Raw genomic sequence first — 72,089 nt, 5'->3', positions numbered from 1 at the left:
CCTGGCCAGAGAGAAAAGAGTATAGTGGCAGTTACTGAAGACCTTAAACGATGTTGGGCGAAGCAAAATCATTCAAGAAAGATGAACAGCATTTCACTTTTCTAACTTAAAGCTGCGTACACACTGCCACTAGGAACATGTGTCTGTTGGAAACATAGTTTCCTGCAGAGTTTCGCAGTTACTTCCGACTTTGTTTTTTGTCTCTGTTACAGTATTATCCACACTGGCAGCAAACATTTCTTCTAGTGTACTCACATTGTCTGCAACGCTATTTGTCATTTTTCGTACTGTCTGCTGCGTTTTTTTTAATTTATTGGCCTTTGGCATTAAACTTTTAGCCAGAGAAGTGAGTATCTACAGATTTAGTATACAATATGATATACACAGCATAGGCATTAGAAATTATATTAACTTCAGGGTACACTTTGTACATTCACACACAGAATACAGTAAATATATCACAACTTCTTACGCTGGAGCCTGTGTGTCTGACTTATAACTGGATTGTATCACTGCTGCCCTCACCGGTCAAAAAATTCACTGACAGCTCCAAAGAAAAGAGGGGACCGTCTTTGCTTGCTTCTGCACAGATTCACCACCTTGAGCTACACTGCTGACCATTAAAGTTGCTACACCAAACCGGGCAATACTGATATAGTCCGTTGCGGTCAGGTGTCGAAGCAGGTAGGCCACAGATATAGGTTGGCGAATTACTGCTCTGGTCAAGGCCTTAAGGAACTTGCAGCTTTGTCTGTCTCAGCATGAACACCCTAGTATCACATTGTTGATGTCTGCAATCTCACATGGGTGGACTTCGCAGTGTGGAGATGGCTGAACTTTCATCCTGTAAAGATGTGAGGGATAACAGCCATGACCTAGTTGGATGAGCGTTATAGCAGTGGTACGATGTCTGGATATGCTGATTTCGGAAAACCAGGTTTTTGCTGGATACTCGGCTGTACAGTGACATAATGTTTTCCTTTGGACTGTTATGAACCCTCCCACGCCTGTGACCATTCTTGATGGACCTTTTTCTTTACGCCAACGACAAAATCTGTATGTGGAAGGCAAGTGTAATAAGGCTGGCTATCAATCACTTTGTTCGGTCAGGTGCTCTGCCATCTCGTTACATGAGATTAGAGTGTCCCTTGATCCATAATAACCGGACAAGTTTATGTTGACTTTCACACAGATAAATTAACTTAATTATATCTAGTACATGACAGTTACTGTTGGAACCCCACTCCTGATTTTTCCAGGTTTTCCAGTGTACTCCTCGAAGTCGAGACAATAAGGATGTCATTGAACTGATTTGATGCATATTATAGGCCTTTCTTGATTGCACGAACTTTGGTAGTGAAGATGCTGGCTTCTGTCGGTAGCTTGAACATACGCTACTGGCCATTAAAATTGCTACACCACGAAGATGACGTGCTACAGATGCGAAATTTAACCGACAGGAAGAAGGTGCTGTGATATGCAAAACATTAGCTTTTCAGAGCATTCACACAAGGTTGGCGCCAGTGGCGACACCCACAACGTGCTGACATGAGGAAAGTTTCCAACCGATTTCTCATACACAAACAGCTGTTGACCGGCGTTGCCTGGTGAAACGTTGTTGTGATGCCTCGTGTAAGGAGGAGAAATACTTACCATCACGTTTCCGACTTTGCTAAAGGTCGCATTGTAGCCCATCGTGATTGCGGCTTATCGTATCGCGACATTACTACTCGCGTTGGTCGAGATGCAATGACTCTTAGCAGAATATGGAATCGGTGAGTTCAGGAGGGTAATACGGAACGCCGTGCTGGATCCCAACGGCCTCGTATCACTAGCAGTCGAGATGACAGGCATCTTATCCGCATGGCTGTAACGGATCGTGCAGCCACCTCTCGATCCCAGAGTCAACAGATGGGGACGTTTGCAAGACCACAACCATCTGCACGAACAGTTCGACGACGTTTGCAGCAGCATGGACTATCAGCTCGGAGACCATGGCTACGGTTACCCTTGATGCTGCATCACAGACAGGAGCGCCTGCGTATGGTGTATCACCCGGCGTGATGGTATGGGGTGCCATTGGTTACACGTCTCGGTCACCTCTTGTTCGCATTGGCGGCACTTTGGCACTTTGAACAGTGGACGTTACATTTCAGATGTGTTACGACCCGTGGCTCTACCCTTCATTCGATCCCTGCGAAAACCTACGTTTCAGCAGGATAATGCACGACCGCATGTTGCAGGTCCTGTATGGGTCTTTCTGGATACAGAAAATGTTCGACTGCTGCCCTGGCCAGCACATTCTCCAGATCTCTCACCAATTGAAAACGTCTGGTCAATGGTGGCCGAGCAACTGGCTCGTCACAATACGCCAGTCACTACTCTTGATGAGCTGTGGTATCGTGTTGAAGCTGCATGGGCAGCTGTACCTGTACACGCCATCCAAGCTCTGTTTGACTCAATGCCCAAGCGTATCAAGGCCGTTATTACGGCCAGATGTGGTTGTTCTGGGTACTGATTTCTCAGGATCTATGCACCCAAATTGCGTGAATATGTAATAACATGTCAGTTCTAATATAATATATTTGCCTAATGAATACCCGTTTATCATCTGCATTTCTTCTTGGTGTAGCAATTTTAATGGTCAGTAGTGTAGCTCAAGGCGGTGAATTTCTGCAGAAGCAAGCAAAGACGGTTCCCTCTTTTCTTTGGAGCTGTCAGTGAATATTTCGACTGGTGAGGGCAGCGGTGATGCAGTCAGGTGCGAAACGTCAGTAGAAATAGTGAAAGTTCGATCCAACCCTGTATCTTTACTGCCTGGACTAGGAGAGTCCTATCGATATACCCATTGTCCTGAAGGGAGCAGTTACCATTTTGGAGAAGTGGATTAACTATTTGGGCTGCTCTACTAAGAACGAAATTCTGAGTCAAGTATAATCCAGTATAGATCGGATCATGCTAGATTTAAGATTGAGTAGGACTGTAACATCAGCTCCCCACTATTCATGAGACACTGACTGTAGGATATTGAGTGATCGATCTGTCGTGGAAATCAAATATACTACATCGTTTTCCCACATCAAACAACTGTCGACAAAAAGTTTAAGCTATTTGACTGAGCTCCTTACTGGAATGGTAAAAGAACCTAATCGTTTCTCAGGCTCTTTATTATCATCCATCTCTGTCATGTGAAGACAAGCCCTGAAGATTTGGTATCTGCCAGATTCAGTCTAGTTCTGCGCATCTAAGAGTACAGCATGTACGCTGCTCAATCCAACGACCTTAGCGTCATCCTCAAACTGAGAGGAAACATGTATATGCAGATGTCATTGGCGTAACTCATTATTTTTACTGAAGGACCAAAGATTGTGCCAAGGTCTGACGAGTACAGCACGTAAAGAATAGGAGTTTAGATGGAGCCTTGCAGCAGTCCTCTGTAGACCAGACGCTGTCCATGCGATGAATTGTGCTGTTGTGTGACATAGATAATTTTTAGCTATAGGAGAGAGGACTGGTTGTGGGTAATGAGGTCTGGTACACCCATTGACTGGAGCTTCTTTATCAGGATGTTCACATCCACACTGTCATACAAGCCGGAAACACTGAAAAACAGTACTGTCAATTAGCCAGTAGTAGTAAAGAGATTTAGGCTGTCTATGGTGCCTCTTCCTTTTCAAAACCTGTATGGAGAGCGGGCAGAATGGAGTTCTTTCCAAACCATTATTCCAAACAGCATTTTATGATCCTTTCTAAAGTTTTAAACACACAAGAAGAACGAGCGATGGGACGGTATGAACTGCCCAAATCTAGGTCTTTGCCAGGCTTGATATGTGCACTAGTCGTCTGGGAAGTTGCTAGTTCCCATAAATGGATGCATATGTCGAGTAATATATAAAAGGCTTCGACCGACAAATTGGCCAGTATTTTGCAGTGGATGTCATCACATCCTGGAGCAGTATCGGTATCTTTTAAGATGTTCCTCAGTTCTGACAATTGAAGCAGAGTCAGTAAGGATTGTGTCGATCTCAGGGGTGAAGAACAAGCAGTACCTGAGGTTTGCAGTGATTCAGGGATGACTGACGGGGGAGCGACGATTTGTGCGAAGTCTTCCAACCAGCCTTGTAAACCTTTACTCAGTGGGGACTTGTCTCTGAATCTGTGTATCGTGGTCCCAACATATGACAACGGAGTTTCTCTGGTAAGCATCTCACGAAACTGTTTCCAAGACTGTTTCTTCTGGAGCCTCAAAAAAAGTTTGATGGCGTCGGCCACTTTTTTGTATTTGAGAAAATTCGCCCAAGTGCGTTCTCTTTTATAGATACTGTCTGTTAGCTTTCGTTTAGCAACTTGTCTTCACCACTCTTCATTCGACCATGAAACTGAAAGACCTTTCGGCCTCTGGATCGGTTTGACTTGGCATTTGGAAAATATGGCCACCTCATTCATTACGGAAATGAACAGATTATAACGTTTGTCTGTGAGCCCTTGCAATAAACCTGCATAACGGTGTTCCTTGATAAATATTTTTTAGGCCTACCATTCTGCTTTTGGCATGTTCCATTTCGCATGTGTGGACCTAGATCACTCTCATTTATCGTAGTTATTCGAATTGCAAAACGATCAGACTCCAGCTGGTAGCGCCAGACCTCTCACTTAAATTCTTGGGAGCTAATTGAAGATCAAAAAGTGATGTAGGTTGCAAACGAGCGTCTTCCATGCACTGGGATAGGAGTTAGGCAACCATTGTTCAGAATAAATAAAATGAATTCATCTGTGGTGTCCAAAACAGCTGCTGCATATCTGCCATCCATCTCACATCCCCAGGTCATATGGTTTTCGTTGAAGCGTCCAAAAGACAGGAAAGAGGGGAGGGTTCGAGCTGTTTAACCAATGTATACCATTCATCAATTTCGATTTTGATTCTTGAAGGGCACTATAACGCCGAGATCTAAAGCCCGAAGCCCCTTATGTGTGTGTGTGGTCGATGTATCTAGTAGGTGCAGGAACTGAGGATCTAACGAATAGTGCAACTCCATATTTCCCATCGTGTCAGTCTTTCTGAAAAATCTGGAAGCCTGGGAGCAAGAATAAAGAATGTGATTTAAACTAAGTTTCTGAGATAGCAGCATGACCGACCTGGCGCTCCATTGTGGAATTTTAATCGCCATTTTGCTGAATCACAGGTTTTAGTAACATCTGGTATATCACTGTGAAACTGGCTGGTCCCAGTGTCGCCATTTGGATTCTGTAAATGACCTGCATGTCTTGCAGTGTGAGTGACCCCAGAGCAGACGGTCTTCCTGTTTCCATTTCTGGGGTGGAACTTCCATTAAAAGAGTGTTCAATGACAAGGATGTGTGGCGTTGCATTGGGTATGGGTTGTGGCAGATCAGTCCCATTGGTAAGGTGGTAGGGTGCAGAGGTCGAGGTGGCGTTCATTGGAGTGTGGGCGCCAGGCAGGAAGCCTTGCGTCACAGCTTTGTGACTGTATATCTGTGCGCTGAGCTGGGAAGGCTCGTTCATCACGCAGGGGTGGAGGTGACAGCATTGCTTCAGCATATAGCCTATGAGAGATAGCCTTATGGACTTCCACGAAGTGATGCCTTGTCTAAAAGCGATTTCCTTAATGCACATCTGACGTGCTTACTCGGGGCACTACCAGTTTAGTGCCTTGTGCACTTGGTTGTAATGTACACACTGCACCTGAGAGGAGGAACAGTTGGCTCGAACATCATTTTCACCACAACTGGCGCATCTTAGGGCAAAGTGGCACTGGCTCCTTACATAACTGACGCCGAGCCAGTTAAAACTTTGCTGCACAGAAAATATATATATATACACTCCTGGAAATTGAAATAAGAACACCGTGAATTCATTGTCCCAGGAAGGGGAAACTTTATTGACACATTCCTGGGGTCAGATACATCACATGATCACACTGACAGAACCACAGGCACATAGACACAGGCAACAGAGCATGCACAATGTCAGCATTAGTACAGTGTATATCCACCTTTCGCAGCAATGCAGGCTGCTATTCTCCCATGGAGACGATCGTAGAGATGCTGGATGTAGTCCTGTGGAACGGCTTGCCATGCCATTTCCACCTGGCGCCTCAGTTGGACCAGCGTTCGTGCTGGACGTGCAGACCGCGTGAGACGACGCTTCATCCAGTCCCAAACATGCTCAATGGGGGACAGATCCGGAGATCTTGCTGGCCAGGGTAGTTGACTTACACCTTCTAGAGCACGTTGGGTGGCACGGGATACATGCGGACGTGCATTGTCCTGTTGGAACAGCAAGTTCCCTTGCTGGTCTAGGAATGGTAGAACGATGGGTTCGATGACGGATGTACCGTGCACTATTCAGTGTCCCCTCGATGATCACCAGTGGTGTACGGCCAGTGTAGGAGATCGCTCCCCACACCATGATGCCGGGTGTTGGCCCTGTGTGCCTCGGTCGTATGCAGTCCTGATTGTGGCGCTCACCTGCACGGCGCCAAACACGCATACGACCATCATTGGCACCAAGGCAGAAGCGACTCTCATCGCTGAAGACGACATGTCTCAATTCGTCCCTCCATTCACGCCTGTCGCGACACCACTGGAGGCGGGCTGCACGATGTTGGGGCGTGAGCGGAAGACGGCCTAACGGTGTGCGGGACCGTAGCCCAGCTTCATGGAGACGGTTGCGAATGGTCCTCGCCGATACCCCAGGAGCAACAGTGTCCCTAATTTGCTGGGAAGTGGCGGTGCGGTCCCCTACGGCGCTGCGTAGGATCCTACGGTCTTGGCGTGCATCCGTGCGTCGCTGCGGTCCGGTCCCAGGTCGACGGGCACGTGCACCTTCCGCCGACCACTGGCGACAACATCGATGTACTGTGGAGACCTCACGTCCCACGTGTTGAGCAATTCGGCGGTACGTCCACCCGGCCTCCCGCATGCCCACTATACGCCCTCGCTCAAAGTCCGTCAACTGCACATACGGTTCACGTCCACGCTGTTGCGGCATGCTACCAGTGTTAAAGACTGCGATGGAGCTCCGTATGCCACGGCAAACTGGCTGACACTGACGGCGGCGGTGCACAAATGCTGCGTAGCTAGCGCCATTCGACGGCCAACACCGCGGTTCCTGGTGTGTCCGCTGTGCCGTGCGTGTGATCATTGCTTGTACAGCCCTCTCGCAGTGTCCAGAGCAAGTATGGTGGGTCTGACACACCGGTGTCAATGTGTTCTTTTTTCCATTTCCAGGAGTGTATATATATATATATATATATATATATATATATGCACTGGGCAATGCATCCCATAAATTGCAACAAAATCTGGTAGTACTTGCAAGGCAAACTGAACCGCACCATGGCAAATGATGTGGTAATGGTAATTGCATTCTTCATCACCATGTTTGACATGAGCCTAACGTGCAAGGTGGTATAGGGTGAAACTATTGCTTGCAGGAGTACTTCCTCATTTAAGCTGCTGTCAGCATTTCTCATTATACCCTGGGACATAATGATGTGACGTGGTATATAGGCGTCCACTAGGTGAGCAGTAAATAATGGGAACTCTACCAGTAAGTTAGCTGTTATGAGAGAGTGAAGTTCACTTTTGATTCTGTTCCGTCCTATTGACAGGATATTTGTAATTTCTTGCCTGTACTGTGAATTCACTGGGTACACAAGCTTTCTAATCGCTGTCAGATGCAGCCTACCAACGTTACCTACATATACTTCCACATACACACATCAAAAAAAGTTTTGCATCACCTCGGTTCCGAGAGTATCAGAAACTGTACAGAAAATTGGAATAGAGATCAACATAAACTTCATTTCCATTCTTTTTATTGCTTATAAAAACCACACATTGAATGTTGTAGCACTATACAGCGACACCTTCAGAGGTGGTGATTCACATCGGTGTACCCACCGGTACCTCTAATATCCAGTAGCACGTCCTGTCGCTTTATTGCATACCTCTATTAGTTGTGGCATACTATGCACAAGGCACTGTTGATCCAGATTGTCCCACTCCTCAATGGCGATTCGGTGTAGATCCCTCAGAGTAGTTGGTGGGTCACGTGGTTCATAAACAGCCCTTTTCAGTCTATCCCAGGCATGTTCGATAGCGTTCATGTCTAGAGAACATGTTGGCCACTCTAGTTGAGCGATGTTGCTATCCTGAAGGAAGTCATTCACAAGATGTACACCATGGGGGCAGCGCGAATTGTTGTCCATGAAGACGAATGCCTCGCCAATATGCTGCCGATATGGTTGCACTATCGGTCGGAAGATGACATTCATGTATCATACGGTCGTTATGGCGCCTTCCATGAACACCAGCGGCGTACGTCGTCCACACTTTATGCCACCCCAAAACAGCAGGGAACCTCAACCTTGCTGCACTCGTTGGACAATGTGTCTAAAGCATTCAGCCTGACCGCATTGCCTCCAAATACATCTCTGACGATTGTCTGGTTGAAGGCATATGTGACACTCATTGGTGAAGGGAACGTGATGCCAATCCTGAGCAGTCCATTCGCCATGTTGTTGGGCCCATCTCTACCGTGCTGCATGGTGTTGTGGTTGCAAAGATGGACCTTGTCATGGACGTCGGGAGTGAAGCTGGGCATCACGCAGCCTATTGCGCACAGTTTGAGTCGTCACACGAAGTCCTGCGGCTGCACGAAAAGCATTATTCAACACGTTGGTGTTGCTGTCAGGGTTCCTCTGAGACATAATGCATAGGTAGCGGTCATCCACTGCAGTAGTACCCTTGGGCGGCCTGAGCGAGGCATGTCATCGACAGTTCCTGCCTCTCTGTGTCTCCTCCATGTCTGAACAACATCGCTTTGGTTCACTCCGAGGTGCCTGGGCACTTCCCTTGTTGAGAACCCTTCCTGGCACAAAGTAACAATGCGGACGCGATCGAACCGCGGTATTGACCGTCTAGGCGTGGTTGAACTACAGATCGCATGAGCTGTGTACCTCCTTCCTGGCGGAATGACTTGAACTGATCAGCTGTCGGACCCCCTCCATCTAATAGGTGCTGCTCATGCATGGTTGTTTACATCTTTGGGCGGGTTTAGTGACATCTCTGAACAGTCAGAGGGACTGTGTCTGTGATACAACACCCACAGTCAATGTCTGTCTTCAGGAGTTCTGGGAGCTGGGGTGATGCAAAACTTTTTTTGATGTGTGTATACACAGAAAGGGCCAATGTCACTGTCTTGATAACAGTTATTTTTATTCACTGCATAAGGTGACCAATTGGAGGAAACATCATTGTTTGTATCACAAGTTGGAGCAAGAATAGAAGAGCTTGGCAAGCGTAAACTCAGGGTTAGCTCTCCAAGTGAAGGGCTCTCTAATGGCAAAGCCTTATGTACACGTTGCTGTGATAAGCTGGCAACTGCCTTTGTTGGGTTGTCTTACTGCTCCAAGGAGAGTGCTGCTAATTTGTCGCTCTTCTGCTCCAAGGTCTGTATGTGCACGGTATTCAAACCAGTGGTGCCAGATGAGGTGATGGTATCATAGCTGGGATGATGACTGAGAACTTCATTGGCCTCTACAACCACTGAGTGTGCTGGTCTGCTGTAGAATGAGTTATGGCTGCCAGCAAAAGGGCTGGGTAGCAGGTTTAGAATAACTTTACATGGTTCTTGTGCTAACTATTGCAACCTATCGGCAAGCTGCAACAAGAAGAATTTAGGTCTTTCTTACACATATAGCAGAAACACAAGTGACATAATGAGACTAAATGCAGAAATCCAAGTGAACAACGGAGGAGGTACACAGCTAGTGTTGTCTGCAGTTCAACCATGCTTAGGTGGTCAATACAGCGGTTCGATCGCGTCCGCATCGTTACTTTGTGCCAGGAAGGGCTCCCAACAAGGGAAGTGCCCAGGCGCCTCGGAGTGAATCAAAGCGATCTTGTTCAGACATGGAGGAGATACAGAGAGACAGGAACAGTCGATGAAATGCCTCGCTCAGGCAGCCCAAGGGTACTACTGCAGTGGATGACTACTATCTATGCATTATGTCTCACAGAAACCTTGATAGCAACACCAGCCTGACGTCCATGACAAGGCTCATCTTTGCAACCACAACACCATGCAGCGCGGTAGAGATGGGCCCAACATCATGGCGAATGGACTGCTCAGGATTGGTATCACGTTCTCTTCACCAATGAGCGTCACATATGCCTTCAACCAGACAATCGTCGAAGACGTGTTTGGAGGCAATGCAGTCAGGCTGAATGCCTTAGACACATTGTCCAACGAGTGCAGCAAGGTGGAGATTCCTTGATGCTTTGGGGTGGCATAATGTTGGGATGACGTACGCCGCTGGTGGTCATGGAAGGCGCCATAACGGCTGTACGATACATGAATGCCAACCTCCGACCGATAGTGCAACCATATCAGCAGCATATTGGCAAGGCATTCGCCTTCGTGGACGACAATTGGTGCAGCCCTCATCGTGCACATCTTGTGAATAACTTCCTTCAGGATAGCGACATCGCTCGACTAGAGTGGCCAACATGTTCTCCAGACATGAACCCTATCGAACATGCCCGGGATAAACTGAAAACGGCTGTTTGTGGACAGTGTGACCCACCAGCCACTCTGAGGGACCTACGCCGAATTGCCATTGAGGAGTGGGACAATCTGGACCAACAGTGCCTTGATGAACTTGTGCATAGTATGCCACAACGAATAGAGGCATGCAATAATGCGACAGGACGTGCTTTTGGATATTAGAGGTACCGGTGGGTACAGCGATGTGAATCACCACCTCTGAAAGTATCACTGTATGGTGCTACAACATTCAACGTGTGGTTTTCATAAGCAATAAAAAGGGCGGAAACGATGTTTATGTTGATCTCTATTTCAATTTTCTGTACAGGTTCTGGAACTCTCGGAACCGAGGTGATGTAAAACTTTTATTGATGTGTGTGCAAGGAAAATAATGCCTCGCAATCTCGGCACAGAAATGTCTTCTGCATTATGTTGGTCATTGAGAAAATTATACTAATATGTGGTGCTATTCTATTAATGCAGTAATGTTCGCATAAACAGTATAAAAGGATGTTGTCGTCCTTGGTGGGCGAAAACATGATAGAAAAGAACTGGTGGCAGTAACTTGCTACAGAATCTGAATATGGAAAACGACTGTGGTTTCCATTATTTTACTCAGCTATCATCTGCTGATTTGGAATTTCTGGCAAATATGATAGCACCATTTATTTCAAACAGAGGCAAAAGTTTCAGGAAAGCAGTTGTTACAATGAATCAAAGACTTGCTGTTACTCTTCGTTTGTTTGGCAACAGGAGATTCACTACAGAACAATGTGTACTTATTTGATGTTTTAAAGCAAGTTATATCCCAAATAGCGCCTGAAGTTTGTGGAGCAGTGTTAGAAGTACTGTAGGATTACCTAAAGCTAAGTAAATGAATATCATTGTTAAATATGCATAATAACAAACTTTTATTTGTTTTGTGTGATATGACTGAAATCATCAAAAAACACTTCTTCTACAGTGTCATCACTGTCACTGATGAATGTGACACAGGAACAACACTACTTGTTGATGCCCCCGAAACATCCACACCCACTGACAACTCCAAACTCTCAAAATAGTCTATTGTCCTTTTTAGCACAATATCTCTGGGCTTTGTCATAGCTTTTGTTCTACATGTCTATGGCGGGTTTTGGCGTATATGCAACATATTGACCATAGGTGTTGCTTTCATCATTAAAATCTTCTCCCTCTCTTTCTAGAAGTTTATTTAATGACAGGCAAGGAAACAACATTCTAGGCCCCGCTATCATGCTTCCCATCCACTCGTCTTAATTTTGTCGGTGGACGAGTCGATGTAAAAGGGCTGGCAGCATCCGCTTCATCATCGTTTACTCCCTCAGGCAAATCTTCCAAAACCTTAAATCAAATTTGTTTCTTTAGTTGTCTGGGATTCAAAAGTGCTAACGGGAAATAGCATGTGTGTTGTCACAAATAATTCAGTTCTCCCAATGTGGTGAAGGAATACATGGGAGGCAAATAACCCCACAGTTTCCTGTTGCTAGTGGGAGCGAATTTTATAATTACAAAGGGTCATTTAGCACTGTGCTCCTTGTTGTAGCTGACGTCAACTGCAACATTTTGTTCGCAGGTCTGGCTATATAGAAAGAATTTTAGATGGTAATGTATTCAAGAATGCCACAAATGAACGGATTCACAAAAATAAACGGAACTTGCCACGAGCTGAATGGTTACTTGGAGGGATGAAAGCCCTACTATATGTTTTAGTGGTAGAAGACACTTTTCCATTATGAGAAAACATTGTGAAACCTTACCCACGAAGGCATGTTCAAGATTCAAAAGAAATAATTTTTAATTTGCCTTGGGCTATAGGGGTTTCTGGAGAACACATTCGGCATTACAACTTTGATATTTCGCGTCTTTTAAAAACCTATGTTGCAGCAACCAGAGAAGGCCCCATTACAGTCGTGTGAGTCCACAGTTTTTAAGGCAGAATTGTGAAGCAAGGAACGTACATGCCCTACAAGGAACCTTTGATTCCTGTGACCAACAGGCAGGTGAGATGATACCAGGCACAGGGAGACGAGATGACACTGTATCAATTTTTACTGCACCTCAGAATATACCATGGAAACGTTCTAACACAAACAAACAAATTCGAGACGAGTTTGCATTTTTTTTAAGCCCACAATGAAGTGTAACGTGCCAAAATAACTATGGCGGGATGTTACTATACAGTATAAAACACAAATAAAGACATGCAAACATAATTTTTGTACCTATTTATTCACAGTGTCTGTAGTTTCTTGTGGCCTATGAACATCATCAAGAAACTTCGGGAATGGAAATCCAAACCATGTAGGTTAATATACTATGCCTGGACCACTACCTGATAATTTGCTTGACACTATCCTCCTCTTTTTCCTGTCGATACACGACGACAAGAAACCGTATTTCTTCCCTCCTCTTTTTTGTTTGTGCCAAATGTAGCAGCAATTCTCTGGAAAGTATCAAGTCCCTTATTAATGTTCTTGAACTGACTGCTTCACATATTCCATAAGCAGTCTTCAGCCTAGTACAGTGCTAGCAATTCGATAGCCTGCTGCCTCATCCAATCCACTTTTTTCAGAAAAATCAATCTCAAACACAGCAGAAAACAATACTATACAACTGTAAGTAACAAATGACACTATGCGACATATAAACAAACACTAGCGTGGTGCAGCTGGTCTTAAACATTATTTTTGTTGCGTACATAGTTCCGCGTAGTCAGCGTGTACACAACTTTCCCACTAGAGTGCGGCCCGCTAAGCACAACAGTGCAGGTGCAGCGCTCATCCGTCTCCGCACTACGAGATGGCGCTGCCATAGAGAAGGACCAAATTCTGCTTCTGCCGATCCGTGTATTAACACGTAACGCAGCCAATGAGATTGCTGCTAATGTAGAACCTTTTCTCCTCGTGGATCACACTCGCGCAGTGATACATGAACGCGCGAGGTATTATAACGAGTGTACAGACCTCCGATTAGTGAGTCTGCATTTGTCTGCACCAGTCTGCATTAGTCTGTACCAGTCTGTACGAGTTCTACATTTGACTGTACCAGTCTACAGTCAAGTTTCAGTTTGCGCCTAATAAGATTACCATATTCCTGTACATAGCCATGAAGATAAGTGTATAGACACTTTTGTCAAGTATCAGAGATATATGTGAGAATAAGATTAACGTACCAATACCAAAGGAACTTCAGATTATCAATTATAAATAGCATCCAGAACCAAGTTAAGTAATTTTTATGCTTGTTATTATTTTAATAAATGTGTGTGAAAATTAATCAAGTTCTGTTTAAAGTTGGTCACCAACTATCTGCTACTCTAAGCATGCAAGTGGCATTTATATCGTCTGACCTAACAGCAGAAGATAAACACGCCACGATAAGACCACGAGACATATTGCAGACACTCGCCTACTTCGTTAGGGCGACAAGTGAAATAATCTGATGGTGTGTGTACTGAAGGTCTTACAGTACGCACACCACAATTTTCTTTGATCTGTATCAACACTGCTACAGACAGATGCTTCAGGTTCCAAAACATATTTCCAGATGGTGTCCACGTCAACCAGTCAGAAATGTTACAAAAACATGTTTCAAGCTCAGTGAGTATGCAGTTTAAGCTGCATGCACATTGGCACTGGAGACATGCCTCTGTTGGAAATATGTTTCCTGCAGTGTTTCAAACCATGTTTCCAACTTTGTTTGTTGTGTTTGTTGTCTCTGTCTCTGCCCACACTGGCCACAAACATTTCCTGTAATGTATTTGCATCACCTGCTATTCTGTTTGTCATAATGTTTTCAAATGTTCAAATGTGTGTGAAATCCTAAGGGACCAAACTGCTGAGATCATCAGTCCCTAGACTTTCACACTACCTAAATTAACTTATGCTAAGAACAACACACACACACCCATGCCCGAGGGAGGACTCGAACTTCCGGCGGGAGGGGGCCGCGCAATCCGTGACATGGTGCCTCAAACCACGCGGCCTTAATGTTTTCGTGTCGTCTGCTACATTATGTGTAGATCCAAGAAAACTGTAATGATACGTGGTGCTGTATTATTAACATTAGGTTCAAGCAAACAAATATAAGTCATCGTCGTCGTTGGTGGACGAAAACATACTAGAGAAGAACTAGTGGGAATAACTTGCAGTGGGAGCTGAATATGGAAGATGGCCCCGGTTTCTGTAACTTCGTTCGGCTATTATCCATCAATTTAGAGTTTCTGGCAATATGATAGCACCATTTGTTTTTTAAAAAAAGACACAAATTTCAGGAAAGCAATTATAGTCAACCAAAGACTTCTTGTTAATCTCCTCTTTTGGCAACAGGAGATTCATTTCGGAGCCTTACAAATTTATTTCACAATTTGAAGAAGGATATATTTCAAATAGTACCTGAAGTTTGTGGAGCATTGGTGGAAGTCCTGCAGGATTATGTAAAGGTAAGTAAATGAAAAACATAGTTAAATATGCATATTATTGATTTTTTATTCATTTGGTATGATTACACACAAATCATCGAAAATTACTTCCTCAATAGTTTTTCTGGTTGCTTATGAATGTAATAGAAGAATCAATACTGTTTATTGATGCCCCTGACACATTCACTATCACTGACAACTCCAAACTCTCAGAATGGTTGAGTTCTTCTTGGATTAAAACAGCACTGGGCTTTGCCATTACTCTTGTTCTTCATACAATGGCAGTTTTCGTTGCGCATATGCCACACACTGGCCATTGGTTCAAATGGCTCTGAGCACTATGGGACTTAACTTCTGAGGACATTGTCCCCTAGACCTTAGAACTACTTAAACCTAACTAACCTAAGGACGACACACATATCCATGCCCGAGGCAGGATTCGAACCTGCGACCGTAGCGGTTGCGCGTTTCCAGACTGTAGCACCTAGAACCGCTCGGCCACCACGGCCGGCCACTGAGCATTAACGGCATATTCTTTTGAATACTGCCAATCCTGTCTTTTCGAGAAGAGTTTGCAAATAATTCTTCTAAGAGCACATGGAAGAGTACTGTGGCAAACTATGTATGGCTGTTCCTGTACAGTAAAAAATACAAATAAAGACAGGCAAGCATAATTTTTGTACCTCTTTGCCCACATTCTCTCTAGTTCCCTTCACCTCGTTAACACCATCAAGGAATTTTAGGAGCAAATAGCTGAACCATGTTGGTTTGTAGATTGCGTCCGCCCAATTGCCTGATGTTTTGGGTTTCACCATTTTCCTCTTTCCACTACACTAAGCGACGACAAGTGACCTACTTATTTCTATAAATGCTTGGTCTGTATCTAATGTAGCACCAGTTCTCTGGAGATTGCCTTATTTTTTATTGATGTTCTTCTGCTGCTTGCTTTGTGTAATCACAACCAGTCTTCAGCTTGGAACAGCAAGCTCGATACTCTGCTGCCTCGTCTATTCCATGTTTTTTTTTTCGGAAACACCCTACTTGCACACTGCCACGGCAAATTATGCATAAAGCCGAGTACACGCTGAACCTAAAATAATTTTTACTAGTGAACGCCGTTTAGAAACATGTTTCGAAACACGGAAACAGCTATTCGTAGCAGTGTCTGTAGTAATCGAAGGGAACAGTCTTTCACGCCAGCTACCACATGCCACTACTGCAGGGTACCGGAGTAGCTATATATGTTTCTAAACGGTCTCCACAAGTGAAACACATTTCAAGCTCAGTGCGTACGCGGTTTTACGCGTAAGTTGGCATAACAGTGTGCATGTACGGTGTGTCCCGTGCAAATTTACTTATGCAAGTGGTGGTAGGGGAATGCACGTGTAAGTAATTCATGCCTGTGGAGATCACTATTCACAATTCAGACTTCTCTCTGTGTGTTGTCTACAATGTTATCGTTGGTTTCCTAGAGCGGAATGACTGCAACGTCTGAGATCTTTGCCTTGCCCAAGCCATAGGGTTGTGTTTATGACACTGTTGTGCAATGTAAACAAATGAGGAGTTGATCGTGTACAGTACTTAAAGACAATTTTTTACAGCATTATTATGGTGCAGGTAATTGCCAACCGCCCTAGAGATTGCTTAGCCTGCCGTATTGTAAGTGGCTGTGGACTACTTGGAATTTCACTGTATGTGACATATCAAGCAAGGGCAATGAAGAAAAACAAATCTAGCATGTTTTTTGTTGCCAGTGGTAAGCTTACATTTTGATGACTTAACTGTTGTAATTACGCGGAAGCATACTGATAGTATGAAGAAATATTATACCCTTGTGTTACCTCTTGGTAACCGGTATTTTCTAATAGCGTTGTTCAGAGTGAAAGTAAATTTTTTCATCTGTTGACAACACCACGATAGTATTTCATAGCTATTAGTTGTTGAAGTGACCATTCTCCTTACATTTGGTTTACACACTTAAAAGAACATCATGCCTTTTTAAATGAAAAGTGGTTATTATTAGGGATGATAAACATTTCTGATCATTTTGGCTTCTCAGAGAACCATGCAAGCCTTACTTTAAAGAAGCTCCAAGAAATTTTTGGTCAGGATATTTTATTATAAGCCTTGAGATTTCATCTTCGCACATTAAGGAAAATAGGAAAGATTCAGTAGATGGTTTCCTACCTTTTCCACTTTTTTTTTTGCAACTACGGAGGTGTAATGAAAGGAAAAATGATTTTCACAGTTTATTGTGATGGAGTAAGAAAGCAGAGATGTCATCAGTGAACTTGGCATAGGGAATATATTTGGTGTTACAGGAAGGGCGAATGAAAGTAGACTTTGCCGTTATAGCATAACTTACAAAGCTAGTGATATCTGAGGATGGGCACTTTTCGACTTTTTAAATTTTTGAACTTCTCCTTAATTTGATTCCGTGTCATTCCTGTCTTTGAGATACTGACTGAAGATCTTGTTATTAATTTATCAGCAAGATCATTGCAGATTTTCTGTAACTCATGAGCACATCTCAGCATGTGAAATTCCCATTTCAGAGAACAGTAGAAGTAGTCTTTCTGTTTCCGTATAATAACCATGTTTCTTTTGTACCTAGAGAGCTTGTAATATTATTTCATGTGCTTGTTTTTCTCAAGAGGTAGACAGGAAAAGGTTGAGCTCATGTTAACCTTCCAATGGTTTGTGTTACTGTCTGGAGTTGCAGTGGCTGCTTCCCGTTGTTCTAAGGTGATTGTCTGAAATGTGATTCATGCAGTCACGAACCAGCTGAAGAATTTCTTGCCTCAATAAGCACTTGTTTTTTTTTTTATTTTATTTATTTATTTTTTTTTAACAGATAGGCAACATGATAGAAGATGGGCTTTAGGACTTTTGTGAGCAGTAAATTTTCTCTTTTCAATACAACATAACTGTCCCTTAAACATACATTCTGTCCTAGATGTCTGATAATTTTTTATGTTACTGTGAATCAGCAGTCTCCCAAATTTGTCCACAATTTGATTTTCAAAATAATGTAATTAACACACACAAATACCAGGAACTGCCATGAAACAAGCAAGTTTACAGATTAGCTTCACAGTTTGTAAATCAAGTATCACAAAATAACACTCCAACATCAGTGCTTTTTATTTACAGTTGCAATACAGTTAAATAAATATTTGTGCACTATATAGACAGAACATATTTCGTGAACTATATAATTGTAGTTGTGGCTAAAGTCTTCCTGTGAGTCAGTTAAGTAGTGAAACAAAATGTGACACTGTTGACTGTATATTACTGTATTTCTGAGTAGTATTTCATGATCAATTCCCTGTGACACCTTCAGATTTTTCTGTGGTGGATAAGTGTCCAATGAAAATGCAGGCTTTCTCAGCAAATTTAATCGAGGAAATCTCATAGGACTGTGTGCTGAGTCATGGTATTGTGGTGTAGCAACATTTCAGTGATCACCTGAGGATTACAAGTGCAAAACTTATTGAAATGTGGCTACAACACATCACAACTCGGATATTAACCGCAGAAGATATCACCAGTGCCTGGTTGAGTCCCCTGAGCGTTGTGAGGCCAAATGAGAAGCTGTGTAATGAAAAAAAGTAGTGTAACTGACATGCTAACTGATGGCATTGTTTCATAGAAAAAGGGTTGAACCCTCCCCCCCCCCTCTCCCTTTCCACCTTAAACTGTATTTTACTGTCATCTAAACATCTACTACAATGTTTCCAGAAGATTACCCCAAGCCTTCAATACTTTGCCCACCACAACCTACCTAGGCTACAGTTCGGATCAGTATATCATCACAACTAAGATTTTGTATTCACATTGTAGGCACGTGTATGGTGTCATATGCTGTATCGTCATTACACAGCATGATACTGACATCTGGTGTTCATAGATTCAGTGACTTTCCAGAGCTATTTAGTCTGTGCACTTTTGCCTTGTCTTTACAGCACCATTTAGAAAAATGTTGCAGAGTGATTCCTGACCCACTGGCTAATTGCTGGGACGTACATTGTTGGTGATGTTGACTCTGTACAAGTTTCTAAGAGGAAGCTTCCCAGAATGTTGAATCCCGGTGAACTTTCAGAAAAGCTAGATACTGTTGTTAATGATTTTTCAGCCAATTACTTATTGGCCATATTAATGTGGAATGGAGGCTAAAATGGACTTATATTCTGTTTTATCTGATATTAATGTGTCAGTGATTGATGATTATCTGCAGTGAGATGTCTTTTATACTGAGGCAAAGCCAATTAATTTTTCCACTGCTTTAAGTGTGACACTTTGCAGTCTGTTGGATTTTCATAACACAAAGGTTTCAGTGAGTTCACACAACTGTAATAAAGCGTGAAATATGGCCATCGTGATTGATGAGATTTAGCAACAAATATATAGGATGAGATTTAGCAACAAATATATAGCCAGTGTTTCACATTTTAGTGTTCCAGAGGCTACGATGCAGCGGTTATTTAACACATACACTCTTGAGACATTAAAAGAAAAGACACACCACAAAGGAATTATCCAAATGTAGGCGAAATCAATAGATGTGACATAAACCTATGGGCAAAAAAATTATTACAATTCCAGAAAAATTGGATGATTCATTCAAGAGGAAGATCTTCACAAATTGAGCAAGTCAGTACTGTATTGGTTCATCTGTGCCCCTTATGCATGTTATTGTGCTTGGCATTGATTAATATAGTTATTGTATGTCCTCCTGAGGGATATTGTGCCAAATTATTTCCAGTTGGTGCCTCAGATCATCAAAATCCCAAGATGGTTGGAGGGCTCTGCCCATAATGCTCTAAACATTCTAAATTGGCCAAGGTAGGGTTTTGCAAGCACGAAGACAATCAGTAGAAACTTTTGCGGAGTCGACGACCATGGACTTCCGTGCACCTAATATCCAGCACGGTAGCCAGTCTGTTGTGGGGCTGCCATGTACCCTGTTGATTGTAGCCCCCTGACAACACAGGGATCGCTCTGTTGATGTCTGCGCCGTTAACTCTCCACGTATGCCAAGGAGTAGATGCCTATCTCCCTGGGGCATCGTGACTCCTGGCAATGGCCATCCTGCCAGGTGGCCCTTGCTGAGGCTGGGTGCTGCCCTTGGGGAGGGCCCTTGGTCGGAGTGGTTGGCATCAGGGCAGATGACTCGCAATGAACCTTGGTACATCATCTCTTGCTGGTGGCCAGCCACCAGCAGTCTCTAAGCATTCTCGGGCTCAGTTCAACGCTCAGAAATATGATCCCAAATCATTCCCCTTCCTGGCCACACTGTGGGAGGAGCGTAAGGCTCAGGATGACAGTGACACTTATTCGTCCCGGTTCCTAGTTTGTACGAGAGCTGATGGGGAATCTTTCATGTCAACAAATCCTCAATTCTTCGTAGAACATTTAGAGGACAAGTTTGGGGAGGTGGAGGGCTTGTCCAAAATGCGCTCTGGGTCAGTATTGATAAAAACGGCACCCTCTGCCGAGTCACAAAGGTTACTTGCTTGTGACAAGTTGGGGGATGTTTCAGTTACCATCACACCCAACTACAGTGTAAATACGGTCCAGGGTATTATTTTTCCATAGGGACCTTCTTTTGCAGTCTGATGACGAGCTGCACGCCAATTTAGAGTGTTGAGGTGTTCATTTCGTCCGGTGCATTCATCGGGGTCCGAAGTATAATCATATTGCTACCGGTGCCTTCATCTTGGCCTTCGAGGGTGGTACATTACTGGAGAAGGTCGAGGTGATGGTCTACCGCTGCGATGTCAAGCCCTATATCCCTCCCCTGATGCGGTGCTTTAAGTGCTGGAAATTACTCCATATGGAAGTTCCTTCATGTCGAGATTGCATCTGAGGGCAAGGTAGAGATTCTGGCATCCGCTGAGGATGTGGAAATTACTCCATATGGAAGTTCCTCCATGTCGAGATTGCGTCTGAGGGCAAGGTAGAGATTCTGGCATCCGCTGAGGACCTAGATCTTGCCGGACTCTCAGACACAATTGATGTACTCGCACAGGTACTCAGTCGGTGGCAGCAGGTGACCCAGCGGCGTAATCTGCCTCCTCAGTCCCTTCATGCCTTTCTTGGCCATGGACAATGTCATCCTCCAGTGGAACTGCAGCGGTTTTTTCCACCGTCTTTGTGCGCTCCGACAACTTCTCAGCCTTCACCTTTTCCTCTGCATTGCTCTTCAGGAAACTTGTTTTCTGGTGATGTGAACACCCCCCACTCTGTGGCTATCGGGGTTATTATAGGAACCGGGCAGCTTATGAGAGGGTATGTGGTGGCGTCTGTATCTATGTCCTTCACTCCCTTTACAGCAAGTCTGTCCCTCTACAAACACCTTTAGAGGCTGTTGCTGTTCGGGTGTGGATGCCTCAGGCTTTTACTGTCTGCAGTCTCTATTTTCCACCAGATGGTGATGTCCCGCAGCAGGCCCTGGCTGCGCTGATAGCCCAATTGCCGCCACCTTTTCTGTTACTGGGCAGACTTTTCGATCTGCAGCCCTAGCCTATTACCATCTGTCCAATGGAGTGTGCATGACGACTTGTGCAGTAGTGACCACTTCCTGTCACTGCCACTTCTGGGCACCCCTGCAGATGAGCTATGAATAAGGCTGACTGTGACTTGTTCACCTCCATTGCCACTATTGAGCCTCTTTCCAATGACGCCACTGATGCAGTGGTTCACTCGGTCACCACAGGCATCGTTACTGCTGCAGAATCTGCCATTCCCTATTCTTCTGGTTCCCCTCAGTGGAGGACTGTGCCTTGGTGGTTGCCTGAGATCGCTGAGGTGATTAAAGATCAAAGGCGGGCACTCGAGCATCACAAGCGGCATCCCTCATTGGAACACCTAGTCGTCTTTAAACGGCTCCGTATGCGAGCTCGCCGCCTCATTCGCCAATGCGGGAGTGCTGGGAAAGGTATATCTCCACCATCGGCCTCCATACCTCTCCATTGCAGGTTTGGGCTAAGATTAGGCGACTCTGTAGCTATCAGACCCCTGTCAGCGTACCTGCGCGCTTTCACTGAATGGAGCAGTCTGTACTGACTCCAACAAAATTGCAAACCACTTAGCGGAGCATTTTGCTCAGAGTTCCGCTTCTGCAAATTACCCACTGGCCTTCTGCTCCCTGGAAGAACGGTTAGAACGTTGGGGCCTTTCATTTCACATTCGCCATCCTGAATCGTACAATGCTCTGTTCAAGGGTGGGAATTGCAAAGTGCCCTAGCCTCTTGCCCTAATACAGCTCCTGGGCCAGCACATCCACTGTCACTTGCTCAAACACCTCTCGGTGGACTGCCAGCGACGCCTCGTAGACCTTTTCAACTGTATCTGGGTTGAGGGTGAGTTCCCGTCATAATCCTCGTGTTGAAACCTGGCAAGAATCCACTGGAGGTGGACAGCTACTGCCCCGCCTCACCAACGTTCTTTACAAGTTGCTCGAACGCAAGGTGAGCCAGAGGTTGAGTTGGCTGCTTGAGTCTAGGGGCCTTCTGGCTCCGTCTCAGGGTAGGTTCCGTAAGGGCCGCTCTGCCGCCGATAATCTGGTGTGCCTGGACTCTGCCATCCGTACGGCCTTAGCCCACTGTCAGCATCTGGTCGCCGTCTTTTTTGACATGTGGAAGGCATACAATGTGGCACGGCGACATCACATCCTCCCTACGTTTCATGGTTGGGGTCTTCGGGGTCCGCTCCTGATTTTCATACAATATTTTCTCTCTCTTCATTCCTTCCTTGTGCAAGTTGCGGCCTCCCATAGTTCCTCCCGAGTTCAGGAGAATGGGGCACACAAGGGTCTGTCTTAAGTGTCTGCCTGTTTTGATTGCAATTAATGGGCTCGCTGTGGCGGTGGGAACGTCTGTCTCATCTTCCTTGTATGCTGACAACTTCTGCCGGTACTATAGCTCCACTGGCATTGCAGCTGCTGAATGACAGCTGCAGGGTGCTATCTGAAAGGCACAGTCTAGGGCTGTAGCGCATGGCTTCCACTTTTCGGCGGCCAAGACCTACGTTATGTATTTCTGCTGGCGATGCACTGTTCACCCTGAGCTACGGCCTTATCTTGACGGTGAATCTCTTGCTGTGGTGGAGACCCATCGGTTTTTGTGTCAGGAGGTGGTGTCCCTTTGGCATTGTATCCCACCGGGAGGAGATTATTTTAACTCGGCTGCGTATTGGGCACTGCGTTTTTAGCCGTCATCATTTGCTCAGTAGCGCAACCCCACCACTTTGACCACATTGCACACAAATTTTAACTGTCCACCACTTCCTGCTGGAATGCCCTTTTTTTTAACGATTTACGTTCCTGCTTGGCTTTGCTGCCTCATTTATCAGCCATTTTAGTGAATGACGCATGGCCTGTCGGCAGCATTTTACTTTTTATTCACTGCAGCAATATGGCAAAGGCCATTTAATTTTTAGTTTTGGACCTCCATTAATGTATGGATTTTTTTTTTTGCCCTTTTTTCCACTTGCCTGTTTTTAGCTGTCTCCTATTCTTTTTTTTGTGCCCTAAAGCAAAACAAACACTTGATTTTGGATGGGTTGCACAAATGATTTGTAAGCAATCTCTTTTGTAGACTGATGGCACTTCCACAGTATTCTAGCAATAAATTGAAGTCTGATTGACTCACAATGGAGCCTATGTGATCATTTCACTTCACATTCCTACAAAGTGTTGCACCCAGGTATTTGTATGAGTTGGCAGCTTCCAACAGTGACTCATTTATATTATAGTCTAGGATACTACATTTTTTCATTTTGTGAATTGCAAAATTTTACATTTCTGAACATTTAGAGCAAGTTGCCAATCTCAGCACCACGTTGAAATCTTGCCGAGATCTGACTGAATATTTATGGAGCTTTTCTAGGGTAGTACTGCATTATAGATAATCGTATCATCTGCAAAAAGCCTGATTTTATTATTTATATTGTCTGCAAGGTCATTTATATACAACATGAACAGCAAGGGTCCCCACACACTTCACTGGCACACACCCGAAGTTACTTTTACATGTGACTATGATTCCTGTCCAAAATAACATGCTGTGTCCTCCCTACCAAAAAGTCCTTGATCCAGTCACAAATTTCTCTTGATACCTTATATGATTGTACTTTTGACTATAAGCATAGGTGCGGTACTGAGTATAATGCTGTTCCGAAATCAAGAAATGCTGCATCTACCTGGTTACCTTGATCCAAAGCTTTCTGTGAGAAAAGTGCGGGTTGTGTTTCACATGATCGATATTTTCGAAATCCACATTGGTTAGCATTGAGGAGGTCATTCTGTTCAAGGTACCTCATTATGTTTCAGCTCAGAATATGTTCTAAGATTCTACATCAAATGTTAGGCAAGTGTGATCTGTGCCTTTTTCCAAGAACTGGGCAAGGTTTTTTGTCTGAGGAATCTATGATGGATTATAGTTAGAAGAGGGGCTAACTCAGCTGCAGATCCAGTATAGAATCTGACAGGGATTCCATTGGAGCCTGAAGCTTTGTTAAATTTTAACGATTTCAGCTGTTTCTCAATATCACTGATGCTAATACTTATTTCATTCACCTTTTCAGTAGTGCGAGGATTAAATTGGGACAGCTCTGTTGGGTTTTCCTTTGCAAGGAATATTTGAAAATGGAGTTAAGTATTTCAGCTTTTGCTTTGCTACCCTCAATTTCAGTTCCTGGTCTCATTCACTAGGGCTGGCACTAACTTTGGTACCATTAACAGCCTTTACATCTGACCAGAATTCCTTTGGATTTTATGAAATGTCATTTGACAGGATTCTGCTACAGAAGTCATTGAAGGCATCATGCATTCCTCTCTTGACAGCTAAATGTTTTTCATTCAGCATATCTCTTGTCTATAGCCCTATGTTTTGTTTTACATGTATTGTGCAGTAATCTCTTGTTTCTTTAGAAGTTTCTTTACATTGATTGTATGCTATGGAGGTTCCCTCCCATTATGAACTGTTATACTTCTAAAATATAAAACACACGAACACACACACACACACACACACACACACACACACACACACACACACACAACCACTGTATCTGGCCTCAGGGGCCAGACACATAGTCTGAATATTCAGAATTTACTTTTAGTCTCCATGTGGTATCATCTGTTCTTTAGAATATATTATGAACAATAACAAATTATTTTTGGTGTGTGTGTTCTTAATTTTGTAATTTATAAGGCACAAAGTCTGATTATTTTAACTATGTTAATATGCAAATTTTTGAGTGTTGTAGATGATGTTAACATGAAACACCCCAAGCACAACAAAAAGATAAAATATTTTATGTCTTTTGGTCCTGGCGCTTCACATTGGAAAATTAAATGTGGTGCGATTTCATCTTGCATAGCTTACACTTGGGAGTTTCTTTCTCTGTACCCATTGTGTGCTGGTATTTCCTGTGGCCGCCCATTAGACCTACCATGACTTTAATCTGTCTCCCATTCAAGCCCAGAAGTGTACAACTTTTCTCAAGAGATGGTTTATCTGTCATTAGCTTCCCATGTTTTTGTTACAACTACCATTGCAACAATCAATCAGAGAATGAACTTAGTCACACTTTCCACTCCGTTCTCAATAGTAATATCGCTCTGCTATCTCAGGTGCCAGTTGGCACAGTCAGTTGCAGATCATGCTTGCAGCAAGTAACTTACGTATCATGATTTGTTTTCGTTGTTTGTATTGTTTTTCTGTGTGGCTTGTTTATTTCACACACCAAATGTTCTAAACTAGTTATGAAAGTGCATAAAAAAGTGATAGGGCTATTACACCCAACTAAGCTAACTCAATACTGCATATGGGAATCTGGATGAAAAATGGTCAGTTGTTGGTGGTGTTCCCTCCCATTATGTGCAAACGTAAACTGACATCATCTCCCCCGCCCATGATTTACTGTCAGTCAACACTGTTATTCTGATTGAGGTGTAAGGCAAGGATCCAGACAGCGCTCATATTACCTTCAGTTTTGCTTTGATAACCTGACCATATTGGGGGCAGCTATAAATATTTTCTTTGACTTTGAGAAAGCCAGTGGTACTACTTAGAGTCGTCATATTTTGTGGCAGCTGCACCACACATGGAGCCTTCATGGAATATCTTCCTGTTATTTTACAATCCATCTCCTCCCCACATCCTGAGTCAGAGAAATCCTACCAGATCATCCAATACTACAGAATGATGTCCCTCAAGGTAGTGTTTTAAGTGTAATGATGTTTGCAGTTCCTATTTAAAATGTGTGTGTCCACAGAACGGACCTGTTCAGAGCTGTATATTTATGTGTGAATTCTTGCTAGTTGTAAGTCTTCGAGATAAAAATCTGCTTTTCTGCAGTTCCCAGGGTTGCCACAAGTTCTGGAAATCAGGGAGTTTCAGATGTGTTGGGGAGGGGGGGGGGGGGACCTGGAAAAATCTCATTTTTTGTCTGGTTTGATTACTGAGATGTCATGCATTGTCGCTGACTGGGTGCAGCTGAGTACGTGCACTGCTTCCCTACTCCCTCATTCTTACTGTGTCTCCCCTTCCTACCATTCCCCTCAGCTTGCAATCAGTGCTGCCACCACTTCTTGTCGTTAGCCTAGCAGTGCCAATGAAAGGCAGGGAATCATGAGAAATGGTTTGTTTGGATCTGATTCTCAGAGACTGTTGACAGAGCGGCCGGAGACGGCAGTCATGTATGCGTGAGTTGTGTCTTGGGTGATTATTTGAAAGTGTGTGCGCTCCTGTTTTCTGACAAAGGCTATGGCGGAAAATTTAGTTTTGAGAGGATGTTGCAACTCAGTGAACATCTTCATGTTGAATTGTTACCTATCCTCGTTAGTATTGATTCTCAGAGTATTTGTGCAAGTCACCCTAGTCTCATTTCATCAATAAGGTGTCTGTGACTCATGAACAGCTAGCCACACAAGTTGACTTCCATGGCGGGCCGAAACTGCACACCATTTCTGCGTGTATCTTGCAATGGATCAGGCCTGTCAATTTGAAGCCTATCATTTTCCACTAATGTGCACGCCGTGCCTGTTGGATCTAGTCTCAATGACCTGCCCCGCAGGCCACGCCTGTTTCTGTGTGGCATTCTGCAGCGGATTTTCATGGTGTACCCATGGACCCAGGACTGCGGTGCTCCTTGGCAGGCCAAAGGCTACGGGCGATGGATTTCAGGAATTGCGATTGCCTCACCGCAATTACTTTGTACAGTGCCGCATTTTATTTATTCTATTACATTTTGGCACTTTGAAAGTAATTAATATATTAGAAAGTATGGACAATAAGAAGTAGTAAATTGTGGCAGTCACTGGAGGCTTGTATGCTGTGTACTCATATATTTCTCGAACAAAAAAATCACTCAATACCTGTAAAATGAAATGATCATGTGGCATTGATGGCTGGGAAGCCCAATCCAGGGAAGTTCGGTCACCGGTTTGTAAGTCCTCATACAGGTGACACCATATTGGGCAACTTGCATGTCGGTGATCATGAAATGATGATGAGGACAACGCAACATCCAGTCCACAGGTGGAGAAAATCTCCAACCCATCTGGGAATCGAACCCATGTCTGCTGCATGGCAGGCAAACACGTTACCACTCAACTAAGCAGGTGGACACACAATGGTCATCTACAGTGCTGGTTTACACAACTCTTCCCCACCTCGTACACTTCTTTCAAGAGGCCTACTTTTTTCTGAGGTTATTTCTGAAACCAGTGAAAGTATTTTAAGTCTGTCTTGCGACTCCAAGAAAACACGTATTTTTGTCACCAAATGTCTTCTGTTTTATTGAAATAAAATAACATCAGTGGTCTTAATGAAACGCATATACCATCTGGCTTGCTTTCCCCTTCTAAAAACAGTTTGTTATTAAAGATGTTGGTACTTAAGATTTTTGCTCACAAATTTAGAAATAAGGAAGTCCCTACATTTATTTTTGTCAACTTATGTCATTACTCACCCTTGAGATCTCAAAATTTGTCAGAGAAAGATGCTAAAACTTGCCTGGAAATCAGGGAATTTCACTTGGGGAAAATTGTGGCAACCCTGAGTTCCTGTCATGTTTTAACCTTCCAGAACATACAGTGACAGCCACAACCCAAAAATTTTGAAGATTCACTTTGCAGCCACAATCTTATGTGGTTACTGAACTGTAAGTACTCTTAAAACTGAATCTCTCAAAGCATTTGATATATTGAACTACATTGTGCATTAGGGTGACGATTAGCTGCAGCTGAATTTCCAAAAGGTATAATCATGTGACTCCCACCCCAACCCTTTTCCAGTCAACAACAGTATAGTCCATCCAAAATTTATGCTCAATCAGGCAACTACTAAGTGATCCCCAAAAGTCTTGAAGTTGGAAAGTAGTACACACGTTCATTAATAACATTCAAGAGTGGTATACTCTTCCTCATCTCCACCAAACCCTTTTTTTAATTGAAAAAGACCATTATTGGGCTTATCAAGGCCACCACAGCACTTGTAATGAAACATTCTGAACCAAATTTTCATGAAAACTGTAAAAAATTTAAAAAGATTGTATTTTCGTTAATAATGCACACGATTATCAGAGAAACTGCTATGTATTTACAACTTACATTGAACCAAAGACATGATGTGAGTTAACAGATGTGCATTATTTTCTTTTTTGTTAGAAAGCATCTGGGAACAATTGTTTCAACATTAGACTGATCCATGAGAGACAAAATTGAAGTTTCGGATTTGTGCAGTGACTTACGTGTGACTAGAATTTTGTAGGATTATATGAAAATTTTCCTCCAGGATCTGACAGTAGAGGTGACTGTAGTCTCACAAATAGTCCCTATTGGATGCATAAGTTGTCATTGTTTCCTCTGCAAGTTTCCCTGTAGTATCTATTGTTGTGAAAGTGTAGTACTCTACTTTTGCAACAATCTCGAAAAGGCACCGCTAACCAAGGTGGCTCTTTGCTGTCTTTTATTACTTTACCATGTATGTACTTACTTAGACTGTGGGTTATAGTGTGTTTGTGCTTTAACCACAATTGTTGTGTTCTTGTGGATTTGAACTGTTTATTCCCAGTTTACTTTTTAAGCCGGTTGTTACTGACGCAAAAATACTTGCTTTGCTATTTTGATGATCATTTTGCCCTTTGTGACAATAAATTATGTAAGCATCATTACTAAATCCCCTCTTTGCTAACAAAAAAGACTGGGTTTATTTGTAGCCAGGAGGTCTAAAATATTTCTTTTGCATGCCCCCACATGCTTGGATATCATCGACTGTTCAGCAAAATTACAATTATTGTTTGTGAGAAGCAAGGTCTGTCTTCATGGAAACAGCTCCCCTTTCAGAAATGGGTGTGCTGGGCATTAATGCGAGTTCATTCAGAACATCTATAATGAAGGCATGCCCAATGCAGGGAACTGAAACTTTTATAAGTGTTAGTTGGCAATTTTGTGAAGAGTGCTAGTTTTTTTCAACTACTGTATATGTAAACAAATCAGTCCTAGTTGCCAAATCCACTCAAATAAAGTAAGCTTCAAGAACAGTGTTACTGCCAGAAAGTGTACAACTGGCATACATATTCTCTTGGAAGAACAAACAATATATTACTATTTGCATGAACCATGTTACTTTTTACACATGGGTGGAAAAGTTTTAAAGCGATAGAAAAAATGTAACTGACGAACACTGCTTCGGGCATCTGATAACAATATTGACCTAGGTGTTGCAAGCTCATACTGAATTATTTATCTAAAAAGAGCAGCAACTTTCAGTTGAACAAATTGCTCAAAGATATTGAGTGACTAGCCTTTTCCACACAGCTCCACTCCCTCTCTTTGTCCGTTTCCTCCATACTCGCTCTCTGACCATATCTTCCGCCTCCTCCCTCTATCCACAACCTCCTCCCCTCATTCCATCTGCAACTCCTTCTCTTCCATTTCCAACTGCCCACTACTTGTGTATATATTCCACCTGACTGATGCATCTCCCACTCTTCCCCTTCTCTGTCCATCTCAACCTTTCTGCAACCAAGCTCATCAGCATGTGTAGCCCCCTGTTCAACAATCCGATACTATGCCCACAACACACCTGTTACGCAGGGCAGGCTACACATATATACATGCCACCGTGCAAAGCAGATCAGTAAAGCAGACTGATACTACTCCAACACAAAACACCTGTTATACACAGTCACCTACATTTCTTGACCTGGAAAACTGTTTCCTGCCCTGACATGTAGGCTGCTTACAAATTAGATTGATTTGGCAGCTCCTTCATCGTAAAATTCGGCCGCCTGCACCTTCAACCACGTGGTTACCTCTTTTGGGACAGAAAAGGTGTGATTTTTGTGGATTTCCTGGAAAGAGGCACTACAATAAACTCTCAAAGGTATTGCCAAACTCTGCACAACCTCAGAAGAGCAATACAAAACAAGCGCAGGGGAAAGTTGGGCTCAAAGATCTTGGTGATTCACGACAACGCCCGGGCCCACACGGCAAATGCCACTCGTGAAGTTTTCGAATCTTTTAAGTGGGAGTTGTTTCCTCATCCGCCGTACAGGCCCGACCTGGCACTGAGCGACTTCCACTTATTCCCAGCAATGAAGTGGTTGGCTATGCAGAGTTTTGATGACGACCCACAGCTTCAAGAAGAAGTAACCACGTGGTTGAAGGCGCAGGCGGCCGAATTTTACGACGAAGGAATTTCCAAGCTCGTCCATCGCTACGATAAGTGCCTTAATTTAAATGGCAACTATGTAGAAAAGTAGTATTTAAGTGTGGCTTTCATCTGTATATAATAAAAAAAATTCCAATACTTTATTTATTTTTAATTCCAAAACGTAATGTACTTTGTGGATAGCCCTCGTATTACCTAAGTTCTCACATTGGAGAAAATGTAGTAAAGGATCTCTGTCATATCAACCAAAGCAAAATACATTTACTCATTTGTGACAGCCACGGTAACATGATAAAAGGTGTTTGAGTGGCTGAATATGATTCATTCATTCTAGAGGAATTTAACTAATATCCAGCCAGAAGTAGCTCAAATGATTGCATTGTAACACACTTCCAGCATTTGAGCTTAGCTCAAGAACTGTTGCCACTTCCAAAGGAGTTAAACTTACAAGGTCATCAGTTGGTGCAATACATCAACACATTGTGGGACTCTACCTGCTGGAACATAAACAAGCTCTGCTATTGTATGTGTGGCTGATAATGACATGCTTAGTAATTTGAAGGATCATCACTGGTGTTTGATGGAGCAGCACATAAAGCTTTGGGTCTTTTAAAAATACGTTCTGGTCTCTCCTGCTTATCGGAATTAATACCATACACAAGTTGTGGCATTAAATAAGTATTTATGGAAGTATGAGACAGCACAAAGTACCCCCAGTTGCCACACACAAAAGCTAGATTATTGGTTCCAGCTCCTTAAATAAAGATCCAAATTATTTTATTGCAATCTGTATTGACCCAAGATCTGGGGGGAGGGGCAGTTATTGAAGCTGAAAAAGTTTGACAAAAAATCCTGTTAGAATTTTGAGTAGAATTTTCTACTGGCAGCAGTTCATCTCCAATGCCTGTTAAAGAAGTACAGGAGACAAAACTAAATCACCTATGACTCGTCAAGCTCATGACCCATTTTGGGATTGCTTTAACCCGGTGGAAAATGAAAACAATACTTTGGTGTGACGGTCAACTAACATACTTGTCTGCAAGTTAGATTATTTATTATTTGAAGAAAGTTCAAATCGATCACAACCATGACCCTTGTATTTGGCCATCAGCTAATGCAGTAAAGTACCTACCTGAAATTGACTATGTGCAGCTGTGAGTTGCTGAAAGATATAGTGCTACTTTTCTTTGAAGCTGGTCTTGTTTTCTCTTAATGCAGAGAAATTAGTGTCCATTCACCATAATTTCCTTGTCGTTCAGTATGAGTAGGTACTAATTTACTTTTTTTTTCATAAAAGAAATAATAAATAGTGTTTCAATTCTAAGACGAGGTTGTTTTACTTGTGTTAGAGTATCTTACATGTGAGTTAAATAAAGTAAATTTTATGAAATTTTCATCATTTATAGGAAATCCGGTAGCAACCGGATATTGACCTACTAACTGGTATTGTATTCGCCTACTTTGTTATGGTACAAGCTTGTGTACAGATTATTCCTTCCAATAATACATCTATTCCGATAATATTTCAGTTTCCTCCTAGGATAAAGTGATTATTGATTGATAGAAGATGAATAGATCTTCCATCATTTCTGATGGGGCAAGTTAAGCAATATAATTAATGTATGCAATAAAGAAGACATCCATTTCAGTTAGTGGTATTTATGTGGCTATACAAACACAGAAAAGAATTATATAACTGTTCATCACAGCTGATAGCCTTATCATTAGTTATTTTAATGTGTGCACATTTCCCACATCTCTGAAATTGGTGTACTGAGGAACCACAGTTTTACTACTACTACCACTAATAATAATAATTATTATTATTATTATAATCAGTTCATAGAAATAAATCAGCTGTTGTCAGTTTTAGATGTGAGTTATCAAGCCAAGCACCTTCCCAATTTTGGGATGTAATGATTTACCCCAACCAGATACGGTCCTAGTGTTACTACTTGTAACAACAGTTCATAGCATGAGGACATAACACAGTTCTTTTGTCATGTGTCAACTGTACTTACATTTTGTATAAAAAAAATCAGCTTTTAGGAACTAAGAAAGTAGCATTCAATTGTGAAGTACATTAGTGTTTTCTTATAAGAGTGTGGATTTGTTGTTTGAGATGCCTTACACTTCACAAACAACTCTTATTTATATCACCACTGTAAGAATTAGTGTGAAATGTTCTGCGTAAATTAATTCAACTCAAGTATACTATTTTTTAATCTTTAAGTAACTTTTCATGCCCACTGTTCAGAAGCGAGCCATTGACCATCATCTGAAATATCTGCCAATGTTGTGAATGCAAAGTTATAACCACAAATGGTTTCCATTTCATGCGTGGTGCATGTTACAGCAACCAGTAAGGAATTTCTTGACATAAGACAGTCTTGGTCGAAAATTGTTTTGTCTATTTATTGACAGTGACATGTTTCGTCCTTGTGGGGGCTTCTTCAGATTAACAAAAGAAGTAATGTGGTGAGTCTACATTTGTCCTTTAATGCCAGCATATGGCATTAAGATAAAAGTTATAAGAAATAATCATCCTATTGTCATTAGACAAATAAAAAGTAGAAGGGACATAATACACAGTTGGCTCCATATTATCTGCCTAATGATGTTAAGATGAAAATTATAAGAAAACATTGTCCTAACGCCATATGCTGGCATTGAAGGACAGATGTCACTCACAACATTACTTCTTACATTAACCTGAAGATGACCCACAAGAATGAAACTAATCATTAGCCAATAAATAGATAAAACATTTTGCAACCAAAATGTCTTATTTCAAGGAATAACCACAAATGTAACTAAAATACATCACTTAGAGTAAATTTTACAAAAGATGTTACATAAAATATGGGAGTAGATGTATCAAAAATAAAACAAGATCTTTACTCAGAATATGGTGACATATACCACCCATCAGTATCGGAGCATAACTGATAGCACGACAACATTACAAAATTTAATTGATACCACTTGCCGCCAAGTGGCATGTATGTATAGGACAGTGACGCTGTATTGTGCCCATTTCTTCTTCTATCATTATTTATATTTTTTAAGATAAGTACAATCCTTAAAAATAATAAGACAAGAGTATATCCAACTGTGCGTATGGTATTCAGGATAAAATAAGCAGCTTTGCCATAAAACAGCTGACAGAAGCTGCCATGAGACTGAGTCGAAAAATTATGTAATTTGTACAAGATTAGTAGTAAATAGTAAAATACAAACTATTTGTATTAGGTCGCATAATGGAAACCACATTGAAAATCAAAACTGTTTTATTTGCAACAGTTAGCTACAGCTTCCAGCTACTTATCTCTATAGTCGCCGATCCGACTTAGACATTTGTCGTAGTGTTGTACCAACTTTCCCATACCCTCGTTATAGAAGGCAGCCGCCAGTGCTTTCCGCCAATTCACTACACTGGCCTACAGCTCGTTGTCTGTGCCAAAATGTTGTCTTCATAGCCAGCAGTTCATGTGAGCAGAGATGAAACTCGGAGGGAGACAATTATGGGCTGTATTGTGGGTAATCAAACTTTTCCAATTGAAATTGATGCAGGAGCAGCATCTTCATTGCCCCCGCAGAATGCGGCTGAGAATTGTATTGAAGAAGAAAACACACGGCAGTTATGTAATGATGGCTGCATAGCTTCAGGCGAAATTTCTCACCAGGCCCTTGTACTTGGTGGGAGACACTATTGTTTTAGATAGCTTTATGTGGTCCCTGTGTGCTCAGAACTAAAAAGAATGACATAACAATATTGACGGGCATACTAGAGAGACACTTCCCAACACATCTGTGCAAATCTTCATTGGATTTTCACTGTGGTTTGACCGATCATTCTTTACTTTCCGAATAGCCCTCGTACATACAAAAATGAAAATATATGGTAAAATAGTAAACCTGAGAGACATTGCATATAACCACAAAGCATGGCAGCACGTTTAGGATGGGGAGAGGTGTCTTCACTGAGTGGGAGGTGCCCCTTCAATTAAATATTAAGCACATGAGCAGTTTCGTAGTAATCATTGGCTCAGAAATATGTGTGCATTTTTATAATTGTTGTGATCTATCATTGCCATGACAAAAAAGTTGACCAAGGGCTATTATCATTAAAACATTCTTAAGGAAAACCAGGAGCTAATAACATAAAAATAGGAAAGAATGCACAAAATACAGTGTTATGCCCCATGTTGTGGTATTAGGATCTGCAGGCACAGTTGACGTGTGACGACAAAGTTTTCTTGTATAGCAGCTTATTTTATCCTGTATAGTGTACAAACTGTTGTGTGTACTCTTATATTAACGATATAAATAATAAAGGAAAAAATCTAAGGTTGTTCAACTATTTCTCTGGGTACAAAAGGGCGCCACTGATCTACACATGCATACCACCGGTGGCAAGTGGTATCAATTAAGCTTTGTAACACTGTGCTGTTAGTACAGATTCTGAAGGGTGACTCACTTAATTCCATATTCTTTACAAAGAATTTTTTTTTGTGTCTTCTACCATATTTTATGTAGATACTTTTGCAAAATTTACTCTAAGTAATATATTGTAAATTACATTTGTGGTTATGACTTTGCATTCTTGCTTGACAGATATTCTGATGATGGGCAGAGCCCAAAATTGGTCCAATAAATCACAGCAGAGTAAAAAATTATTTTAGCGACCTCTTCAGCAGTGAATAGATATTAAAGTTTACTTTATGGTCATACGCCTTCTCCCTGACTTCATGTTGCACCGTAAGTAGAAAAATACCATGTTTTTCATTCAGAATGTGGAATATTAGCAATCTGTTTCTTCAGTATCTGTAATTATTTTTCAAGGTGGTGATTGTAAACATTGTTCATATCACAAGTCTAGCCAGTAATCAATAGTCCAGTTTGCATTGTAGTGACCAGTAAACACCATTGTAAATGATTTTCTTCTAACCTCACTTCATATATTATGGTCTTCCATACAAGTTCTTGTTGTGCTCCTCACAGTGGAACTACCTAATAAAGATATATGCATTAAATAAGTGCATTTTCAGGAACCATTATAATGATGTTACTGTGTGACTATTTCTGTAGGAAGTTCTGGTAGAATATAATTTTTAATTAAAGAGACTACTCATCAAAATGCACAAATGTTGACTTATTGATACACACACAAAAGAAAGAACCTGCCACCCTTCGACCTGCATTCCTAGCCAGCAAACCCTCTCCCTGCCTCTCATCTGAGACTATCCCCAACACCACATCATCCACCTGGCATCTTGTAAGTGCATTAGTCTGTGAGCTTTATATATATTTGCGAAGAGCTTATTCATGAATCAAACCAGCTAACCCATTTTCGAGCTGCTTTAGTAACATTGGAAATTTACTGTTCTGCTGCTTGAAATAATTTATCAACAACACCACTTACAAATTAAAAAGTGTGTGTATTTTTCAGTGGCTGCAGTGCTGGGTACAGCAAGACTTTTTAATTTACCGCCCTTCAACAAATCATCAACAGAATAGATGTGCAGTCTTCATGGGACACTTGAAAACTGCACAAGTCTCGTTTATCACGCATAAAAAGAAGTGCTTCTGTGACAAAGTGAAGAACAACAAACATGCGGAACTATGCTGTAACATTTATTTTATCTAATATCAAAGAATAAACACATTAATGTAAACAAAAGAATTTAATTATATTATTTTCCAACTTTTCCAAGCTTGGTGTCAGTCTTTGGATTAGCAGTAATACTCTGTACAGCAACAATACATTCATTAATTTTGGTCTGAAGATCTCTTACATCATGTATATATAGTAATCTCAAAATTTTTGCGGCCTGGTTCAGTACGTAATCTCCTAAGTCAAAACCAAGATCAGCTTCTTGAAATGGGAATGGCTTTCCCTGCGGGAAACAAAAGTTGCTTTCAGTCAGTACTTACTATGAAAGAGAATGTACATAATTCATGGAACTGTGTGTAAAACTAACCTTTACTATTACACTCTGTGGATTTTCCAATGCATCTGCAGACAGTCGCTGACAAACAACTTTACTGATAGCTTTTAGTGTTATAAGGTGGTCCGGATGAGCAGTAACATTCAGCAATTGGGCTAAGGCATTCACACCCTTTTTAAAGTCCAGACTTTCAACTGTGAACCAAATTAGTGCAGTAAAATATAAATTTCAATTACAGTAAGTGGCTACATACAAGTTATTTCACATACTCACAATCCAAGTTATCCAGGGGATTTGAAGATATGACTTTTGGAGCACTGAGTTCTGGCTTTTTAACCTTTTCTGCAGTTTGATTCTTGTACTTGTCAACTGAAATATTAAAATTAAATATGTAACAAATTGTAGAGGCAGGTCTGCAAAACTAAAATATAAAAATCGACAGTTACACATATTACTGACACCAAGAAGTGTTAAAATGATCAACTTGCATCTTGTCTTAGGGAGCTTCACTTCAATTAATATATTTGCTGTGATGTTTCTGAAGGCCTGACTGATATTTCTCTAGGATGTTAACATGTTATGGCAGTCTGTCAGTTGATCATGAAAATAGTACACCAAGGTTTTGATACTGAAGCTAATGTGCTGATTAGCTAGTGCGCCTAGTGCCTGGGCATTTATAAGTTGGAGCAAATGTGCAGTATAAACGCCTGGCCATTTATGCATTTTAAAGATTAACTGATAAATGGCACTTATAAATTGGACAGAAAACGTAAGTATAGATTTTTAATGAGGTCAGTTATTGTGGTAACATATAATAAAAAAGAAAACAAAAATCAGGTTTAAAAGTAATTCTTGAAATAGTTTATATTAAGTAGTCTGTAGGTTGTATTTTTACTTATGCTATACTACTGCAAAATTATTAGAGCAAAAAAAGTTTATCCATAATGATTTTAATTAGGGATGAGTAATGTGCCGATTATGATTCCAGAGGACCAAGTATCGCTAATTCTCTAGTAATTGACTAGCATTGGAATTAAACGATTCCAGTGTCTTCGGCATCAATTCTTTGTTATTAAATCTTCTTTACATTAGTGTTCTCATTTTACCTTCATGGCAGTGCAGCCAATATGAAAGTAGATAAAGAAAGGAGCACCGCAGAAAACCATAGTCCATTTCAAATGTTACTACATCTGACAATAAAGCATTTTTGTCATTGAAAACAGTTTAATATTTGAGAATACATTTACTATCAAGAAACACATTCCATTCAGTAATAATTTTGCTATCAATAATCATTCATCAGTAGTATTCAGGAATTTGATACAGATTATAGGGTGTTACATTACAAAGCGACGATGTAAAGACAATGTTTTTTATACTGGCTTATCACTACACAACCATTCAACACTGTGTGTGTGCGTGTGTGTGTTTTTGAGGAGGAGGAGGGGGGGGGGGGGGGGAGGCACATGCATGGGGGAGAGGGAGAGAAGAGAACTGATAAAAATAAAAAGGACATTGTAAATGACAAGTAGCTGTCAAAAACACACACCATTCCTTGGTACAGCAAGTTGGAAAGCTAGGAAGAAAAAATGATTCTCTCTTCTTTCCCTTTGTTCTTAGTAGTAAAGGCAATGAATGACATACCTACGAGGGTTGAAACTTTAACAGTGGCAACTACTTTTTCACAACTGATACAAAAGAGTTACACGTTTGCACCTGTAACTGTCCTTCAAAGTACTTACGAGCGTTGTGTAGAACCCGTTGCCAGCAATGTGGAAGACGTAGTATACAGTTAGCAGAGCCTGATCTGTTGATGGTGTGAATGGAGCAGTCTAATGCCTGTCGAATCTCTGGAACAGTTCTGAAGCGAATGCCACTAAGTGGTTCCTTCATCTTCGAAATCAAATCAAAGTCACAAGGACTTAAGTCGTATTACTGTTCGTTTTTGGAGCATCACTTGTGACCAGCTTTGTGAAAGAAACGGCGACACTTTCTGCACAATCCACCCATCATTTTGCACGACAATGCGTGGGGATATACAGTACAATCTGTGGCTGCTCTGTTCGGTAGATGGGACTGAGAAGTACTGTACCATCCACCATACTCCACGGACTTAAGCCTTGACTGATTTGATTCCGAAGATGAAGGAACCACTTCGTGGCATTCGCTTCAGAACTGTTCCAGAGATTCAACAGGCAGTAGACTGCTCCATTCACGCCATCCACAGAACAGGCTCTGCTAATGGTATACTACACCTTCCACATCGCTGGTAACAGGTTCTACGCAAAGCTGGTGACTACTTTGACGGACATTAACAAGCACAAACATGGAACTCTTCTGTATCAGTTGTGAATAAACAGTTGCCATTATTAAAGTTCCAACCCTCATATGTTTAAATGTTAACATTTACTAACTTCTAATATTAGGAGTATCATCCCATCCCTTATTTTAATTGGTAAATTATCCATTTATCCATTCTAGCAGTAAAAACTATAAAAAGTACCTTTTTACATAAATGCCCCAATTTTGGGTATTTAAAACTGTTGTTGTTGTTGTGGTCTTCAGTCCTACAAAACTACTTTGGGCAAATTCCCATTTATAAATGTCCTGCCCACTGGGCATTTGCCCAGCCCAAATCACTAGGTACATCACATGGTAGTTTTCAGTTATCATTAATCGTTGGTAGAGACTGAATTTTGTACATACTGAAAAAAAGATGAGCCTTGAGAAACAAGTTATCCTCAATACATTGCATTTCGTATGAGGTAACTGCCTCACTACGTCTGTTTTTCTACAATCAAAAATTTTGTTTCATTCAATGGGTTGCTTAAGATAACAATAACAGTGCAGGATTCAGAGAGTACAGTGACAGTAATTCTGCAATGACCACAAGGGATTCTTTGCTTTTTCGATCCACATCCCATTGTCTACATACAAAGCCAAGATGATCAGATCATTTCCATAATTCCCAATGAAAATACACATATCTGCATCACTCTTTTTGAAATCTTCAAGAATTTACGAAATGTTTGATTCCAACAATGAGAAGTCTGATTTAAACTGTACATTGATTTTTTTAAGCTCACATATATTCATTCTCATCCAGCATCACATATTGTGGCACCTACATATAAATTTCCTCGGTTAGTTTCCTATATAGTAATGTTGTTGTTGTTGTTGTTGTTGTTGTGGTCTTCAGTCATGAGACTGGTTTGATGCAGCTCTCCATGCTACTCTATCCTGTGCAAGCTCCTTCATCTCCCAGTACCTACTGCAACCTACATCCTTCTGAATCTGCTTACTGTATTCATCTCTTGGTCTCCCTCTACAATTCTTACCCTCCACCCTGCCCTCCAATGCTAAATTTGTGATCCCTTGATGCCTCAGGACATGTCCTGCCAACCGATCCCTTCTTCTAGTCAAGTTGTGCCACAAACTTCTCTTCTCCCCAATCCTATTCAATACCTCCTCATTAGTTATGTGATCTACCCACCTAATCTTCAACATTCTTCTGTAGCACCACATTTCAAAAGCTTCTATTCTCTTCTTGTCTAAACTATTTATCGTCCATGTTTCACTTCCATACATGGCTACACTCCATACATGTACTATCAGAAACGACTTCCTGACACTTAAATCTATACTCGATGTTAACAAATTTCTCTTCTTCAGAAACACTTTCCTTGCCATTGCCAGTCTACATTTTATATCCTCTCTACTTCGACCATCATCAGTTATTTTGCTCCCCAAATAGCAAAACTCATTTACTACTTTAAGTGTCTCATTTCCTAATCTAATTCCCTCAGCATCACCTGACTTAATTCGACTACATTCCATTATCCTCGTTTTGCTTTTGTTGATGTTCATCGTATACACTCCTTTCAAGACACTGTCCATTCCGTTCAACTGCCCTTCCAAGTCCTTTGCTGTCTCTGACAGAATTACAATGTCATCGGCGAACCTCAAAGTTTTTATTTCTTCTCCCTGGATTTTAGTACCTACTCCAAATTTTTCTTTTGATGCCTTTACTGCTTGCTCAATATACAGGTTGAATAACATCGGGGAGAGGCTACAACCCTGTCTCACTCCCTTCCCAACCACTGCTTCCCTTTCGTGCCCCTCGACTCTTATAACTGCCATCTGGTTTCTGTACAAATTGTAAATAGCCTTTCGCTTCCTGTATTTTACCCCAGCCACCTTTAGAATTTGAAAGAGAGTATTGCAGTCAACATTGTCAAAAGCTTTCTCTAAGTCTACAAATGCTAGAAACGTAGGTTTGCCTTTCCTTAATCTTTCTTCTAAGATAAGTCGTAGGGTCAGTATTGCCTCACTTGTTCCAACATTTCTACGGAATCCAAACTGATCTTCCCCGAAGTTGGCTTCTCCCAGTTTTTCCATTCGTCTGTAAATAATTCGCATTAATATTTTGCAGCTGTGACTTATTAAACTGAAAGTTCGGTAATTTTCACATCTGTCAACACCTGCTTTCTTTGGGATTGGAATTATTATATTCTTCTTGAAGTCTAAGGGTATTTCGCCTGTCTCGTACATCTTGCTCACCAGATGGTAGAGTTTTGTCAGGACTGGCTCTCCCAGTATCGTATCTCCCATTTCATATTCATCTACATCCTCTTCCATTTCCATAATATTGTCCTCAAGTACATCGCCCTTGTATAGACCCTCTATATACTCCTTCCAACTTTCTGCTTTCCCTTCTTTGCTTAGAACTGGGTTTCCATCTGAGCTCTTGATATTCATACAAGTGGCTCTCTTTTCTCCAAAGGTCTCTTTAATTTTCCTGTAGGCGGTATCTATCTTACCCCTAGTGAGATAAGCCTCTAAATCCTTACATTTGTCCTCTAGCCATGCCTGCTTAGCCATTTTGCACTTCCTGGCGATCTAATTTTTGAGACATTTGTATTTCTTTTTGCCTGCTTCATTTACTGCATTTTTATATTTTCTCCTTTCATCAATTAAATTCAATATTTCTTCTGTTACCCAAGGATTTCTGCTAGCCCTCATCTTTTTACCTACTCGATCCTCTGCTGCCTTCACTACTTCATCTCTCAGAGCTACCCATTCTTCTTCTACTGTATTTGTTTCCCCCATTCCTGTCAATTGCTCCCTTATGCTCTCCCTGAAACTCTGTACAACCTCTGGTTTAGTCACTTTGTCCAGGTCCCATCTCCTTAAATTCCCACCTTTTTGCAATCACTTCAGTTTTAATCTAAAGTTCATAACCAATAGATTGTGGTCAGAGTCCACATCTGCCCCTGGAAATGTCTTACAATTTAAAACCTGGTTCCTAAATCTCTGTCTTGCCATTATATAACCTATCTGATACCTTTCAGTATCTCCAGGATTCTTCCACGTATACAACCTTCTTTTATGATTCTTGAACCAACTGTTAGCTATGATTGAGTTATGCTCTGTGCAAAGTTCTACCAGACGGCTTCCTCTTTCATTTCTTACCCCAAATCCATTTTCACCTACTATGTTTCCTTCCATCCCTTTTCCTACTCTCGAATTCCAGTCACCCATGACTATTAAATTTTCGTCTCCCTTCACTACCTGAATAATTTCTTTTATCTCATCATACATTTCTTCAATTTCTTCGTCATCTGCAGAGCTAGTTGGCATATAAACTTGTACTACTGTAGTAGGCGTGGGCTTCGTATCTATCTTGGCCACTATAATACGTTCACTATGCTGTTTGTAGTAGCTTACCCGCACTCCTATTTTTTTTATTCATTATTAAACCTACTCCTGCATTACCCCTATTTGATTTTGTATTTATAACCCTGTATTCACCTGACCAGAAGTCTTGTTCCTCCTGTCATCGAACTTCATTAATTCCCTCTATATCTAACTTTAACCTATCCATTTCCCTTTTTAAATTTTCTAACCTACCTGCCCGATTAAGGGATCTGACATTCCACGCTCCAATCCGTAGAACGTCAGTTTTCTTTCTCCTGATAACGACGTCCTCTTGAGTAGTCCCCGCCCGGAGATCTGAATGGGGGACTATTTTACCTCCAGAATATTTTACCCAAGAGGACGCCATCATCATTTAACCATACAGTAAAGCTACATGCCCTCGGGAAAAATTACGGCTGTAGTTTCCCCTTGCTTTCAGCCGTTCGCAGTACCAGCACAGCAAGGCCGTTTTGGTTAGTGTTACAAGGCCAGATCAGTCAATCATCCAGACTGTTGCCCCTGCAACTACTGAAAAGGCTGCTGCCCCTCTTCAGGAACCACACGTTTGTCTGGCCTCTCAACAGATACCCCTCCGTTGTGGTTGCACCTACAGTACGGCTATCTGTATCGTTGAGGCACACAAGCCTCCCCACCAACGGCAAGGTCCATGGTTCATGGAGGGGCTATAGTATAGTAACGTGGTCTATAAATCAAATTACAAAATCTTCTGCGGTTGAAATCATGAGCAAATGTGCATAGTGAGTCATATGTCACTACTGGAGATAAAGTTTTGTTATAGTCTAGTCCAGAGCATTTGAGTAAAGCCTCAAGCAAGGAGTTGAGATATATATCAGGAGCCATTTTCGGTTTTTCATGCTTGAATTTTGAAAATCTACTTTGGATTCATCATCTGTGGGTATGTTTTGACACAGTGAGCCAAGTGTCATTCATCTGAAGCACTTCGACTTGCCCTTCAGTTGCACATTTCCATTTTTCTTTGTCTGAATCCAAGACTGGCTCTTTAAAAGCATTTGGCTCAAGACAATTTACAGAGTTTGCACTTCAGCTCTGGCTCCTACCACATAGTCCATAAGACTGTTGCTGATCTTCAAGAGGGTATCTGGAATCTCGATCCTACTCTCCTCCTACTTTTCTGTCATCTTCAGCTTGTGGCTCAACATCATGTTCTCCATTTTCGTCATCAGTTTCCTCAGTGTTGGGGTTCAAAATTGAGAACAAATGATGCTTTGAAATGGGTTTACGGATGGTCAGGATTCCTTCAGTGAATTCATGCCACGAGATGCAATGATGTTCTTTTTTTGTGCACCAAAAAGTCCTTAAATGCAAGATTCTCCAGATACTTTGTCCATCAGCATTACAAAATACTTTGCACCAACAAGTTATTCAAACTGTATTGGTCCGCATACATTGCTGTGTATAAAAATGCCTATTTCTGAATTTCTTGCTTTGATTTTCTTGTTAAAAGATAAATGGTGAGACCTTCCATATTGACGCACTTCACAAAGAATGACGTCACATCAGACATACCTATTCCCTTGATAAGACTTGTTTTTATCAAATTTGCTATCAATGTGACATTTTTATGACCCAATCTTTCATGCTACATTTGAGGTTAATTGTGGTCGAAAATTCACATCACACATTGTGTGTTTGGTACAAAAAATGTTTTACACGTCCCGTTTTCTTTTTTGGACAACAACACTTCCACTACGATAAATGTTTACAAGCTTATCTACAAAGCTCATCTTAAAACCTTTTGCCACACAAATATCAACAGAAAACAAATTTTTCCTATTTCTGTGTCATACCGCACATCATCAATTTGTCCATATTCCCAATGCCCATGTATAACTTTTTATTTTTATTTTAATTGATCCGATTCTCTTCTGTCACATTTACTGTAATCTCCAAGTGACATTTGTGAATTTCACTAAAACATTGACACCGAAAAGTGCTGTGCTGCAATGTCCAGTGTTGGTAAACCACACATAGCTTGTATCAGCATTCTCTCGAAAATCACTTTATCATGTGGAACTTTTTCACATGATCCTCCGTCAGTAACAAAGAATGCAATACATTACCTCTATTTTTGTTCACTATTTTTCTTCTTCTCAGAATGGAACTTTCTCAACTGATGGTCATTCTTCCCACAAGCCCAGGAAGTAAACGTTACACTTGAATTCGAATTCACCTGATTTGGGTTCTTCTTCTTCTTCGTGCCAGTATGAACTTCTTCCCGGCCTTGAGACAAAGCCACTGCCAGTATGGTGAATACCCCCTCCATGTCGTTCAATTGCTTTCCTTTGGAGATGAGTCACTCAGGCAGTTTCAGAATAATTTTCTGATCCCTGGACACACTGTCCCACTTCATGACTCAGAACATTTCCGAGGATCTTGGCCATGATTGCTATGTCTGATACGGGTACACCCATGTCCTTGAGGTTGACGGTCAATGTTCACGATTTGTGAGATATGCCGCGACACTAGAATACTAGCCTTCATTCGGTACGAATGAAAGTTTTACATGAGAGACAGTTTGTTCGCTTTGAATGGTTTTCAGTGAATCATGAACAATTTCTCCCACATTTCATGAGCAGTAGTGCATGTTATAAAAAATTCAAGTTGCAAATACTCCACCATGGTTGAAATGCACTCTCTTTTAGCCACAGTATTCCAAGTAGACATTGTCAAAATCTTCACATTTTGCTATCTGGCCATCCACCACATCTCAAATGATGTAGTTGTCGAACAAAGCCAGAATTTTAAATTTCCATAGTTGCAAATTTGATCCTTTGGATTTCACTATCCTTCGAGATACCTTCATCCAACATGGCACAATAAACTATGCACGAGGTGGCTCAAACATGTATAAAAAAAAGTCATCATAAATTTCTGTCTGAAATTCTGCAATTAAACTGGGCCCACAACCTATTAAGGTTTACAGTATTAAAATTCGGATACAGGAATACAAATTAGGAGTTTTTATTAAGTCTTAATGCAAAGCAAAGTGCCCTGAATGGCAGACAAACAATGAATAAACAAATGGGGGCTACATCAAAAGAAATGCTGTAGTGTCATCAATATCTTAGACAGGGAGATTTTAAAAGCAAAAATAACATTTCAATTTCTACACATACATCCTCCACAAGACACATTATGGTGGTGTTGGAGGGTACCTGTACTACTACTAGCATTTCCTTTCCTGTTCCACTCACAAATAGAATGAAAGAAAAATGAATATCTATATTCCTCAACATCAGCCCGAATTTCTCTTAAGGCTCCTTACATTAAATGTATGCTGGTGGCAGTAGAATTGTTCTGTAGTCAGCTTCTACATTTTCTCAACAGTGTTCCTTAGAAAGAATGTCGCCTTTCCTCCGGGATTCACATTTGATTTCCTGATGCATCTCTGTAATACTTGCAGCCCTCCACTGAATTGCTTCGGTATCTTCTTTCAATATGACCTGGTGTGGATCCCAAACACCGAGCAGTACTCAAGAATGGGTTGCACTGGTGTCCTATATGCGGTCTCCTTTACAGATGAACCACACTTCCCTAAAATTCTCCCAATAAACCAAAGTAGACCATTCACCTTCACATCCCTACATGCTCGTTCCATGCCAAGTTTGTTTTGTTTGCAGATGATACAAACATTGCAATAAACAGCAAGTCAAGTACAGATTTGGAAATTGCTGCTAATCAAATTTTCACCAACATTAATAAGTGGTTTTAAGCTAATTCACTGTCATTAAACTTTGAAAAGACCCACTATATGCAGTTCACATCCTGTACGAGATTTCCTTCCAGCATGTCTGTAACATATGAAGACATGCAGATCGAAGAGGTTGACAGTGTTACATGGGATTACAACTTGAAAATAAATTCCACTGGGAAGGGCATACCACAGAATTGTTGAAGCGCCTAACAATTCTGTATTTACAGTGCGAATGATGTCAGATATAGGATATATAAAAATTAAAACTTGCATACTTTGCTTACTTCCATTCTACTACTCATATTATTGCTTACTTCCATTTTATTATTCATATTCTGGAATAACTCATCAAACCGAGCAAAAGTTTTTAGAATGCAGAAACATGAAATAAGACTCATTTGTGGTGTAAGTTCAAGATCATCATGTAGAAACCTCTTCATGGAACTGGGTATTCTAGCTGCTTCCTTTCAGTATATTTATTCCTTAATGAAATTGTTGTCAGTAATCTGTCTCTATATCCAACCAATAGCTCAATACATAGTATCAATACTACAAATAATAATAATAATAATAATAATAATAATCTGTATAAAGACCTAAAATCACTTACCTTGGTCGAAAAAGGGTTCCCATATCCAGGAACACACATTTTCAATAAATTGCCAGCAACTGGTATAAACTTAAGTTTCAGATAAAGCACAGTTTAAACATAGTTTGAAAGACTTTTAGATTGGCAACTTCTCTTCTGTAGACGCATATCTTAACAGGTAATGTTAAGCTTAAGAAAAATGTATGACAGATTTCAGTTTTGACAGTATTTCGTCACACCAGTCAAGAGTAGGTATTCTGTGTATGATAAATTTATTAAAAGTGCGTAACTATGTTTCATTCTGACAGTGTATTAATTCTGTAAATAGCAATTCCAGAATAGTGTAATATATTCACATATTTTGACTGTCTCCTGACAGGTGACCAGGGGAGTGAGTATTATATTCAAATATTTTATGTTATACTTTCTGACTTTTTCCACACCCACAAGAACCATCTCATTTTTTCAGTCTACAGAAGTCTCATCTCTTTGGTACAGCTTTGCAATGTTACACCAAGATATTTAATCAATCGATTGTGTCAACCAGTACACTACTAATTCCTGTTATTCGAATTCCTATTTTCGCATATTCTGTTTTGAAGTGAGAGTACAACAGCCTTTGCTTCCACAGCATTTTCTGAATTTCACATTAAACCATGATGAGTCTTTTCCGTCATTAATCCACTTACTCAGAACATACTTCTCCAGAACATGATTTACAGTCTGTTCAAACTTTGCCCCTCTCATAATGGGACTAAATGATGTTAATTCATTGTCTAAGTTTGGCACTAACAACTACTTATCTTCTCTTTTTAGCAGAAATACTCACCCAGTCTTCTTGATTGATTTATCAACTTTAATACCCACTGACGCTGTGATGACATCATGGTCACTAATCCCTGTCTCTATACCAGGGTGTATACATGGAGGGGGGAAAAAAAGAAGAAAGAAGAAAGAAAGAAACTGGATTTCCCAGTTGAAAATACACTTTTTCTGTGTTAAGTGGCAGTATACTTTTCCTCAGCATTGTAAAACTTATCAATCCTTTGAATGTTTATGATTTTATACACCAACGTACAATTTCCCGGCACTTTAGAAAACGAAACTTAGGAAAAATAAAAACATGTTTTGGAAACATCTTTGATGTCCAGTAACATGTACGCTGCATATTTTCGTGTTACGGAGTTATTAATTCGAATTCCACCAAACACCGCATGTTACTTTCTGAAGCATTGAAATTGAGATTGCGACGTGCTTTTGTAAGCCAGTCATAGCTCACGTCGCGTGATCTCGCCAGTTAATGACAGCACAGGACAAGACAAGTGATGTAGTCAGCCAATAGCAAGATCACTCTTAAGTACCACGAACACACAAATAAGAAAAGTTAATGGTTTAAATTACAAGAAAAGCAAAGCTTTCAAATATAATATTGGTCTCAAAGATTAAAAAGCTGCAAGAGAAGCTAAACATCCACATATAATGTTCATCTTTTTTGCGCATGTTACACTTTAAGCGACATCACACAAATTTGTCAGTAAAATTTGTAATAACAATGAAATGTCTGATCTTCTGAGCTCGAAATTCCTCTAGATGGTCGTCCTCAAAGAGTTTATTTTAAATGAGAGTCAAATGTTTTAAGAGATTCATCACACATTCTCACACATAGTTCATCTTGTGTAAAAGGAAATTTACTTCGAAAGTAATGCTTTTCAAACCGATATTTGCAATATTTTCCCGTGACCTGTTAGAAATAGGTTCGTTTCAGCAGTTGCCAGAGAGCGCCAAATAACAGGCGTCACTGTGCTTGCACAGCTACGATGACGCAGGAAGCCGGTATTTTCATTCGTGTAAAACATTAAAAGATCTTGCATTATGTCATATAAGAAACAAGACATCAGAGGACACTTCAAGAGCATTGGAATTTTGTGCAGATGTAAATTTTCTTGGAGTACCAGTACTGTACTATCTCGTGTTTGGTTCTTTATTATGGCATAATGCCATATGAGATAGAAGATGGAAAACGTGCACTTGAAATGCTGCGAACAGTTGAAACCAGCCAACAGTGTGAAATTAAACACTTCATTTAAAATAAATTGACTGCCTCAGCAGAAAAGATTAATAAAAGCCAAATCTCTTTAGCAAACTGACAAAAATAACTTTGTTCTTCTGCATGGCAATTAATGGTTGACTGTTTCAGTCTTCCGTAATTATGCAAACGTATTTTGATTCACTTGATAGCTCCTGGCCACAGAAATCCATTTTGTTTTCATTTAACGTGAGAGCAATAAATGAAGAGGAAACAGCAAAATCACTAAACGTAAACACAGGTCACATGGAGACTACCCACCTCCCCACTACAACACAGACTGCTCTGGGCATCAGCCCCAGAACTACGTTATATCTGAACCAGGGCCCAGCCACACATCTGTAGCCAGAAGTGGGAGAAGGTACTACTCACACGTGACTCAACTGTGCATGCACAAGAGCCCACCTGCAATTGCTCAAATGAATCTAATGTCAACAGTTGTCACATCATGCTCATCAGAGGCAGTTTGTTGTTAGGAAGCATTAGTCTTCCTAAAGCCTTTGACACACTTTGCTGTTGGCAGACACTTGTATGAGCACTGTGTTTTGTTGTTGTATATGGCACATTTCCTTTTCAACTAAAGTTCTTTTTTTTTTTTTTCTTTCGTTCACGTTTTTTTGCTGCAGTATTATTCTGCAGAAGTGGGATACAGTAATATCTTTGTTAGAGTATTAGTTCTTACCTGTCAAAATCACAAAAATTTAACTGAAAACAAAAACAATGAAAAATTCCCGGAATTCTAAAAACCCCAGGGTTGTTCCCGGTTTTCTCTCGGATGAAAGAATTCCCAGATTTTTCCTGGATCTCCCAGTTGTCCCAGGCCATATACACCCCGCTATACTGACACTGTAAATAATGTCAGGCCTGTTTGTAGTACAAGGTCTGAAGTGTTTCCGTTGTGTCTGAGCTGTCTGACTGTCTATTTAATTCTATAAATTATTTAATTTTCAGAAAACCTGTTCAAAAGTACTTCGCAAGACTATCTGCCTGTACCCTCCACAACGAATCCATACACATCCTAGTCTATAATTGATTGGTTGAAGTTTCCTACAACTAATATTGCTTGATCTCAGAATTTTTGCACTGCTGACCTAGACTTTCTTTGAATGACTCTAAAACTGTCACAGCAGAATTGAGTGACTGATAAAAACTCCTGACAATTAACCTGATATCACCTACACCTGTTATATGTGACCAGATAACTTCATTGTTCCTAATTAAATTTGACCACAATAGGGTCAATAGATCTGTCAACTGAAATGAATTTCTTTTGAATGCATTACGGGAACAGCAGTGATCAATGTCTTGTAAATAATTACTATTAAAAACAGTCTTGATCACGATTTATTTAACAAGGTGACCGGTTTCGACCACTACTGTGGTCATCTTCAGACCATTGAGTAGGAACCCCCCAACAGAAAGGGGTTCCTACTCAATGGTCTGAAGATGACGACAGTAGTGGACGAAACCGGTCACCTTGTTAAATAAATCGTGATCAAGACTGTTTTTAATAGTAATTATGAAATGAATTTGTCTTTTTGATACATGTTCCATGAATCACTCAATACCTCAGAGCTTTCTACTTTGGCTCTCAGTCCTGAGAATAATTTGAATGTGAGAAATTTCAAGGAGGTCAGTAAATCTGGGAACTCTGTTATGAATACTTCGACAATTTACTGATAAAGTCTTGACCTGTGTACCTCAAACTACCACTTCGCCTAAAAAAGACCCATGTGCACTCCACAAATACTCTGCTACATGAGTAGCTGCTTCCTTTGTGTAGTGCACTCCTGACCTATCAAGGGGAGTCCTGTAATTCCCCACCCAATAATGCAGGATTAGAAATCTGCAGCCAAGATGTCAGAGTTGGCAAGACTTCGGTTGAGATGTTTCATTTGACTCCAAACCAAAGGACCACATAGGACCCTGACCACCTCTGGGAAAAATACTGCACACTGCAAGCTTTGCTTGCACTCCGCCGTGTGAGTCCAGCACCTGTCACCACTTTCATGAGCTTCTTGAATTAACTGATGATGGCTCATCGGTGTCAATGATGTGAGCTACAACTTGCAGACGACTGCTCCCTACACGCTTGATAGTTGCAGGCAAGGCCTGCTCTGCATCTCGGATGAGCCCTGTGGCAAACATACCAAGGCTTTCTTCCTAGTCCTGAAGGAACTGTCACTCGTCCACTCACGGAGCGAATAGATGAGGCCAGATGGTCAGTCTCCAAATTGGCCTCAAGTGACGTGAGTGCGTTGTTACCCACCACTACATGCAGGCTAGTACGGCAAACACCCAAGAGCGGTTATTTGTCAAATACATACTTCCTACCATTAATTGTGTAGTTGGCTCTGTAATGGTAATAGCCGAGGTTTTATAATACTGTATTGCACTGGCCCTCTTGTTACTCTCCAAGAACAATTTATGATCCAATGGAGCCTTATGTGGTGAAATTAATTCCACAGTAGAAATACTGATCCCAACAATAACACCATGTTTTAAATTTCAACAGTCAATTCACACTTCTTACTCTGCTCAAGTGGCTTTCCTTTTACAATCAGCTGAAGTTCAACATTTGTTCAATTAAAAAAATAATAGGCTTCTGTGAGTCATAACTGAATGTGAATCAAATGTTGCGCTGCATGGTATAAAATGCCTCAGGTAACAACCTTGAAGTTATATCCATCCTTCCAGGAATGAACAGCTCCTGAATGAAAAGCTGTACTGGCCACTATAGTTATTGTTGGTTTGAGGAATAGGACCAAGACTGTCTCCCACCATGGGTCACGAAATGATTACTTAGCCATGCTGTACACTGAAGTTCCTAAAGAATTTTCTTGGTTTTCACCTTGAAATAGCTTGCACCATCCAGTAACCAAACATCGACAGAATGAAACATGTTTCTAAAGAGGCTTATAGTCTAGCCAATAATATAAAAACATGTCAATAAAATAGCTACAAAACACTGACACACATCTTTTCACATACCAATAACTTAGCCATCCCATACAGGCTACTCTGAAACACATTTGCATGTATACAAACAAAACTATTTAACATTTTTTCTTGGTAAAATGAGAAACAAGCTATTGTGTCACATGTTAATATCTCTCTCTCTTATTTCAGATAATAATCTTGAAAAATTTACTTATTGAGGTGGAATCATTTTCCTCAAAGGCGCTTTTAGGAGGACAGAAGGGAAACAAACTGTGTTCCCAACTACCTCCTTACGAATCTATCAGGTGCATTTCTCATACTGCTTTAAGGGAAGGAGATACTAAGGGAAAGGAAAAATTGAGAATTTGGTTGACACAATGCCTTATTTGCTCAACAGCTCAAACAACAAGTGAATACATTTGGCATATCAAACTTCAGAGTTTTCTTAAAGAAAGCTGAAAATCAAACAATGTAGTTAAAATAATTTAATTGTATAGATAAAAAAATCTACTCAGTAAGTGGTAGCAGAACACACACATAAAAGAAGATTATGATTAGGCAAGCTTTCGGAACCAGTGGCTCCTTCATGCAGTAGGATTGAAGGGGAAGGAAGAGGACTGAAGGAAAAGGATTGGAGAGGTCTAGGAAAAGGGGTAGATTTTGGAAAAGTCACCCAGAACCGTGGGCCAGGGGAAACTTATCGGACAAGACGAGAAGGAAAGACAGACTGTTGGGGACTGTACTGGACGAGATTTGAAAACGTGAGGGCTTAAAGGTGGAAGACAGGGTAATATGCAAGACAAAGATTACTGCTTAAACGTCGTGCATGAGTTACTAAGAGTGAAAAGCTAAGTGCATTGTACATAACACAGGTGGGAAGAGGACCGTGAAAAATAGACAGGTAAGACAATGAAAGGCGTAGAAAACTAAAACAGAGTGAAGAGAAGAGTAGTTATTGTGAAGAAATGTTGAGATGGAACAAATTAACATAAATTAAGGCCATGTGGGTGGCAAAAACTCACAGGATATTGCATGCTGTCTGTATACACCCTCTGCCTATGCCTAACTGATAATTTGGTGGTAGTCACGTTGATGTGAAAGGCCGAACATTGTTTACATAACAGTTGGTATACAACATGTGTCATTTCACAGGTAGCTCTCCCTTTGATAGTATATGTTTGGCCACTTACTGGGCTGGTATAGGTGGTGATAGCAGGGTGCATAGGGCAAGTATTGCAGTGCGGATGGTCACAGGAGTAGGAGCACAGGGTTTGACAAGAATATTGTGGAGATTGGAAGGGCGACGAAAAGCTATTCTAGGTGTGGTGGGTAAAATCTCAGACAGAATGGATCTCATTTCAGAGCATGATTTTAAGAAGTCATGGCCTTGTTGAAGTAGATGACTAATACATTCCAGACCACGATAATACTGAGTGGTGTGCTCTGAAGTTGTTTTTTGGAGGGATCAGCAGTACCAGTATTGGATCTGATGGCCCAGGAAATCTGCTTTTGAACTAGGCTGGTCGGATAATTACATCCAGTGAAGGCTGAGGTGAGAATGATGTGTATTGCTGTAAAGAGTTTGCATCCGAACAAATCTGTTTGCTTCAAATGCCAAGGCTGTACGGGAGAGAATGTGGAAAGGACAGCAACGGTCAAAATGTAAGTACTGTTGTTTGTTGGTAGGTTTAATGTGGACAAAAGTGTATGAGCTAGCCTTAGGTGAGAACGAGATCAACATCAAGGAAAGTGCCATGGGATTCAAAACAGGAGCATCTGAAATTTAACTGGGAGAAGGTATTCAGAGATTCCATGAATTTTAACAGGTCAGTCTTACCACGAGTCCATATGGTAAAGATGTCATCAATGTATTTACACCAAACTAGAGGCTGAAGACTTATGGATCCCAGGAAAGGACCCTCCAAGCAACACAACAAAAGGTTGACACAGGATCGAGCCATCCTGGTTACCATGGCCGTACCGCTGATCTGTTTGTATGCCTGTTCCTTAAAGGTGAAGTAGTTGTTGGTACATATAAAACTGACTAAAGTGATTAGAAGGGATGTCATAGGTCTGGAATCAGGTGGGCACTGACTGAGGAAGTGTTCAGCAGCAGACAGACCATATACATGGGGGGTGTTGGTATAGAGGCAGGTGGCATCAATGGTGACATGCAAGGGAGTGGGATGGGCACGGATTTCAGATGATGTACAAAATGGTTGGTATCTTTGATACAGGAGGTAAGCCTTTGTACTATGAGTTGCAGGTGCTGATCAACTAAGGCAGGTATATGTTCGGTGGGTGTTTAGAAGCCAGCAACAATAGGAAGGCCAGGATGATTGAGCTCGTGGATATTAGGAAGAAGGTAAAAAGATGGAGTGAGAACTTTTATAGATTGAGGTGTTAGTCCTTGTCAAGGGCTTGAGGTTTTAAGGAGGGACTGCATGTCAGTTAGTCCTTGTCAAGGGCTTGAGGTTTTAAGGAGGGACTGCATGTCAGTTTGAACCACAGGGATGGGATCTTGATGGCAAACACTGTATGTAGAGGTGTGAGACACCTGGCGTAGACCTTCACTAACATAGTCCTTCCAGCCAAGTACCACAGTGATAGATCCTTTGTCTGTTGGAAGGATAATGATGGGGTCATCAGCTATTAGAGAATGTAGAGGCTGGAGTTCTGCCTAGGACATGTTAGGGTCATATTGAAGGGACCTGAGGAAGGATTGGAAGCAATGCTCGATGTGAGGAATTCTAGGAAGGCTTGGAAGGGATGATGGTGGATCAAGTTGGGGTAGTAGGCAGAATTGTTCAAGGCAGGGTTCAGTGTCAGGTTTTCAAATCTCGTCAGATGCAGTCCCCGACAATCAGTCATTCCTTCTCATCCCGTCCAGTAAGTTTCCCCTGACCCGCAGTTCTGGATGACTTTCCCAAAATTTTCCACTTTTCCTGCACCTCGCCAGTCTTTTTCCCTCACTCCTCTTCCTTCCCCTTCCATCCTTCTGCCTGTAGAAGGAGCCAGTGGTTCCGAAAGCTTGCCTAATTAAAATCTTTTATATCTGTGTTCTGCCACTGCTTGGTGAGTAGATTTTTTTTTGTCTATCCAATAAATTATTTTGTCAAAAATTGACCGTTTTCGTTGTTATAAACAATGTAGTTAATACCTTAAGAGCCACCAAAATGCAGTTAAAATCACAATGCTATTTTCAAGGATATAAAGATCAGGCAAGAATATACGATTTTCCTCAGTGTTTTATTTGAAGCAATTTGGAATTCTCACATGTCTAGAGCAATATTTTTTTCACTTTATTTTTGCCAAGTGTTGCCCTTCTCTAGAATAATTTGATAGCTTTTGGCCACATTCCTAAGTAGGAGTTTTTAATGACATGAGCTACTCATTGCACTGGAGAATAATATGGATGGGTACTGTAGTTGAGTTGGTGTATGGAACTCCCTGTCGCCTTGGTGTGACAGCTTCATGTGCCTCACTCAACCAATCACATAATGCAATTTTGTACATTTGTAATTGTCAATGCCTCAGTGCTGTCACAGTTACACAGACAACTACTTTTCACTGCAGTCATTAACTCTACATAGCTGAAACCTGGCAGCAACACTGCTAGCTGTGAGGAATCTTCTCATGCTGACTCAACTATAGTAAAATTCCCACATAATTTTGAATAGCTTACTTTGGGGCAATGAGCAAACCTTATCTCGTAAACAGTCAGTCCCCACTGATCCGCAAAATTTCAACTTGACGTTCAAGCAGGAACCGGACATTTAGGTCACCGAATTGCAGCAGATGTCCAATGTGGTATAGCCATAGGCAGTGTGATGACATCTAAACAATACAGGATTCGGTACCCATATACAGAGCTCCCACACCATCGGTGGAAATACCTGTTAATCTCTCTCCTACTGCAAATGCAATTTAAATACAATTTTCGCTTCACAACAGGATGAGGTGACAGCATTTAGATGCAGTGGGGTGAATAAATTTCAGAAAAAGTACATTCACTTCCGATCATTATCTTGGTGTTCAAGGAAAGACAATTAACAGTACAGCAATTAATCTGTTGCACTGTCTATCAACCAACCATTTCCTTTCGGGAACTTTTTGTACGAGCACAACTGCCTGCTTTCCACTTTATTTCTGATGTACCAACCTAACATTCTGCACAATAGTGACTAAACAGATAATACACATATATATGTGAAAACCATTGGCAACTATAAACATTATAAATTGACAAAATGCAAAACAGTCTTTTAAAATATCATGCAAATAATTAGCACTGTATATGTATTCAATGAAAGGTATTAAGTTCAATTTCATTAAAGCAGTATTTTATGTGCTTGGAAGACATGATAATACAAGAAAGAGCAATAGATAGGTGTGGCAACATTTCTACATAAAAGAGAAGAAAAACCCGGCAGACAGTGTGCAAATATGGACTTAACCTGTAAAGCTATTAATACATACCATTGTCAGCATATTCAACTCTAACAGAGAAGCTCAGCAGCCATTCAAGTTGTTCTGTCATTTTTTCACTCTGAACTGGACATGCTAAATCATGCAAGTATTGACAGAAGGAATTGTTCCACTCTGGAGAGTCCACATCTCTCAGTCCCTTTCTATCTTCTATTTTGTAATGTCTTATTTTCTGATCCTCCAGCCACAGGATCAGGCTCCGACACTCTCTTTCATCTTAAAAGAGAAACAAAGAGTTAAGGGTCTTTGCAACAAATATTTAAAATGGATCACACATTAAAAAAGACACACTAGTGCTTCTATATTGGGTCACAAAATACAACACTAAGCTGTGAAATGGATTCCAGTCTCAACCATCCCATTCCTCTCCAAGATTTCTTACTGTGCCATCAGAAGGATATGAAGAGTCCTTTAGAAGAAGAAAATCTGTCTATATAAAGCAGTAGGGCTTTCATACAATGTTCTTTACACCACATATATTCTTACACCACATATTCCTAAAATTTGTAGTAAAGCTTTTTATAACTAGATTTTGTTTTCTTGTATTATTTGGCTCCCTTTCTACTACTTATGTCTACTAATCATTCGCCAAAATGGATGCATGTAGAAAAATCATATTAACTGAAGCGTTTGAAACAGCTTCACCAATTCACCACACACCTGTCACCTTCCAACCTAATGTAGAACAACACTGATGCAAAAAGAACATTGTCAGTGTTCTGTTTTCTTTCTTTTTGCACTTTTAGGGTGCAACACGCCATACCATCAATATGGTAGGGGATGAAGACAACACCCAGTACCGCTGGGTTTGATCTGAAGTCTAACACAATCAAACATGTGCTACCTAAATAACTACACAAATAATCATGAAGTTGACAATGTTACAATACATAACAAGTAATGCTGTGCAATCTATAGAAAAGTAATAAAACAAGCAAACTATTATAGATTGTATGAGAGTGGATTTTACGATGGTGTGAAGAAAAATAATGGCTTTCAATTTTTTATATGAAAACTATTACAGCTTTTTAAATAAAACAAATATTATTAATGTTTTAAATCTTTGTTCTTCATATCTACATACTTATTTCTCACCACAGTCACCCTCGAAATGTACACATTTCTCCCAATGAAAGACCAGTTTGTTGATATCATCACTGCAGAATTTTTTACTCTGTTGGCAGAGCCACAACCTAACCTTCTGCTTGCACTGCTTCATCACTAACAAAGAGAAGTCCTCAAAGGTGTTCTTTATGTTTTGGAAACAGATGGAAATTGAATGAGACAAAGTTGGGAATGTACGTAGGATGATAAGGACAGTGAAATCCAGACGATGGATTGTTTCAGATATATTGCAGCACTTGTGTGTGGACTGGCATTGTCATCTCAGTGAAGAAGGTGCTTATTGTGTGGACGAACTTTTTGAATTCGAAACTCAGTTACAGCACGCCGTTTCTGTTGCACACATATAATTATGTTACACAATGCCATGTTATGTGCTACATCCGGAGCCCACTAGCTACAGAGGGCTGCAAATTCATAAACATGAAGAATATAGATTTAGAATATTAATAATGTTGTTTTATTTAAAAAACGTTAAGAGTTTTCACATAAAAAATTCACACACATTACTTTTCAGCACATCCTAATACATAATAATTAATTAATGGAGGAATCTAATAATTATGAGAAAGGCATTTTGAACTTAAATTGATAACAAGCAATATACTGCATACAAAACTTTATACATAAATGAAGTGACATTACATCCAGAAAACATACTAAATCCTACAATGGCTTTTTCACTAAAATAACTGAGGACCTAATAAAACAACAAGAGCAATTGAGCTAGAAGTTCTTATCAGTATTATATGAAAGTAATAAAAGCATCAATATTTCTCCATGAAGCTTTACGCATTAAAGTGCCTACAGTCATAAAATGAAATAAATAAATAAATACTCCATAGGCAATGACAGAATACCAGACTTTATTTTAATGAAATTGTGGGAAATACATTACAGAATCATTAACTCGTACGCGCTCTATCATTCATAAATATAGAGAACAACTATGGGAATATACATCTCAACACAAGCTTAAAATCATTAATGAAGTAATGGGTAGGTTACCTTTATTTTATTTTTCTTGTTTATATTTTGTGCCCATCACAACTTCACAGTCAGGCAATAAAATTCTTGTCAAGGTCTATTTGTTCCTTCTCAATTAGTCCAGACTGCTTTGATTTTTAAATTATTATAAACTGTTTTTACACAGTACAAAACGGATAGGGACTGTGCTTGCTGTGTACAGACATTAGGAGAATTGGTCCCTGCCTGTAAATAGCTGGAAGCTGCATTGGCTGGGGTCAACAGGCTTCACGCTATTGCTTTGCACAAATACATGGAGGAAGCCATAATCCTTTAGTGATGTTGGTATCCTCTGGAATCCCCGTTGTCACAACATTTTCCAGTGCACATCTAACCATGGTGTCTTCACTGAAAGGTGCATGGTGGACAGTGGTGGATTCGTGTATCTCTGGGTGGAGTGTGGATGTGAGAACTGGTCACACAGCTGCCCCTCTACTAGTCAGCAATAGGTACAAAGCACTACCCAGTGTTGATAACACATCTGGCCCATCACAACTGTTGGGCCAGTGGCTGATTTTCCTGGTAAGTTTGGACAAATGCAGAACCAAATATGCCAGTCAATGGAACTCCTACATAGGTGGGTAATACAGCCCCTCAGAGAAATAGCCGGCAGACCAGGAAAGAAGGCCAGCATGGACTTGATAAGTACGCTGTGAGGTCCCGTTCGGGATGAGTAGGATGCCCAGCTAGTGGCTATTGAATGTGGTCCTCTGGTTTGAAGCCGAGTCAAAGGTCTAAACCGGATGATCTGTCAATTCTACAACAATATAGGAAGCGCTACTAGGGGAAAAGTTTAGTACGATATAAGTATTCTGCAGGTGCACCCACGGTAAAGTATTGAAAGTAACAATGCCAAGATAGTCCTAGGAAGAGAGTTGATTGAACCCCGAAGTTAACAGCAACTAACTCCTAAATTCAAATTGAAATATACGTCACAAGGACAGGTTACACGCCAATGGTGACGGCGTATTTACTGAAGTAAGGAATTAATTTTCTACCACTTGGTGGGGTTGTTATGGAGTCTTAATGTAAAATAATCTGGGTGAAGTTAAACATCAAAGCTGGAAGCTGGGTCAAATATGTTAATGGGAAGCTTTTAAACATCACCTGCATCAGAAGCTGTAGTTGCAGAGGGCTTCAGAGAGAACTTGCAGAGTATTGTGAATAAGCTTCCTGATTACCTTATTCTAATGGGAGATAGGGACTTCAATTTCCTGGCTGTTTATTGGAAAGAGAGATAATCAAAACTGGTACTGTAAATAGGGATTTGTGTGATGTTACTGTGAATGTCTTTTCTGGGAATTACTTCAAGAAACACATCTGAACTTCTGAAATCAATTAACACACAGGAGGGCATCAGTGATCATAATTTGTGATAGGATGAGTGAGTGATAGTGGTACTACTAGGAATGTAGTAAAGATAGGAAAATATTTTTGCTTAGCAAGAGAAACAGAATACAAATTACAGAGTGTCTGTGTAGTCAACATCCAGTATTTGAAATGTAGGAGACGAGGTACTGGCGGAATTAAAGTTGTGAGGATGGGGTGCGAGTCGTGCTTGGGTAGCTCAGTTGGTAGAGCACTTGCCCGCGAAATGCAAAGGTCCCGAGTTTGAGTCTCGGTCCGGCAGACAGTTTTAATCTACCAGGAAGTTTCATATCAGCGCACACTCTGCTGCAGAATGAAAATTTCATTCTGGATCCAGTATTCAGTTTATTTTAATTCGTATGGATAAAGATGTGGAGCAAAAATGGGTAAAAATAAAAAGCACCTAAGATAAGTATGTGACAGGCAATGTTTTTACAAATGGGAAGGACACACAGTGGTTTAATAGCTGTGTTAGACAGTTTATACAAAACCAATGAGAGCATCTCAAATTTAAGTGAAAAAAATCTAGCTGGCAAATAAAAGCTGAACAAAGTAAAAATGAGGGTAAGGAAACCAATGAGAGTAATGGTGAATGAATTAGAAAATAACAACTGAACTGATTAAAAACCCTACAAAGGTTTAATGTTATGTAAAGTCAGCACGCAATACAAAGGTTTAATGTTATGTAAAGTCAGCACGCAGATTGAAATCTATGTCGAACTGTTTAGTGACCATACTGGCAGAGATGGAAGATTAAAGAGACAAGGATGAAATATGGAATTCAGTCTTTCAAAGCCATTTCACTGCAGGAGGTCGCAATTTGGTTTCTCCTTTAATTCAACGCACAAATGCCAAAATAGCAGATACTGAGATAATCATAGAATAGGGGGAAAAAAACTGCAACTGCTTCATAGCGAAAGTAATCTAGAATGGTTGAGATAGGTGTAAGATTCTACGGAGACTACTGCTCTGGGAAAGAACTTGCTCCCCCTCTAACAGCAGTTAACTGAATGTCGCTGGAGCAACAACAGGTACTTAGAGAACGAAAAAAGTGCAGGTCATCCCAGTTTCCCAGGGGGACAGTATATCAGATGCATATATAGGCATATATCACTAATGTCAATCTGCTGTAGAATTATGAAACTTGCTTTATGCTCATGTATTATAGTGTCTTTGTAGAATGAAAATTTCCTCTATAAAAACCACCATACATTCTGCAAACACAAGCTTTTCAAAACTCAGCTTGCTCCATTCATCCATGAAGTCCAGACCACTGTAGAAATCAGCACCCTGGTTGACAAAGTGTGCCTTGACTTCAGGAAGACATTTAATACACTCTGCACTCTCTCTTGCTGGGAAATAAAGAAGACATGTGACTGAAATCAGGATTTCCTTGCAGATAGAAGTCGACAACATGATATTCTTAATGGAACGAAATTGACAGATGTGAAGATAATTTAAAGAGTAACCCAAAGCAATGTGACAGGACTGGTACCGTTTACAATATATATAATGGCCTAGTGAATAATGTCATAGGATCCATGACACTGTTCACAAATAATGCAATTGCCTATAAGAAGTTAGTAATGGCTTAAGTCTGTGACAAACTACAGGAAGACCTGCAAGGGACTGACGACAGCTGCAAGAATTGGCTGATGACCCTGAATGTAAATAAATGTAACATGTGCATCTAAATAGATGAAGAAGTCTGCTGCTGTACAATTACACTATTGGTGTTAAATCACTGAGAGCAGTAAATACCATAACATGCCTACAAGAGACCATTCTACAACAGTGGTTCCCAACTGACACCATTATTCCTGAGTGTAATCAGACGTTAGTTTATAACCCCTTTCCTCCAACATCAACATTAGCAACAAAGTAAACTTTGGGAGAGGAGGGGGAGGAACCCTCGACCAGGTACATTTTTAAAATGATGGAAGAGACACAAAATTTTGTTTATGTAGATGCTGTATTAAATCTAAAACTAATGGGTCAATTAGACAATTGGTACTGCTAAGATATAATGACTTGCTTTATAGAATTATGAATTCTTCATCCACTATGAGTGCTATCTGCAACTCCTTCCACGAAAAGAATGGTAACTATCCACATTGATGGTTGATACTTGTTACAAAGCTTGCTTCCCCTGCAGCACTCCTATCTCTCATGACATTTGCTTTAGACATACCCTGCATCCCTATTTAAAATCAGTTAAGTAAAACTATGTGACAGTACTTAAGTCTACTACTTGTAAATCACTTGGCTGCAGTCTTCTTACCTCTGAACTGACAGAAATTGGAAGACTTTGGGCTGCCAATGCATTGCGTTTCATTACTGCCACTAATAATAATAATTATACAATGCTGGCCCTCAGCAGTGTGGTCACCATTACATAGTTGCTGTCGTGTTGTGGTGTCAATTAGTTCATTTATTGATGTAAAGTTAATAATGAAACAATTTCCAGTCTATTGTGGGAACTTGGCAAAGGCATTTTCATGAAATATTTAAGCATATAACACCCCCCCCCCCCCCCCGATTTTACTGCCATGAACATGTACTACATGTGAGTAAGGGTGGACGATGTGAGGAAGATGTTTGCACATTTGTTTCATAAAATGTAATTCCCACCACACTGTGTAACATGTTAATGCTAGTTATTTCTGGTAATTTTTATAATCAGTATTAAAGTCTCACGAAATAGTGATAATAGTAACAATCTTTTTTTAAAAAAAATAGTTTCTTGCAAGAAATTCAATTCAACTTCTTGTTGTTACCCCTCAGGGGGTAATTGCCCTCGGGTTGGAAAACAATGATTTAGAGCGGCATGAAGTGGAATGACCTAGCCATAAAATAAATAGTATGAAAAGGATGCCAGGCTCAGAATGATAAGAAGCACCTTTAAAAAATTTAATTCATCTATGAAAGTGGTTTCCAAAAGACTTGTTCAATGGATCCTTACCACATTTAAGTTATGTTACTTTTGAAATTTCATGAGAGTGAGTTCTGGGAAGAGTTAGGCAAGGTATTATTACCTCCTCCCATATACATGTTTCAAAATGATCACAATGAGAAAATTCGAGTTATTACAGAGATATAGGAGCAATCATTATCTCCATGGCCCATTTGTGAATGGAATACAGAACGAGGGGAATAATAGATGGCGGTACCAGAAGTACACAACACCACACACCGTCGCGTAGCTTGCGAAGTATAGCTGCAGATATAATGTGAGGAAACATAAGCCGGACATCATTTAAGGAGGCTTGGCATACACATACAACTCATACTATTATATTCATTGTACTGATAAATTCTTAAACAAATAGTGCTCATTAAAATTAAATGGTCTCTTATGTTACCATGAAAACAGGCAGCATTCTAACCTACTTTCGATTAAATGAAGAACCTTTTATAATCACAAATATGTTCTGTGTTTTGATGTACGGGTTGGGTTGGGTTGGGTTGTTTGAGGAAGGAGACCAGTCATTTACCTGGGGCGATTTACGGAAATCCCGGAAAACCTAAATCAGGGTGGCCGGACGCGGGATTGAACCGTCGACCTCCCGAATGTTTGGTGTACGCACTCCATTTAATTAACAATGGAAATTAACGAAAGGAAATATCAACTTACACAGTAAATTGGAAAAAAGTTTTTACTTAAGTAAAATTTGTACACACTAAGTAAGAACTTTTTTATATTGTTATCGCAAAACATAAAACACAGGCTTATGAAAAGCTGTTTCGTGTAAAATTCTTAACAACGTCGACTAAAGTTGATGCTTGCAATACGTTCGCGCTACTTTCCATGGCTGCGGCTATTGCAAATTACAAGATGTCAGGATATTGAACCATAATTGAAACATGACTGATGATGACACTTTGCAAAAGAGCAAAAATGCATTACAGCACTACTTACTAACCATTGACGTTAAAATCCTTGACTGGATACTCAAGAGCTGCAAGCTTTCTCTTAAACATCATGCCGAAGGTGATCTCCTAAGGCTAAGGCTATCAATAAACAGTTTATAATAACACACTTCAAAATTCAACATTCACACAGCACTCGCCGTCAATGCAACAACATTTACAATCCTGTGCAAAGATCATAGCAATGACAATGAACACCAATCACCAAAGATCATTGGCAAATTCGTACAACCAGTGATCACCACAGTTAACATAACAGTAGCAACACTTCGCCTCGATTTTGTTGCCTCTTGCGCCAGCAGCGTGCCAAGGGGCCAGTAAGTAAAACCACAGTTTAACGTAACAGTCGCGACACTTTACCTCGACCTTGCTGCCTACTGCGCCAGTAACGCGCCAACCGGCCAGTAAGTTAAACTGATAGGTTCGGGGCGATCGTGAAAGCGAAAGCGAACATTGCGGTTGTTTATTTTGGTTTGCACAATGCTTTTTACAAACGGGAATAAAATGCAGCAACAACAGGAAGAAGATACCACATCTGTCTTTTTTTAGGTTTCCTAAGGATTCTCAGAGGTATATACCATCATGTTACTAAACTTCAGCGTTAGGATTCGCTTGCAAATTACATTTGTGTTGATGAAAACTGTTTCGTTTTAGGAGTAGAAAATGGCTAGTGAATAGCAGAGGAGATCTTATGAAAAAAGACCCTGTTAACCTTTATAGTAATGTTAAGTTTTATCCACTACATGTCGAACAAAACCAGTTGATGGCTACAGACAAAAATAAACTGGTGTGGAATGCAGTTAACCGCATTGCCTGACATTCCAAATACGCCACCTCCACTGACAATGAAGAGGAGACCGCCAGAAAGGTTCGACAATCCCTTAAAAGCTGTAAAACACTTCTTTGGCACAAAAGATCCTCTTTCCATATACCAGTGCCAGATTCATCTGAATCGTCAGCACAGACCTGCTTTGACGATGCACTGGTAAAATTAAGTGCAGTTATTCGTGTTTAGAAAAAGCGTGTAGAGTATCAGAATGTGCAAATCGCTAGGTTTCGCGGAAAACAGTTATGGGACAAGTAAAGTGCCTGTCATTTTAAGTACATGTAGAAACAGAAACTGTATAAGAAGGATCAAGTGAAGAAGGACAAACAAATTTTGAAGACTATAGGATCCCAATATTTAAAAAATGATGCCCTTGGCTTGTTGTTAAACCATATTAGCATGCCATCTGCAAGATGGAGAGGCAAAACTAAGCTGTTTACTCTAAATTTATTATATTACAGCACTCAGGCATAAAGATTTTGTCAGAATGTTTTATGTTTCCATCAGTGTGTACATTACAAAGGATGTGGAAGACATACAAATAAAATGTGGGATAAGTGACTATATGTTCCACCTTTTAAATCAAAGGTACAGAACTTCTCTGATATTGATAAACTGGTGCATATTTCATTGGATGAAAAGTCTCTAATGGCAAATATACGTATGACAGCACTTCTGACAGTGTTATTGGGTTTGAGGACTTGGGGTTTACACTCACAGTATATTTGTCCCGCTTTTTGACAGTTGTCTGTCCCACTTAGAATAATATAAAGATGAAGGTCTTACTTATGGCACCAAGCGACAATGACTAAAACGAACTAGGCCCATGGAACGACAAATGGAGCGTCGATCTCTTTTGCATGTAGTAGTACATGTCTGTGCTTCATATGTGTGCATCTATGTGTTTGTGTTCGGTAGATATCAACGTGGTAAGCTGCAGTTCTGTCCAATGTCACAAGTGTTCCTTAACCAATGTGTTGTAACTTGCCACTGCATTCATGAGTTTTATCCCAACTTGCGCTTATTTTAGATTCATTTTAGAAACATCTCTCTTGGAGGAAAAAAAAAAAAAAAAAAAAAAAAACAAATATTTCGTAAATCACGCAGGAGAGGGATGCAAAACAAACACTATGCTTGCGATGCATCCGACATGCGCTTGGAGCGCTAGTGTTGCTCCAGCTGTCAAATTGTAACAACTTTTACGGCAGCGAGTGTCCCGACTGTTACGTTAGACTGTGGTAAAGCTGTTGAGTTCGGCGCGATCGTGAAAGCGAAAGCGAATAGTAGTTCTTTATTTTGGTTTGTACAATGGTTTTTACAGACGGGAGCGTCTGTAACGCAATAAACTGCAGCAATAACAAGAAGAAGAAACACATCTGTCTCTTTTCTATGTTTCCTAAGGACCCTGACAGGTATCGACCATAATGTTACTAAACTGTATCATCAGGATTCGCTTACAAACTACATGTGTATTAATGATTAATATTTCATTTTAGGAGCAGAATACGGGTAGTGAATACCAGACAAGAGGATCTTATGAAAAAAGACCCTTTTTCCCTTTATAATATTGTTAAGTTTTGTTCGCTATATTTCGAACAAAAACAGTTCATAAATGCAGACAACAACAAACTCGTTTGGAATGCAGTGCCCACACTGTTTGACGTCCCAGATAAGCCACCTCAACTGAAGATGAAGAAAAAAAACTGCCACAAAGGTTCGAAAATTCGTCTAAAGCTGTAATACAGTTCCATGGCACAGAAGCAGCCATTTCAACTCTCCATATTTCAGCGCCAGTTTCATCTGAATCGTCAACACAGGCCTGCTTTGACGATGAAGTGGTTAGAATTAAGTGCAGGTATTCACGTCCTGCAAAAGCGTGTGAAGTGTAGAAATGTGCAGATCGCTAGACTTCGTACAAACCATTACGGGACAAGGAAAATGCCTATCGCTTTAAATAGAAACAGCAACAGAAACTGTATCAGATGGGTCAAGTGAAGAAGGACAAACAAATTTTGAAGACTAGAGGATACCGAAATTTAAAGGAAAAGGTGCCCTTCACTTGTTGTTAAGCCAGATTAGCATGCCATTGAAGGAGAAACCTGATGCAAGATGAAAAGACAAAAACAAGCTGTTTGGTCTAAATTTATTACATTATAGCACTCAGGAATACAGGTTATGTCAGAATGGTTCATGCTTCCATCAGTGCAGACATTACAGTGGTATGTGGAAGCATACAAGTAAAATGTGGGGTAAGTGACTGTATACTTCGCCATTTAAAGCAGAAGTGCAGCTTTTCTCCGATACTGATAAGCTAGTGAATATGTTATTGGATGAAATGTCTCTAATACCAAATGTAACATATGACAGCACTTCTGGCAGAGTTATTGGCTTTGAGGACTTGGGAGTTACATGCACAGCGTATTTCTTCTACTATTTAGCAGTAGTTTGTGCCACTTAGAACGATATAAAGATGAAGGTCGTACCTGTGGCAACAGGCGACAATGACTAAAACACAGTAGGCTTATGGAAGAAAAATGGGGTATCGATGCCTTTTCCATATAGAGATGTATGTCTGTGCTTCCTAAATGTGAATCTATGTTTTTATGTTCTTTTGATATCAAGTGGTAAGCTGCAGTTCTATGCAACGTCATAAGTGTTTCTTCACGAATGTGTTGTAACTTGCAACTGGATTCATGATTTTTATCCCTACTTGAGCTTATTTTAGTTCATTTTTAGAAACTATGTCGTCTGATATTACACAAACTCTTGGAAGGAAAAAAAGTAATTCAGATATTTCGTAAATCGCGTAAGAAAGGGATGTGAAACAAACATTATGCTTACGACGCATCTGACATTCTCATTTCCCGCCGCTTGGAGGGCTAGTGTCACTCCAGCTGTCAAATGGTAGCAACTTTTACAGCAGTGAGTGTCGCAGCTATTATGTTAGACGGTGGTGATCACCACCAGCGTCTCACCACAGACTGGCTTTGCGATACTGACTGACATGAAAGCCTGACTGAGATGAATCTCTGCATACGTCACATCTGCCCAAACAGATCATTGCACACATGTGATGTATGCAAACATTTTCGCAGACAAATCGTTGCCTATGTACATGAAATCTGACCACATATGAGATGTACACAAACCTAGAAGTTGTAGTTGGAGTTCTGAGTATAACTGTTCAGATCTGTGGGAACCAACCACATCTGCTGATACAAACCATAGAATGTGAACAGAATATCACTGTAAATACGGTGTGTGAAATGTTTTTCGGTCAGCTGTTTGATCACACTAGTGGTTCTTGTCTGTGTGTGGACAATGAACTTTAAAATGGCAGATATGCGTGCTCCAGAGAGTTCATTGCTGAACTTACTGAAACGTGTATGAGTCACACGTTAGTGAAAAATTAAGAGCAAGAAATACAGCAATCGAGATAAGAAGGTAGCGGGTTATAATCCTGTAACAGAGAAGTGGAGAAGTTGCTAACAGTTATCTCCATCGCAAATAGAGAAATGGTAATAAAATAAAGAAAATTCACTATAGACTGTTTACTGTAAAGAGCTAAACGAAGTAACAAAATCTATTTGATAAGGCCAAGAGGATTACAAAAGATATAGCTCTCGCCTATGGTCTTGTATTGACAGTTTGCTCCTCATCCCTGCTGTACTCGTTGGATCTAGATTTGGAAGTGGCTGATTATTTGCACAGTCCTTTATGACAATGACTATTACCACTCTTTTACAACTATATTCACTTATCTATATGACAAAAAAGCATACAGATAACAACTGAGGAAAATTACTGCAGCTATTAACACAGAGCTTCATACAATTACTCTTTTACATGCTGCTGACGGAAATAATTTCATCAAACTAAGGTGGCGCTTTCATGTGGATAACTGAATCAAAATTCTCAGTTCCATTTGCTTTGCGCTTGGAAAGCTCTCTCATTATGTCGACCTGCAAAAGGGATTGCTAGCATCTTTCACTCAGTACTGTCCTATGCCACATTATTATGTGACAGTATAGCAAAAAAGAAGGCCCTACTTATTCCAAAGAAAATCATCAGAAAATTGTTTTAAGTTGATAATGAAAGCTATTGCAGCAGTGCCTTCAGGAACATAGGTGTTCTTACACTTGTTTTACTTTCTAAAACAATATATGGTTCATAACAAGAGTGAATTAGAGGTGAACTGTAGAATTTACTGCCACAATAATAGACTTAAAACTTGAATCCCTGTCTAGAGTTCAGAATGTAGTTTTATATTCTGGTGCAAAAGTCTATAACAGTCTGTTAGTAGACTTCTCACAGCGAATTGAAAATCTCGACTCAGGAACAAGTTAAACTATAGCTCATTGGCAGCACCTATAAATTCCAAGAATATACCAAGTTTCAAAAACATCTCGAAGAGTAAAAATATTGTAAAATGTAAACTTTTATGGACGGAATTGTCACAATTAATAAAATATTCCGGGCTATTATGCCGCGGTCTAAGCAATTTTACTTCAAAACCCGAAATTTCGTCCCCATCTGCTGAGGACATTTTCAAGGAGGATAGTAGCGTCGTTGAATGTCTGATTCACACTCTGGCTTGATACTGACTACAGCAAAATTCCGTTTCTGCGAGCTTCCGCGCAGTGGAGTGACATCACATGTTTTGAATATGCGAGCGCAACTGGCCGTTGTTGACTGCCGTCGTCGGCTGTTACTATCATTCCACGGTGGAAGACTTGTACACGTCTTCTTCAGCACCGGAATCCAAATTTCATTCAATCTCACGTCCTCCTCCTTCCTATTAAAATTTCTGGGGTGCTTCACAATCTCTACAGCCTCATATTTTGACAGTTCTTTTTGTAGTACCCACGTACACCTCCCAACAACTACACGGAATCCTATAAATTCCAGCCTTTTCCAGCGGTTGGCGAGCATCCTTGGATGATTTTGGATGATCTTGTATCTTCCGTGTGGGTGTGTAAATTACCGCGATGTACCGCTTTCTTAAGATTTTTCCTATGCAGTCAGTCACGTCCTTAATGAATAGCAGGAAAACTTTCGGTTTCGCCGAAATCATAGTGATGCTTAAGCGCTGGTGAAATCGAACGTTTTCCTGTCATTCATAAACAACGTGACGAAAAATTAATGTCGTGTGACTAGGGCCTCCCATCGGGTAAACCGTTCGCCGAATGCAAGTCTTTCGATTTGACGCCACTGGGGCGACTTGCGCGTCGATGGGGTTGAAATGATGGTAATTAGAACAACATAACACCCAGTCCCTGAGTGGCGAAAATGTCTGACCCAGCTGGGAACCGAACCCAGGCCCTTAGGATTAACATTCTGTCATGCTGACCACTTTTTTTTTTTCATTTTGTTCGTTATTGATCGCTGTGTTTGGTCGTTGCGGACGTCGCAAGACACCCTGTTCAAGTTCGGTGGTTGATCCTTCCACTCAGTTTTTTATTACAGAGGCCAACCGGCTCTCTGACCGAACACGCTGAGCTACTGTGCTGGCGACCACCCACCTACGGGGGCGGACAAGAACGTGATTGACAGCACACAGTCCTCAGTTGTTTGCTTACAGGTGACACACTTATTAAACTCCTCTCTGTCCTACATCAACATCTCTTCCATTGAACTCAAGTCCTGCCACAAGTAAAGATAGTACCTTCCACTCCAGCCTTTTTCCAGCTAGCTTGCAGGTGAAGGTATCATCCTTTGGAGAGTTTGAGTGTGTCTACTACTAGTTTCGAGTGGCATTGTGATTTTTTTTTCCCCAGCAGGATAACACCAGTTGTATGACATCGTCAATTTTTGAGCTGTGTTACGATTTTAGGCGCTCCTTGTGTAGCGCTTTGCATATAGCTGCGCATTTCGGCACAATCTTTATGATTAATAACGCAATAAGGACCGATCTTTACTTCAGTTTTCCATCCAGAATAAATAAAATACAGTAACATAACCTTCCTCTCCTGCACCTGGACAGTTTGCCTGTGTTGAGGTGTGTTCTTCGGCTTTCCGCCCAGAAGGACCAGGATTCGAGTCCTGAAAAGGGCACCCACCATTTTGAATTTCCCGCCAATTCCCGGGTGGGGTGGGACATCAGCACAGCCCTGGGACAAAAAAAAAATTCCCTTCATTTTTGAAATTCCCATGATCTTTTGAATTGCACACCAAAATTCAAAATTCTCGCCAATAGCATACGTTGGGGAGGGACAAGAGGAGGGGTGGGGAAGGGAGGGGAGGGGAAGTGGGAGAGGACGTCCATGCTGGGTGGGAAAGCCCATGATGTTCTGGGATTGTGGGTAATCAATTGATCAATTTAATTAATTTGCATATCAATTTTATGTCAAAAGTGACCTCAGAGCCCCATTACCCTACTGCTTTGTCTTCAGTTAAGCAATCAAGTTGAACTACAATCTTCTGATTTGGGAACTGTAGTTTAGTATTGACAAGCAACATGAAACACAATATCTGAAATGTCGTCCATCCAAGGGCACGTAAATTTCTTAGATCTGCCCTATTTCACAGAACTTTGTCATAATACGAGGGTTGCCCAGAAAGTAATGCACCACATCTTCTTTTCTCAGCCGAAAACAATGCTACGAATGCAAAACGTTTGTATTATTTGAAGTCTCCTGAGTGAGCACGCCAAATTTCTGTCACTTCCTACAAATAGCATTGCTGCAGGACAGTCGCGAAATGCCTGCTGTAGGTGATGTACGTTACAAGCAACATACCGTCATTGACTTTCACACTGCAGAGAGGAATATTCACAAACGCTTGTGTAAAGTCTATGGAGCATCTGCTGTCGACAGAAATACAATTAGTTGCTGGGCACAGAGGCTGAGGTCATCAGAAGGCGGTTCAGTGGAGTTCCACGATTTGCAGCAGTCGGAGAGACCATGCATGGCTGTCAAACCCGATGTTGTCATTCGCTATTAAAGGATGCCATTCGTGGAAAACATTTCGAGGACGATGAGGAGGTGATTTACACAGTGAAGCACTGGCTCCGCCACCAGGACAAGGATTGGTGCCGACAGGGCATACACGCCCTTGTTTCGCGCTGGAGGAAAGCCATAGAACAGAATGGACATGATGGGGGAAAATAGGGTGTGTAGATAAAACAACATTCTTTCGTGTGTGTAATTCTCATTACATTCAACAGGGAATTACTTTCCGGGCAACGCTCGTATCATATAATCTCGGAACCGCGCGACTGCTACGGTCGCAGGTTCGAATCCTGCCTCGGGCATGGATGTGTGTGATGTCCTTAGGTTAGTTAGGTTTAAGTAGTTCTAAGTTCTAGGGGACTGATGACCACAGATGTGAAGTCCAATAGTGCTCAGAGCCATTTGAACCATTTTTCATATAATTTCTGATTTGTTGTAAGCATCCTAGCATTCTTTTAGCTACAGAACTGTTGATTCCATGTCATGGCTGCACTGTTCTGCTGAGCTTCCTTCCAAGTAAACTTTAATATTTTATCCAGGGAACTGTTTGATTTCGAACAGGGAGTGTATTGGGTAACAGTAAAGAAGCACAGAGGGCTCAGAACTTTCTTGTATCCTTGCGTGGTATAATGAAGTTACAAATGGCAGCAGTCTGTCAAAGTCTGAGTGTGATCTGTCCAC

At 40.8% G+C, this 72,089-nt stretch overlaps 1 protein-coding gene and 1 long non-coding RNA gene across 2 annotated transcripts; one reads left to right on the top strand and one right to left on the bottom strand.

Annotated features, from left to right (window-relative positions):
* Nucleotides 1-16,496: 16,496 nt before the first annotated feature.
* Nucleotides 16,497-36,410, top strand: LOC124600752. The gene is made up of 2 exons (XR_006978574.1): nucleotides 16,497-16,630; nucleotides 36,152-36,410. It is a non-coding gene; the product is annotated as an uncharacterized LOC124600752 (long non-coding RNA).
* Nucleotides 36,324-63,819, bottom strand: LOC124600736 (RNA transcription, translation and transport factor protein). Its single transcript, XM_047136188.1, has 5 exons — nucleotides 63,626-63,819; nucleotides 56,178-56,402; nucleotides 36,924-37,019; nucleotides 36,684-36,844; nucleotides 36,324-36,599 (listed from the first exon to the last, which is right to left on the bottom strand). The coding sequence occupies exons 1-5, from the start codon at nucleotides 63,684-63,686 to the stop codon at nucleotides 36,396-36,398; spliced, it is 747 nt and encodes a 248-aa protein (XP_046992144.1). The 5' UTR covers nucleotides 63,687-63,819; the 3' UTR covers nucleotides 36,324-36,395.
* Nucleotides 63,820-72,089: the final 8,270 nt, after the last annotated feature.

The sequence above is a fragment of the Schistocerca americana genome, chromosome 1 (assembly GCF_021461395.2).
Source record: "Schistocerca americana isolate TAMUIC-IGC-003095 chromosome 1, iqSchAmer2.1, whole genome shotgun sequence".
Taxonomy (NCBI): Eukaryota; Metazoa; Arthropoda; class Insecta; order Orthoptera; family Acrididae; genus Schistocerca; species Schistocerca americana.
The sequence above is the reverse complement of the archived record's forward strand: the minus strand, read 5'-3'. Positions and strand labels throughout refer to the sequence as shown.

Excerpts from the sequence above, each read along its gene's own strand:
- LOC124600736 (XM_047136188.1), bottom strand. The coding sequence starts at position 63,686 with ATGATGTTTAAGAGAAAGCTTGCAGCTCTTGAGTATCCAGTCAAGGAT. Across the intron at positions 36,845-36,923 it reads TCCCCTGGATAACTTGGATT|TTGAAAGTCTGGACTTTAAA; the intron begins GTGAGTATGTGA and ends TTTGGTTCACAG. Across the intron at positions 36,600-36,683 it reads CACAGAGTGTAATAGTAAAG|GGAAAGCCATTCCCATTTCA; the intron begins GTTAGTTTTACA and ends TGTTTCCCGCAG.